Source organism: Leiobunum rupestre, chromosome 6, assembly GCF_980474605.1.
Source record: "Leiobunum rupestre chromosome 6, qqLeiRupe1.1.hap1, whole genome shotgun sequence".
NCBI lineage: Eukaryota > Metazoa > Arthropoda > Arachnida > Opiliones > Sclerosomatidae > Leiobunum > Leiobunum rupestre.
The window spans coordinates 51,178,155-51,245,610 of record NC_143389.1 but is presented as its reverse complement, the minus strand read 5'-3'; the positions used below and the strand labels follow the sequence as shown (position 1 = coordinate 51,245,610).

General features: G+C 38.4%; 2 protein-coding genes across 4 annotated transcripts; one reads left to right on the top strand and one right to left on the bottom strand.

Annotated features, from left to right (window-relative positions):
• Positions 1–34,907: 34,907 nt before the first annotated feature.
• On the top strand, positions 34,908–42,624 carry vri (nuclear factor interleukin-3-regulated vrille). Of its 3 annotated transcripts, none has more exons than XM_090178408.1 (2): positions 34,908–35,847; positions 39,303–42,624. In XM_090178408.1, the coding sequence occupies exons 1-2, from the start codon at positions 35,828–35,830 to the stop codon at positions 40,990–40,992; spliced, it is 1,710 nt and encodes a 569-aa protein (XP_090034534.1). In that variant the 5' UTR covers positions 34,908–35,827; the 3' UTR covers positions 40,993–42,624. The 3 variants fall into 3 exon arrangements, with proteins under 3 accessions (XP_090034534.1, XP_090034533.1, XP_090034535.1); XM_090178407.1 differs by lacking the exon at positions 34,908–35,847 and adding an exon at positions 36,812–36,998; XM_090178409.1 differs by lacking the exon at positions 34,908–35,847 and adding an exon at positions 38,167–38,232.
• Positions 42,625–49,867: 7,243 nt separating this feature from the next.
• LOC149941428 (uncharacterized) lies at positions 49,868–52,165 on the bottom strand. The gene is made up of 6 exons (XM_090179470.1): positions 51,510–52,165; positions 50,680–50,801; positions 50,493–50,637; positions 50,320–50,420; positions 50,035–50,254; positions 49,868–49,968 (listed from the first exon to the last, which is right to left on the bottom strand). The coding sequence occupies exons 1-6, from the start codon at positions 51,721–51,723 to the stop codon at positions 49,868–49,870; spliced, it is 903 nt and encodes a 300-aa protein (XP_090035596.1). The 5' UTR covers positions 51,724–52,165.
• Positions 52,166–67,456: the final 15,291 nt, after the last annotated feature.

Below are 67,456 nucleotides of genomic sequence, written 5' to 3'. Positions count from 1 at the left end.
ATTTATTTAAAGTTTAGGTCTTTCTTAATGGAAAATATGGGAAAAGTTAAAGAAAAAGGGTCGTGTATCGTATACATTTATTTCCCCTTTCGACAAAGGCTATTTGACCAAGATACTTAAACTGTTTATCTAGGCAAACGCCTTTACGCTCGAGTATATAATACGCGATATAAGCGATATAACGTAAAGTCTGGAATTGTCACCCAGACATTCTAAATACATTGATTTTCCTAGCTTTCTCGCCCTACTTTCGCGAGTTTCTATTCGTCGATAAAGGTGAAGAAAACAATCGGATTGCGGAAACATTTCTCAAAATACGTCCGTCAGGAATGGATCGACATTAAGAGGCGTCTTTCAAAATTAAAATTCGCGGAACGCGTGTAGCTTTTATTTATAATAAGACTTCCATATAGCTAAAGAAATACTAATCACGCCAGCTTCGAAATATTTATAATAATTCCTGAATTAGGAATTATCGCGCGTTACACAACGGCAAATATTAAAAGTTAAATATTAAAGAGACTCGTCTGGCGATTCCGCGAATCTAAAACCTTAATAGGCGGGTTAAGCCCGACCTAGAAAACGCCTGGATGGAACGTGTAGGTTACGCAGTCTGCTCCCGGTAAATCTAGCCTTTAACTAGTACGCGTAAGTGGTGAGATTCACCCGTCACCCGAGAATCACTTTCGCGCGAAACCTTTAAAAAATAAACTATTAACCGGACGGTGCAATTTCGGCGTGTATTTCATCAGCCGCGCCAGAGAAAAGAAGCCGTATTTCATTTAAGGCGATACGAGGAAACAGAGTAAATACTTAAAGAAAATTAATACGTCCTGGAGCCCTGCTTAAACCCGAAATCGGAGCTGTCGTGGCTCGACGTTCGGCGGTCAGCGCGCAGGCGCGTACTTTAGGGACCCGGGAATTCACGGAAATGTTTTCGTCCTGAATTTCTAACTAGTTCCGAGAAATACCGTCCCCCCCCCCGGATCTTCGGAACTAAAAATAAACCCTACCTTTTCCAATTTATAATATCGATATCTCATTAGTAGCGCATTTCTTCAGAAACTGAACTATTGATACCAAAGATAGAAAGATTGTGTATATATATGGCTTCCGAATGAATTCTGAAAATTACCTAAATAGACATTTCCATAAATTCCCTCGGACTGCAAAACTTGTCCTTGAGATAGTGAACGAAAAGGCTACCTTTTTTTGGTGTTCAAATGGAATGGTTTTGTGGGGGCTAGGAACAACAACCGCAACGAGAACTTGACTAGCCTTTAAACACGCTAACGCAGTGTTGCGTACAAATTTAATTGGACGAACCTTAACGCTGAACGTTTTACGGGCGCGGGGGAAGACAATTTCCGAATTTTCCCCTTCCGACGACAGCAGGCGCTAAAGCGTCTAACCAATGAAAAATGTACGCGAGAAAATGCACGACTTTTGACGGGTTGCGTTCCCTTGTGTGGGGTGTTGTGTTTGTTGCTCCTAGCTGGCGGGCTGTGAATGAAGGCAACCACCACCAACATCCTCCTACGCAATTTAACCCGGCAACCGGTAATTCGCTTCACGGCTGATGGGATTCCTTGGGTATTAACCGAGGGGCAGGTCACGTTGTTACAGGGTGTCCTAATAATACGATTAAAAATTTAATCATGATTTAATCATTTTAAATCTTTGTAGAGCCAAAGCTACAGATTTATTTTTAATCTAATCATGATTTAATCATACGAGGGTTTCCTAATAATCATTAGAGTGAGCTGCCCCTCGGTATTAGCTTAACTGATGATTATAAATATCGTCCGTTAACCCGCTCAATGGCTTGTTGTTAACGTAACTAGCGCCAATCATCCCTGGCTTCTGTTAAACCTGGTGGCAGAGATGTCAAATTAGCTGGTCCACCGGAAGGAATGGTTTCGTGGCAGGATACGGAATAAGACTCTTCAAATATTCAAGACGTTTTCTCGTCCGAATTCAATCTCAATTACGTAGCGCTGTTAAAATGACTAATTCTATGTGTAGAGAGCGGTCGAAAGTGTGGATAATCCTTGGAATAAAATTATAAAATCATGATCAATCAGGATGTTATCTCTTTCGTAATGTAGTTATGTAAAAGAGAGAGGTTGTCGGTTACGTAAGACGCGTTGTAACAGTCGATAAGATTAGCGGAGGCACGGACGAGTGGAGAAAACACGGTTCTAAAGCGTGATAAGCCCGTGATAGTATCGCCGAGATACCGGCGTTCGGTTCGTGCACAAGAATTGTCATTGTATCAAGCTTATCCGGACGTCATTTCCGTTTAAAATTAAGCGCGAAGGAGAGACAATAGAGCGGATAAGCCCGCGCTAGGAAACGTGTAGGGAGAACGCGTAGAAGTGTAGACGTAGCTTTGTCGCGCGCGGACTGTTTACCCTACGCGTTTTCTGGCGCGGGGCTTAACCCGTTTAACGCCCCGCTGACAGATGTCGCGCAATCGGTAACGGTTTAACTACGCGTCCTTTGACGGTGAAGTCAATTGAAAGCGGGATGAATACAAAGTGGATCAGACTATCTCTTAGTACAGCACGCGGATAACAGCTTATCGGACGTAATTGAGCAAAAATGAGGCGCGATAAGTTACACTAGATTATTACATATCCAAGTTCATCCTAAAATAAACAATGTATAAAATTTGCCTTATTATCCGAGCTAATAAATATTAGAACTGAGATAAAAAACGAATATTTAGAAATAGTTCCCTCTTTGTTTCATTTGCACCCAGTTATCACGTCAACAGGCTTCTTCAACGTACCCTAAAACCGAAATTACACGTTGAATATGACGAATTTCCTAAAATAAAGATAATTTTGGATTTTACTGCGGAAAACTCCTCGGTAAATGACGCATCCGGCAGCCCAAATGGAAATAAAACTAGCCCAAAACGGCATCCACCTTTTAAAATTGTATTTTGTTAAAAGAGGCCAAGTTATCACCCATTTTATAGTCGAATATAGTAGAAACCGAAATTATAGCCCAAAATAACCTTTTTTCTTATTAAGAACAAATATTTTTTAATATAATTAATTTTTTTAATGTTAAAAAGAATTACTGTAATTTTTACCCGAAATTAAAAATACAATAAAACAACGATATTATCGTCGTTATTAATCATTATAATCTTAATCATTCCAAAAGAAGCCCCAAAAAGTATCAGGCCTAAGCAATTGTTTCACGCATTGTTAAAAAAAAGCCCAATTGGGCGGATAAACTGCCCAACTGGCAACTCTGTCGAGACCGAAGACGCATCGTTTGTCTTCGTAGCTACGCCGGCTGAAGAAATAATAAGATTGTTTTATAGAGTGAAAAACATTCCAGCTGTTGCTATTTCGTAACCGTCCGAAACTGGGAGCCCTGCCAGAAAGGCGTGTTACGGGCTGAAAGCCAGCCAACTCAATTCTCGGTAAACAAGTTTCAGAGAGACTGAGAGCTTGCGGCACTCGGCGATAAAATTATCTTTCCGTTTTCAAATCTGCATAATAGCCCCAAAAATACCTAAACCCAGAACAAATTATTAGTTAGACAATTATTTAACGATTCTTTGTAAGTAATAAGTTGCTTATTGAAGAAAAAAATTTGGGCTTCTTGTGGGGGCAACGATCCGAAAAACTTTCGACATCTTGGAAACATTTATTGGCTCTAGATTTTTATTTTACGTCATACGTAAAAAAAACTACGCATAAAGGGAGGGTTTTACGATTATCTATCTTAAATTTTAGTGTAATCGTCGCTCTACGACTTCCGGTTCAAAAATAACGCATTCAAATGAGATTTGGTTTGGGAGTATCTCACGTTGATTAAATTTACACCATCTTTGAAAATGGCGGCTAAAATCCCAAACAATTCAGCCAAGTTTGGTTCTACTTAACAGATTGACACGAACTTGGGTTTAAATTGTAGCTGAACTCACCAGAAACTCATAATCAGCCCTAAAAAGTACATACCTGAAATCTCGAAATCCGGGTGGGAAAATTATACTAATTTAAGGAAAATGGAAATTAATACATTTCAAATGCCATGTTAAATTTTATAACACTATTGTAGTTCCAATATCTTAAATGGGGGTTGAAATCTTTAAAAAAAAACAGTATAATTTAAATAAAAATTCTAGATAAAATGATATTTTCCAAAGTGACGGCCATATTTGGTGGGCGTTGCCCCATCGGAATTTCGGAGAATTGCTTTCGCAATAAGCACCACTAGCACTTACAATCACCGTTGAAATTAGCTCGTTACTAATCGGGTCTAGATTCAAATGCTAATTTCGTCGGACCTTAAGTGAAGACAAGTTGGTCAAGCTAAAACATAAACTCCACACTTTCGAAGGAGGATTGGTTCGTTTCCCAGTCAAAGAACTCTAGACGTTGAAAGCGAAAACCGTCGATAAATTAAACGCAAAGGAGGGGGTGGTAAATCAGATAAGTACGCTATCTAGGCCTATATATAAATTAACTTGGCCTCGTTGTTTTTATGTCCCCGGCTCAGTTCTACATAGTCACGGAACTAACCGAGAGACGAAATTACAAGTTGGGCAAGCGTAAACGTTGAAAGTGGAAATATTGGACAGGAATTCTTAATCTGGTCGGATCGGGGTACACGTGATGTAATCTAATCTTTACGAATAAAAATATTGTTCGTCTTAAAATATTTACGCGCGGTCAGATAACGCCGAAAAATTGAAAATAAACTGTAGAAGGATCCCAAAGCAAATCTAAAAATCACTATTATATAGACAAAAAAAAATTGTTTTTGTTTCAAATCTAGAATAGTGACAATGGTAATCTAATACTGGAATACACTTAGAAAGTTAAACGATTTAGAGAAAATTAAATATTCAGTTAGTACAGTAAAGGTTTGTAAAAAAAAGGTTGGCTCACGCGTGAGGTGGGCGCAATGAAAAGCGCTCTAGAAGCGTCTTGACGTCACAAGCTGCCGAGTCAGAGGGAGAGGAGGCGGTACGAGAGGAAACGTCAGCACTTCATCTTATGACGTAGAACGCCCCTCGAAAACAATTGTACTTTAGGATTTAGAATTTCTTTCAAAAGTGTCTCGCTTAATTTTTGCCGTCAGGTAGCGCGGTATTACTTTCATCGTCAGTGGTCAACCGTCATTTCGACCGGACTCGAATCAATTTTCGACAAACAAATATGTTTTGAACGATGACAAAGTAATATCGAAACATTGTCAACATAGTTTTTCTCCGGAAACGAATTTTAAACATTTTCGCGACGTTTTTAATCAACGACGAATCAAAACATACTTATCGCGTAACTTTGAAATTAATATCGAGCTTTCGCCGCTTCGGGCCAATATCGCGTTGAAATAACAATATGAAGCGAAAAACCAAAGGTTATCGATCTCATCGTTAAAGAGCGCTCATCTCATGTAGGGCGGGCGACGGGGGGGGGGGGGGGGTTTCTCCGATAATAATAAGATTTAGAGTCGAATGTTAATTCGACGGATGCAGGGAAGTCGGAAAGTCTAAACGACGAATTTCCAATGACGGGAAATGATTCATCCTCTAACATCATTCTGCCCGTACGGAGGGAACCCAGTTACGGGCGGAATGACTTACTACCGGCGCATCGAGCCCGGACAATCGCTAAAAGCCCCCTCCCCTCGTCCCCAGTCACCTGGAGGTTGGCGAAAAGTTCGCGAAGGAGTAAACTCTGTATATTTTTCCCAGGGAGAGGAGAAATTGATTCGCTTTCTGAGATAATCTAACGGGATCGCTTTAATAGTTTGATAACGAAACAATCAATTAAAAGAGGGATTTTGGTTTTTTTCATGTCAGGATATACGTATTCGCTCTCAATCGAAGTCGCGACATCGTTTTTAAACGCTTTCGACGCGCATTAAAGATGAGAAAATTGACCTAAGCCGACATTTAGGATTACCGATGAATTATTTATATTTGGTATACAATAACCTCATTCATTGTTCGACGATGTTTTCGTCATATTAAAATAGTCCAGGATTGAATATCAGAGGCAAAACTTTCGTACCAAAAGCGTAAAGTAATCTGCCGGATTTATCTGATGGCGATAAGTTTGGGTGTTAAATTCGAAAATAACTACATTCAGAAATAAAGCGAGTGTTTGTAATATTCAAATTTTCGTAATCTTTTAGAAATTGGTGTGTAACTTCTGTATGCTTCTACACACAATTGATTTTTTTTTTATTGATTTTTTTTCAATTTGGCGCCTTTCCCTCCGATTACAGCGCCCTCTATTTTCGTCTAAAGTTGGCCGTTAGTCTAATTACAGGCAGTTACAAAATAACGATTTTAAATTGTCTGGCGCTGATTTTATAAATTCTTCTCTGGATAATCTTGGCGTAAAAACGGTTTTGAAAAACGAAAGAAAATTAATTCAGAGGAGAGAGAACTATAATCATAGGCGTGCATACCATAGGTCGGTCACAAATTGACAAAAACGAAACGTGACAAAATAAAAAGACCAAGAATGTTTTCGATACACGCGCGGACAATTTTGGCCGCGTGCCAATTTTTGCGTAACCAACGCTCCCCCCTCCCCTTTCCCTCTGACTTCGCGAAACTAGGTAAGATTTGACCTTCGTCGCTATGGCGACGGACGGACGGACAATTTTCGTTTCCGACCGAGTCCTTAATTCACCTGTTTACGATTTGGGTTTTTGAAAACGCCTTCGCTACGGCCAATCTAAATCGGGGTTTTCCAGGATTTAATTCACACGCGCAAGTCACGCGGGGCTGAAAAGACCCCCTAACACCGGAATTCAGTCGAAAAGGCTCACAATCGATTACGTTTGAAGAATTTTCGAAAATAAAAATAAAATGCTATTGTTTTAAAAACCAAATAAAAGTACGATAAAACAAATAAAAAGCACTTTATTGAACATATTTTTTTAAAAGATGTAACAGTCGTTACCGCTGCGGTATTTACTAATGTAGCTATCACGACATGTTGCGTAATGCGAATTTGACTAACGTAGGCAGGGTTTGGAGGGGGGTCAGGTTTAAGCGGATTGAGTGGGTGGGAGGGCCGCACGCGAGCCACTGTTTACATTCGGCTTCGGCTCGGAAACATCAACCAGTCTCTCGGGTCTTCGTCGTCGTCGATCTTTCGAAAACAGATCGTTACAGTGGAGCCCCATTTTGGACACGGGGTTCGTGCCCCCCTCCCCGCGGACTAGCATTCGCGGACATAAATCTTACAGACGTCTAGGCTAATATCATTCTAATTCAAGAAGAGATGAGCTCGTGGTCGAGATGGAACTTTTCCGGAAATCGCGTGGTTGAACCAAGGGGGGTGCGGGGACAGGTATTCTCCCCCTCCCCCTGAAAGTTATGGAGGTACGAACACCTTTTTTTGTTAATTTTATTTTAGCCAATTGTGTCCCCTTCCCCACTGAACCAAAATCATGGTTGAAGGTAAAAAGAAACAGGAAGATTATGGAAATGATAATTCACTATTCCTTTCTATTTCGCTATACTTTGGAATTACAATAAAATTTTGTAGTGATAGGAAAATTTAAAGTCAATTTTATTTGAAATTTTTTTAAAAATAAAGGAAAATAAAGGATAAATTTAGCTGAAATTAGAGAAAAACACGCATTTAAAATATATAAAATAGTAATTATTTTAAATAGTTTTTCGAGTAAACGATGCTATTTGATAGGGTCGAAAATGAATGACTCAAATCTTCGTTTACACGATAGTTGATGCAATTTTGTCAAAATGCAGTGGCGCCACTACAGGTAGGCTAGTATAGGCTGTAGCCTATGTTAATATTTTGAGAGGCCTCAAAATCCTCATAAAGGGGCCTCAAAATATTCAAAAAGGACGTAAAAATATCCCAAAAGGACGTAAAAATATCTAAAAAGGAAGTAAAAATATCCAATAAAGGACGTATTAACAATAAAAAAGGAAGTATAAATATTCAAAAAGGTAAGTAATAATATACAAAAAGGATGTGAAATATCTTAAAAGGACGAAAAAATATCCAAAAAGGACGTGAAATATTCTAAAAGGACGTGAAATATTCTAAAAGGACGTAAACACATTGAAAAGGGACATAAAAATATAATAAAAGGAAGTAAAAACATTCAAAAAGGACATAAAAATATAATAAAATTAAGTAAAAATATCCAAAAACAACTTAAAAATTTCCAAAAAGGGCCTTCAATTGGCAAAATGAGTAATGTTTAGAATATAATGAACGTATTTTTTAATACAAAATATAATACTAAATGAAATTAAGTGTTGTCCATTTGTCCAATAGTAACAGGGAATCCACCTCAAATTTTCAGTTGCTCGCGAGATGGGAGCCGTTAATTTCCAAGCCTATGTCCAAAAAAATCCTTGCGGAGCCTCGGTCAAAATTAGTACCAAACTTTGTAGTTTTTGATTGCAGATTCTATTATTAACTCAATGTACAGTTTATACAGTGTCCACTAAAATATGGACCAGGGCGAATATTTCCAAAACAGTTTTAGGTACGAATTTGAAATTTTTAGGTCGCATAGATTGTGTAGGGGGAAACCTACTTTGAAAATTGCGATGACCTCGAACCATGTATTCGAGGTCATCCAAAAACTATCTCGACAACCGTAAAGGCGGGTTTATAAGCAAGCGAAAAGCTAAAGCTTTTTGTAGAAACTGAAACTTTTTCTTCGGCGTCGGCTCTCGCGTAAGCGTTTACAAAGAAGCGAGAGCCGATTTCCGACTTGCTGTAGCAGACAGCTTACGCCGAATTCCGACGCTGGCGGCATCAAACTCCGTTTGATATTCTCGCGTGTTTTTCTAGGGTCTCGGCTCTCGCTTGCAATCACGTGGTCATATTTAACCAATAATAAGGCAACCCGTTCTATGACCTTCGTGGATTTATTGTTTTTTTTAAATTTAATTTATTTATCTTTTTTAAAATTAGCAATTTTCGTTTTTGAAGCAATAATAAAAAACTGCATTCAGCACCACAATTTTTCAACTTTTTTGTAGCCGCCATTTATACTAAAAAAAACCACGTGATCACGTCAAGTTGAGCAACGGGCTCAGCACGAGTGCGCGACAAGCGCTTTTGTAAACAGTAGCTTACGGTGCAGAGGCAGATTCCGAAAGCTTTTTCCGATAGCGTCGATCAGCTTTCGGCTTCATGCACAAGCTTCTTTGGATTTTCTCGCTCCTTTATAAACCCGCCTTTAGTGTTAGAAAGTTGGTTCCAATTAGAAAAGTGTTGTCCATCACGTTTTATGCCTGCATAGCGTAAACATGATCGGATTCGACCAATAGTAGGTCGAGAAAAATGTTACCAAAATCACAAAGGTCGTAAAAGGGAAAATTGCAAGACAGCGCTAGTAACTTCAAAACAAGTCGTGCTACATTATCGAAATTTGCTAGACAATCTCATCATGGTAGGAGATTTTAATATTCGGAAAATTGTATGATCTTGAACCATGTCTTTAAGGTCTTACTAAAATTATCTCGAGAACCATTAGGTTTAGAGCAAAAATTCCAATTAGAAATTATAATTTCAAAACTTATTTCAAGTTATTAATACATGAAATGTGACGAAAAACAACTTTATATTTGGAATTTTTGCTCTAAACCTAATGGTTATCGAGATAATTTTAGTATGACTTTGAATACATGACTCAAGGTCATCGAAATTTTCCAAGTAGGTTTCCCCTTAAACACTCTATGCGACCTAAAAATTTCAAATTCGTACCTAAAACTGTTTTGGAGATATTCGCCCTGGGTCATATTGTAGTGAACACCCTGTATATTTAAATCAATAATAGGCATTTTTATCCGTAGTGAGTGTGCACAGTGAGGCGTTCGTCAATCACCCCCCCCCCTCCTTGTATATTGAAGGTTACATCAAAAATAGCATATTTACACTTTATTTTTTCAAAATTCCATGTAAACAAGAAATAATCAGGTCAAGCAAAGTGAACGAAATTCAGTTGAAGTTTTCGATCGAAAATTTTAATTCTGGACGTACTCTTTGATCTTAGCCACACGAATAAAATTATTAATAAATAAAAAAACAAGTCATCTGATTTGTACAAAACGAAATACTTTGAGATGCCTATAAACACAAATAATTTAGGTTTTTCAAAAGAAATAGTTACAAAATTGCTCAAAAAACATTTTTTGAAAAATATAGCAATACTTATTTCGAATCTTCTAACTGTGTAGACTTTAAATTCAAAATTTTATTTTTTTTTAAAAGAACAATCTCATAACAAGTTAAATAATTTATTTATTTGAATACTCTACGTAGTTGAATACTCTATACGTAGCCACTAATGAACTCTATCATAAACTCTATTTTGGTATAGAACTAAAATCCCGTGAAGACTGAGTCATGGCATAAACAAAACTCTATCCACCCCCAGCGCAGAAAAATATTGGTTGTATAGGTGTATGTAGGTTTCAGGATTCACGGCACCTTTCCAGGGGCAAAAACACATTATTTAATTAATTAACTTAATTGGAAATCGATGAAAATAGCGCGACTCGCTGCCTTTGCGCCATAAGAATAGCTGTGAGAAATTTGGCGGTCCTAGGTTGAACGGCTTGGACGTCTATAGAGAAACAGACGCAAGACAGAAGACACGTATACATGGTCTCAAGCAATTTTGCACGAGCTCCGTAAAATAAAATAAAAACATGCGCGAGCCTTTTACGCTAAAATATTAAGGAGCGCGTGGAACTTTTAAACAAGTTGAACAAGACATAAATAATTTATGCTAGCAGAATCATGATCCGAAATCCGTTTAACTGAATTTTTCTTAAATTTTTCCCACATGATCTATTGTTTTAAAATTAATGGTAAACTAATGCTAATAATTTATAACCAAATAAATGGCTCGCTGTAAACTGGTGTTTCGAACCATAAATTTATCGCGTCCTCTTTATTGTAAGAGATGGTCGAGTTTTTACAAATAGTTATTTTAAAGCAATAATTTTAACGGTTGAAATAGAGAGTATACGAATAAAATATAAATGGCTGGTCACCCTGTCCCCCTCCCCCCTCGTCCTTGTGACGTGGAAAAACATTTAATTAACCTTATTATAATTAGATCGTCTACCTTTATCAGTGACCATTGGAAAAAATAACGAACTAAATAAATAAAAAAACTGTTTGAGTGCTAAGAAGGCAAATGAAAAAATTGAAACCCTCTCGAAGGCGGGGTTTTACCACTTTGGATGAAGTATAGTCACGTGAGACGCGCACGAGACCGCGTTGGGCCCAGTTACGCCACCGTCGTGCCTCGAGTCGAACAGTCTCGGCTGCCGCGGTTGAACGTCGGAACACGTGAAGGCAGCCCCCCCCCCCCTCTCCTTCCACGCGCGTGAATGTCGCTTCCCCCCCGCCTCCGATGACGACACGCGTTTCTAACTCTGCCGACCCTTTTCTTCTTACGCCATCCGCAGAAGCAGTCTTTCCATCAGGCGAGCGCTCCGGGAGGATCGTCGATAATATTATGATTACAGTCCCTCGAGACGAATAGGCCTAAGCGACGTCAGCCGACAGCGCCGACGAAAGCGATTACGAACGAGGCGCGTCGTGTCGGTCGCTGTCAGATGAGAAGGGTATTTCGGGGGCTTTAGTCGGGAAGCCACGAGTTGATCCGAGGCGTGAGCGGCGAATCTCTCCCGCATTCCCCGTAATCCGACACCCGCCCGAGAACTCCCAAGGATATCGTTTAACAATTAAAGAATTCGGACGACGGTCAGCGTATTACGGACGCTCGCCGCCAACTCGAAATACGCGCTCCTCCCTCAAGGCTGGAACTATATCGCGTATCGTCGCGAGGGCTCAATTATCGTACAAATATGATCCGGATCGTACATCTGGCAACGCTGGAGCCTGTCACGCGGACCGTCCACGTGACAGGCCGGAGCTCTCCATCCTCCCACGTTGAAGAGGGAGATAGTTCCTCTCCCCCGCCGGAGAACTATTAAGAGTAATTGCTATTCAGTGGTTAGGAAATTGATAGTATATGGGCTAGATGCGGTAAGGGAAATGCTTATCTGTTTCTATGTGGGACACGGATTAATTGAAGCTAGACAAACAATTTCTAAACGGATAAATACCAACGTTATTATGGTCTATAGTTGAAGCGCGTAAATTATTTCATTATTAAATAGAAGAACTACGCGCGAAGCCATTTTCTTTAAATTTAAATAAAATTTTAATCGAAAGAAATTTTTTCCGTAAGTACTTCAACCAAGGACGATAATAATTTTTACATTTAATCGCTTTAAAATTAAGAATTCCTCCCGAAGTTAATTTCTTTCAATTAAAATTAAAAGAAATTAGCTTAATATGTAATTCTACTATTAAAAAATTTCACCTGTTTTTTAAGTTAGAGCTTTTAAAAATATCAATGAACCGGTTGATTTAAATCAATTTGAGATAAATTAGCAATTTCAATCGCGATTTAATTCAGGTTATTTTTTAAATCACCCATTATACAATCAAAGATAATATAGAACTCCATACCCAAATATTCGAATTCTGTGAGCTTTTTGATTGACGGTTTTGTAACAAGCGGTTTGCCCACTTCCGGCACGAGACCTCCAAAAAATCGGCCTCCACCGTTCGCTGCCATAGTCCTATCGCATCATCAAAGTTGGCCGTATTCTTATCTATAGTCGGTTACTATGGTAACAATAGAATTAATGTACGCTCTCTAGCAATACCAATTCAGAGAAAACCACTTTAATTTAGTTAACAACATAAAATATAATTTAATTAAATTTAATTTAAAATGTTGTTTAGGTTATCGCTGCACTCACATTATGAATCAATTTGTCAAGACAAGGGTTCATAAAGAGTTAAAAAAACGTCAATAAAAATCCAATTTAAATCAAATAAAGCAATTTTTAAAATGAAAAATTAACAGTCCTTACCAGTTAAGATCGCGTATATTTATAGTCTAATCATAGAAACTACCACAGGAATAGAAGGCCCTGCCTTTGTACGTGCTTTACTAAGATGACACGGGCAAAAGGTTCTCCCTTCATTTCCGGTTATCTCTGGTCCAATCAAAAAGAAGCTTTGGAAATGACGGCCAATTAGATTCAAGCGGAAATGAACGGATAACCTTTTGCCCGTATCGAGCCCGTAACACTTTTCATCGACTCTTTCTATTCCTCTTGTAGTTTCTATGGTCTAATTTTGAGTATACTATTTTCCCTACCCGTTATGCCTTCACGTTTTCTAGAGCAGGCTTAGCTTGTCTATTGCAAATTTGGTATTTTGTTTCACCGACACGTTGTTTCTATATTTAAAAATATATTATTGAACGTGGAGAAGGGGTATTTTACAAACGCATTAAGGCGGCCAATTAGCCGACGCAAACGAAATTATAACCCTTTCCTGAAAAGTAAACACGCGAGTTCAAAGAGACGCTGCGGATCAAATGATTTCGAAGTGAAAAATATTTATTCAGTGTTTCATTACTCGATTAGCTGGAAAATGAAGCTTGCACTAGCGACTCAACCAATTACAACGAATGAACAAATATTTTCGCTATTTGATCGTAGTTACGTAAAAAGGCTGCCAAGACGAACGAGGTCCGCCACTCATTTTATTACGGTCTTATATTTTCAATACTTATACCGAATATTTAAAAATAAAAAATGACTTAAAAATTACGATACGTCCAAAATGACAATGCGCGTGTGCTATCGAAATATCAAATTATCGATAGTATTGGTCAAATTCAAAATCGTGGCGGTCTGTAATGTGATTTTAATGATACGCTTCGACATGGTGCCAATTTAAGTCTTGGGCACCTACTAAGGCCTCGGGCCGACACCACATTGTAAATATCAAAAAAAAAATTCTTGGGCACCAATAGTAAACGGGTATTTTACGTCCGCTTAAGCATTTAGTTTATAATTTCACTAAAACACCGGATATAGCGTAACATACTGCCACTAAGGTGGTGCCTTGGGTATTAGCCTAGCTGATTATTATTATTATTATTATGATTACTTAAAATTGAACTTACACAATCGATAGTTTGATATTTCGATATCTAGCCCTTCTCCACACGCGCATTGCCATTTTTGACGGATCGAGGTTTTTTTTGTCATTTTTGAATTTTACAGAATATCCTTCCTGTTATTTAAGGTTTTTACCTCTCCGAGGGGACTTTGTACCCTAGGAGGGGTTATACAACCACCGTGTCTGTCTGTCTGTGGGTCCGTCTGTCAGGCCTGCGAACGCGTTCGCATTTTCGGGGCAAAGGGTAATCACTGCGTACGCAGTTTCTTAGAACAAGGGAAAAGGTTTTCCAAAAGCGCCCTCTTTTTGTCATTGGGTGTAGTATAATTTTTTAATCGGCCAGGATTCGAACTCGAGCTTTCTTGAACGACAGGTGAGCGTTTTACCGCAGAACCACGGATACAGTTACGCTTCACTGAAAATTAAAAACTCTTCCGAGGAGAGGTATATTTTGGCTTGCCAACTTGTCAAATTTGAACTGAGATTAAATTTAAATTTGATCGAAATATAGATCATCAGAAGTAGTAGTAGAGACGTATCCATCTCCCTGATGTTATTCGCTTGAAACGGTGTTATTTTAAATACATTTGGAAGAAAAATAGTACGAAGCGAAATACGACATTTATTGATTTTATAAAACCATTCCTTCGGGAAAATATGGCTTATAAATAAATAAATATGGCTGGCTGGTGCAATATTGCCATTTTACATCGTTAGGTGGAGTAATCAATGCGCTTAATTTAGAGTCGTGATAAGGTGTACACGTACGCGGTTTGGCGAGAAAATCGCGTCCATTGAAAAGAGCCCGAGAAAGTACATGCTATATACAGCTTAGATGGATATATCTCCAGTTAAGAAATATATAGTTCTTGATAGCGTTAATAAAGTTCTATTGAGCGTGTACAAGCAGTCGTACATTTTATTACCAATTTCTAAATATAGTACCCAATTAAGATGGCTATGATGGATGAAATAGAAGTTATAAAATGTTAGAATTGGCTTTTGATTATAATTTTACACAGTTTCGCGTTTCCTCCATGGTAACAAGGACGCTTTAAAAGTCGCTTGATGACTTAGGCCTAAGGTGGTGCTTTGGGTATTAGCCTAGCTGATTATTATTACAATTACGACACCCAGATTTATCTTAGCTAATTGGAAAATAGCAGACGATACTTCCTCGGACGAGCCTGCTGACAAATAGACTCGTTGATGTCGACTGATTAAAGGCTTTAAAGGCGGTGCCTTGGGTATTAGCCTAGCTGATTTTAATAAACATCATCAAACGCGTATTAAATATGAATTATGTAAAAAGTATATAATTTGTAGCTGTATGGAATATCTTACGTAGCATACTTTTACGAAAGAATCTGGCTTTTTTCAACACCGCAAATAAAATAGCCTTTACGGCCGGCTGATTCTGCAATCTGCGCATATACCGGAATGTGGCAAATTTATAGTAAATATTATTCCCGAAAATGTTGTACAGACTAGCGTAACCTAAACGCTATACGGACCAGCAAATGTGTATTGTTGCTCCTATAAAAATGTTAAATATACACATTACACTTATGTTAAACATACAAATTACACTTATGTTAAATATACAAATTACACTTATGTTAAATATACAAATTACACTTATGTTAAATATACAAATTACACTTATGTTAAATATACACATTACACTTATGTTAAATATACACATTACACTTATGTTAAATATACAAATTACACTTATGTTAAATATACAAATTGCACTTATGTTAAATATACAAATTACACTTATGTTAAATATACACATTACACTTATGTTAAATATACAAATTACACTTATGTTAAATATACAAATTACACTTATATTAAATATACAAATTACACTTATTGATATTTTTATACAGGGTGTTTCAAAAAGTTATGCAAAAATGTTAAGGCGTTGTACGGGGTGAGTTGAGAAGTATGCCTAATTTTTTCCCATTTTCCTATGATAAGTTAAAAGAGCGCCAGAGAGCGCCAGAGAGCTTTAAAGTGAGGCCTACTAGCCCCTGGAAGTAGGCTGGAACAAGCGCAAAACCAAGCAGCAGGGACTTTAAATACTGTTTAAGTTACCTTTTTACTCTGGTTACCTCGATTTTAAGTCCTTTTTTACCTATCACACGAACGCAAACCTTAATGCTCACAATTCCCTGCTGCTTGGTTTGGCGCTTGTTGCAGCCTACTTCCAGGGGCTAGTAGGCCACACTTTGAAGCTCTCTGGCGCTCTTTTACTCATCGTAGGAAAATGGGGGAAAACAGGCATACTTCTCAACTCACCCACTACAAATCCTTAAAATATTTATATAACCTTTTGAAACACCCGGTATATTGATAAATGTATAAAATCACCGTACTATATATTTCGCTCCGTCCATTTAGAATCAGCGGGAAGCCCGCGAAGATACACGTTTCAAGCGATAATAGGGAGCTAGATACTTCTCCTGTAAGAGAGATATAATGTACTTTTGATAAAACGTAATACCCGACAGCAAAATGCGTTACTCGTAAGTCTAAATTAAAATAAGATTTAACTATATACAGATATCACAAACAAACGAAGCGTTTAAATAAAAATGCGTAATTTAACGGGGACTAAATATATAGTTTTTAAACATTATTAGGAGTGTTCAGAGGACACCAAACCCTGAATAAAAGCCTTCACACCTCGCTTCATGCCTCCCAAATAAATCAACAAAACTATGAAACACAAATTAACGCGAGGTCAGTTCAGCTTCAACAAGGACTGTTCCACTAAAATGTGCAAATTATTTTAAATGACATTACTACAAAATGTTGTCCAAATATCTGACAATTAGAAAATGATAGAAACGATACATCAAAATAGTCATATTTTAAATTGACTATAGTGTTGTAAGTCGGAAAATTTCCCGCTCGGAAAATTTTCATTCCGTGATTAGTCTAATATTGTTTGCAAATTTAAATAAAGCGGCATTATCACCTAATTTTTTCGAATCTGAAAGTAAAACTAAACCTCTAGGCTAGTTTAAACTGATTAACAATGTAACACTATTAATGTTTTGTAGTATGTTTACTGATATTAGACATTTTATATGGATAAAAAGTTAAAAACCTTAAATACCCTTAAAAAGTAATTTATGTTTCAATTTTTTATTTTTCCGATTTGCAGAAAATTTTATGGAAATATTTCCGCATTTTATTTTTCCGGAAAATTAACAACACTAAAATTGACTAATACCTCTCTAGCTTACCCGCTTAAAGGGCCACATACTTGTTTTAATTTTTAAGATGGAGTTACATAATCACGCGTTTTGAGAAGCAGGAACTGTATGTCTGAGTCACGTGACTGAAAAGGATATGCTACCCGAATTTCCCGAACGATTCCATGAGCCTTTAAAGGGCCACAACGGCGTTCGAAAAATGTGGGTTAAATTTAAGAATATCCACCTTTTTTGGCGAATCGCGTTTCGTTTATTTTATCAGTTATTTAATAATCAGCTAGGATAATACCCAAGGTACCACCTTAGGCCTAAGTCATCCAGCGACTTTTAAAGCCATTAATTCAGGTGGCCGGGTTACAACGCGTAGGAGGTTAGTGGCCAGCCCTTCATGCCGCGCGAGCCAACAGCTCCCCACACTAACTATTACCGTTAACCTCAACGAGTTTTTATGGAAGGGGAAACCGAAGAGCTCGGGAAGAGCATTTGCAAACTTAACGCGGAAGGAGTTGTTCCGAGTTTTCACCCAGTGCCACAAGCTAGGATCGAACCCGGCTCCTCTTGCTAGGAGGCGAAAGTGCTAACCACTCCGCCACCCCGTTTCCCGAAGCTCTTACGTAAAAGTAGTAAAATTGAAACGGTTGGGTGTCCCTTAAGCGAACAGAGTGAACACGGATGGTAATGAGAGTTTTTCTCGTAGCGTCGGAAGCGAGAAAGGGTCTCTGGGGAAGAACACCACGCGATTGCGACTCACATGTTCCGAGCGGCGCGTCCGTCTCCGTCATCGAAAGGTGGGACCGGAGGCTTCAAAGTCACGCGCGGGAAACGCGCAACAAAGCACGAATGCGCCGCAAATGGAAAGAAATGGAAGGGACAATAGGAGGGTAAAAATAGCATTCAAACTTAGGACATTTCTCGGAAGAGCGGCTCTAAGGATTTTCCGTTTTCTCGGAAAAGTTTAAATGATTAGCTAGACCGTTAATAATGCTCTTTTAAAATTTCACAGACCTACGTTAGTTGCTTACGAAAATGTGCACCTTGTCTATAGAAATTAATTAGGAATGAAATTATTCCCTCGTTCTAAGCTGGTTACACCACTGCCGACTTCTTTTATAGACTGTTGGCAAAACAACGGATCAAAATTTGCCCGAAACTGCACCCCAAGCGAAGGTTTAGTTATCATTTACAAAATGTACGCTTATGCTTATCTACATGCGGAATTGCGTTGTTCCAAAAGTAAAAAAATCGAACAAATCTCGTACACTAAAAAATAATAATTATGATTTTAAAAATCTTTAAATGAACTTGAAAATAGAGAAATCTGGGCGAAAATCAGCCTATAAAAAGCCAGAAATCAACACCAAAATCGTTCTCTGAAATCTCAAAATCCCGTACTCGGCTTCCGTTGCAAATTTGTCACTAATATCGCCCCTAGGAAGTAGGATCTATCCCACACGGCTCGAAATGGAGGTTGACGAGAATCAATCTTTGCAAAGTGACGCAACTGGTGTCGCAACGCCTTCGCCATTTCTCGAGCGTTAATTTTCTAATTTTAGATATAAACGTGAAAACGGCTCATTTTGAAAGCGGCGAAGGGAAATCGACTCTGAAATTGGAATGACCAAAAGTATGCGAGATTGGACGGCGTCCCAATAAACGCCCCAGTAATCAGGGCCGTGAAATTCAAACGGAACCATTGAGAGAGAACTATGTTTAGAATTACGCCGCTCCGACTTGTCAAAAAAAAAGCTATCGGGAGCCCGCAACTTCGTCACACGCGCGTATCTACGCGCTAAGAAGGGTCTACATCCGAGACGGTGCGAAGTAGCGGCGTGCGCCGATCAAAGGGCCTCGCTCCCAATTCGTCGGTCCGGAATGAGACGGTGAAGACAGCCACCGGGAGACAACGGGCCAAAAAAGTCAACATCGCGTAGACGACCTCGCCTTCGTCAAGGACGAATCGGTCAGGCTGAACCAAATTGTCGTTTAGTTATATACCCGCGCGAATCGGACGCTTTATTTTCTTCGAACGGCAGCTAGCGCGTTAGAATATCGTTTACGAGCGTTACTTTGCAACAATTTAATTTGAAAAAGGCACTGTTACGCTCGTGTAGACGACAAATTAAACGGTTAAGCAACTTCCGACACAACAAAACCAGCTGACGAAATGATTGGCGTAATATTCGACATTTATACGTTATACTTTGCCAATGTCACCGTATCTACCGTTTAATTATTTTGTTATTAATGGTTTAAAAACAAAATTAATTTGGTTAACGTGTAGCTTATACAACATAAAGGATTTCCACAATGCTATTCAGATTTCCTTGCCAGCTGTCAGGCGTTTTAAGCCTAAAAAAGGCCATTTTGAATTTAATATTTTATTTGTAGGTTAGTTTAAGTTTAGTTATATTACGTATTTCATCCTAAAATTTTTTACTATCACCTCATAATATTCACACTTTTAGTCAGGACTCCTTCTTAATATTCGCTCACTTTTATATAATATATCAGACGCTTAGAATACCTTCTTAAATTTAACTCAATTATTTTGACTAACTTTTAAAAATTCAATCACATTATGATCACCGTCTTAAATATCCAAGAATTTTTGACCACCGTCTTAAATATCCCAGAATGTTTGACCATCTTCTTAAAACTCCCTCACATTTTGACCCACGACTTAAATATCCCAGAAATTTTTAGTCCTCTTAAAATTCCATCACATTTGACCACCATCTTAAATATCCCATAATGTTTGACAATCTTCTTAAAATTCCCTCACATTTGACCACCATCTTAAATATACCATAATGTTTGACAGTCTTCTTAAAATTCCCTCACATTTGACCACCATCTTAAATATCCCAGAATTTTTGACAGCCTTCTTAAAATTCCCTCACATTTGACCACCATCTTAAATATCCCAGAAATTTTGAGTCTTCTTAAAATTCCCTCACATTTGACCACCATCTTAAATATCCCAGAATTTTTGACAGCCTTCTTAAAATTCCCTCACATATGACCACCATCTTAAATATCCCAGAAATTTTGAGTCTTCTTAAAATTCCCTCACATTTGACCACCATCTTAAATATCCCAGAAATTTTGAGTCTTCTTAAAATTCCCTCACATTTGACCACCATCTTAAATATCCCAGAAATTTTTAGTCTTCTTAAAATTCCCTCACATTTGACCACCATCTTAAATATTCCATAATGTTTGACAGTCTTCTTAAAATTCCCTCACGTTTTGACCACCATCTTAAAATTCTTTCACTTTTTGACCTTTTAAAAATTTGACGGTTTTTAATGGATGAAAATAGTAATTTGCCTGTAAACATGTCAGGGAGAAGCTAACTGTCATGAGAATTTTCTGCATCTAAATCAAATTTGGAGAGTAGACCGTACCTAGCGCCTTTATTTCTGAAGAGACACCATAATGAGAAAACCACCAGAAGTACAAGAGCCGATAAATGGTGAGTAGCCGAAAGACAACGTGGAAAAGCGGCCAATTTCGTCACGGAGCCTTTTACCCGAAAGAGGCGCTTCGAGGAGAGCGCCGCGAAAAGGAAAGTTCGGGATCACAATATTAATAAGATGAATTGAATTAATAATGTTTTCCATCTTTCCCTGGAATTCCAGGAAATTTCATCCGTATTCGAGCGCATTTGATTTGTTTTAAGTGAAACGGCATTATGACGTAGGTGGAGTATAAAATGCGCCTGACCCCATTTATTATTCCACGCCGGAAAGACGTACACTCACTCGTATACTTAAACCGTTTAAAGTCCACAACTTTCCCGCCCGAGCTAGAAAATTCGCGAATACGATTGGCCAAAGCCTCGATCACGAGGTGCGGAAGAGGAGGGGCTACTGGAGTTTCGTACACATTTTTCAAACGAATTTGTGGCCCTTCAAGACGGGTTCCGGCTCAATACATATACTTTTAGGCTAAAATATTTTGGGCTTGGCTAGGGCTGACTTTCACAAAGTAAATTTTGAGGATTCGCCACAGTCTCCCGCATTTAAAACCATACATTTAAAAGCACTCAGAATTCAGTCCATTTCTAAGTAGATCTCAGATTACACTGGATTTTCTTTTGGTTATTTCGAGTGCCTCGTTTCGGGCTCATCTATAAATAAATAATTTTATATTCCACTCGTCTCATCCTTGAACTCACTACCGTCATAATATACAGCACGTGGCGCGATTAAATCGCGACAAAACTACATCACAAAGGTTAAACATTTTATCACTTTTCCAAATACTATTATTTATCATTCTACAAATTTTTCTTTGAAGTAGCTAATACAAATTGTTCTTAGGATGAGTGGTGTCTTTTACACTAAAACATTTGTGATATTAATTACCCAGCTCAGGCTCGTAAAATTAGAAAAACGTAGCTTCGACTAAATTTCGACTCGATCTTGACCGCTCGATCTTGACTCAAGCAAAATATTAGGCAAAATATTTCTTGGTCTCCATAATGTATACACATTTCTAATAGATTTAGCTCAAGCTCATGATTTACCGAAATATAGGAAGGCCTACAAGTCATCCATGACTTGGCCTAGACATTGTAATAATACTTCAAACTAGTTATTTATTTTAATAAACCTTTTTATTATTTCCTCTGGGACTCGTGGTTCGAGCCGCGCAGCCAGGGGCGTATCATCTAAGGGGACAAGGGGACAAGGTATATCCCTGAAATTTAGACTGGGGAAAACCTATGAAATTACCCCCCCCCCCCCCTGAAAAATGCTTATTTCAGCGCAGAATTAAGTAATTTTATGAGTCACATTCCGAAAAAAATAAGAAAAACGGAATATCCTATTTTAATTTAAACAAAAACCAAATCGATCTTTTTATAAATGTAATGCCAAAATATTATTTTCTAAATAATAATAACGATATTTTCCAAGTCCAAATTATCAGCCTATAGCAATTTTTAATCTATAGGAAAGAGAAAGAGTGACGTACTAGGACGTCACATGTAGCGCGATAACTCTATCCCACTATTAGGGATTAGAGGTGGGAATTTACTAGCCCAATTAATAATAATAATACTTTATTAACACATTTATGTTATACACATCTTTCGGAAGGCCAAGTAGAACAAGTTGGCAAGCCAAAATATACCTCTCCTCGGAAGAATTGTCCCTAGTGGTATTAATTTCTCGAGATAACCCTTAAAGATATATCTCCGCAATTTAGAGTTATTTGTTAAAAATGTTATCCCAGTTCTATCCCGCCCGGTATAAAATTTAATTATAATTAAAATAATTGAGACGAAACGACCAATTTTAATTTATTCAGAATATCATAAGTTAAGTAGTTACAACAGTGAGTTAGACTTACTATAACAATGCACAATTGAATTAAACCCTTTTTACAGTACAAGTTTGTCAGTTTAATATAATACAAAGCAAATTTTAATGAAAGAAATAGCTACAGAGGGTATTATAACGACCGTTCGCTTTTGGTTTATAATTGTAACATAATCGGGCCGATTTTAATTAAACGATAGTTTATCGAAGAATATTCCCTAAGGCCGCGCGATAAATTTACGAGAATAATTTCCCGTCGCCGTTATATCGACAATTTAGTTGATTCGGGATTGCCAGAACTTTAATGTTGTGGGCGACTGATTAGAAAATAAAATGGCAACCAGAATTATGCAAAATTATAAATGTTTATTTTTATTCAGAACAGTCTATGGAACGTTCTAGATTTAACTTTCATCAATAACCCAACAATATATATCCCTCCTACGTAATTGTACAGAACTGGTACTCAAGTGTCCAAGACTAGATTTGTCTTAGTTCATCGTGATTGAAAAATAAACCAAAACACACTTACACTTACACTTAAGTAAATATCATAAATTATACTGAGTAATTTTAACTAAATTCAAACTACCTTACTATAAACTCTTGTCTTAATTAACAGCTGAGAGCTGTTCGCTACTAATTACTTCCAATCTACTTAATTAGCCTCACAGGTTGAGTTGATAATTTCAAGGGTATAATTAGGTTATTCCAATTCAAAAAATAGAAACAATCAATTTTATCTTACAGCTGATTTGAGTTAGTTCACAATTACTTTAACACTTTCAGTCTTAAACACGCACTGTTCATACACTTAAGTCCATTCACTCACGTTCCAAACGCGAAACACAATTTAACCCTTTTCTTGGCCGAAGACCGAACATACTAATTAAAAACGCAAAGTTACCTCATAACTTTTGACCGACACCAGGACCCCGTCCTGTAGTAGTTCATCTTACAGCCAAGAACTAAGAAAGACTAGATCTTCCATATTGACGGCAACGGCTTTATATACGTTTATTTGGTGTTTTTTAAACCCGTCAAGATTTGACTAAAGTTCGAAAAATTGAAGAGATTATATTTTTTTACCCGGTTTGATTGATAGTTCTCCATACGGTGGCGCTATATTATTACTTTTATATAGTTTCCGCGGGAGTTTTGAATAATTATCCTTTTTCTAAGCGTTATTAAAATGTAAAAAACCCGCCTTATCATAATGGTTTCTTTACTTTTTATATTCCTAAAGGAAGTCAATGGCTCGGCGGTAAACTATCTGCATTGTAACGATGCGACCCGAGTTCAATTCCTTAACACGATCAAATAAATTAAAATACTCAGATATTTAATTAAATATAATATTAATATAATTTATAAATATTTAATTAAATATAAGATTAATATAATTTATTAATATTTAATTAAATATAAGATTAATATAATTTATAAATATTTAATTAAATATAAGATTAATATAATTTACAAATATTTCATTAAATATAAGATTACTGTAATTTATAAATATTTCATTAAATATTAGATTAATGTAATTTATAAATATTTAAAATGATGTAGAATAAATTATAGTACCTAACGTTATAACTTTGTAAATGACATTCGCCAAAGCTGTTTTTTAGAAAAACACCGTAACTTAACAAGCGTTGGTGGCTGAGTGGTTCGAGTAAATCTCTTGCACGAGGCAGACCAGGGTTCGATTCCCGGCCGGCGCCAAGAAATCGCAAATTGATACTAAGACGAAAAACTTGAACAATTGGTGGAAACCCTGCCATTGGACGTTGAGAGGTTGCATAACACTCAGCATTCGGTCCGTCCCAAAGTCATTAAGTAGAAGCTGGAGGGAAAACGCCCGTACAAACACAACATACTCAACATCTACAACCATCATAACACAGACCCACCACAATCTCTACACCCAAAACCGACATAACACGAACTCAACATGCACAACCATCAAAACACAAACACAACAAACTCAACACTCACAACCTACGCATAAACATTACAAAAACGTAATACACCAAACCGTCACGACGGTGAGCGAGACAACACCATCCAAACCAAACCGCAAATGAATCCGTTAACGCTCACCGTCACACGGTGGTTTTGCCAACCCTTCGAGAAACTGCGTACGCAATGATTAACCTTTGCACGGAAAATGCGAACCCGTTCGCAGGACAGACAGACAGACAGACGGACACGGTGATTGTAATACCCCTCCAGGGTACAAAGTCCCCTCGGAGAGGTAAAAAAGACTTTTAGGCCTGAGCAAGAACAAAAGAAAGGGATATAAATAAGTAGATAAATAAAAGAAAAACAACAAAACAAAAAAGAATATTATATATTTTTACACATATGAAGATAACTTTAATTTAAAAAGTAACAAGTTGGCCAGCCAAAATATACCTCTCCTCGGAAGAGTTTCCAATTTTCAGTGAAGCGTAACATGAATCCGTGGTTCTGTGGTAGAACGCTCAACTGGCGTGCAGGAAAGCTAGGGTTTGAATCCCGGCCGATACTAACGCAAGTTGGAAAAAATGTATATTACACCCTATGACCAAAAGAAGGCTCATTTGGAAAAAGCTCTTCCCTAATTCCAAGAAACTGCAAACGCAGTGATTACTTTTTGCCCCGAAAATGGGTACGCGTTCGCAGCTTAGACAGACAGACCCACAGACAGACAGACAGACCCACCGACAGACAGACATGGCGATTGTAAAAATTAATATAGAACATTATTTGCATAATTTATTATATAATTAAGCGCCTCGTTTTTAAAAGCGCCAATGTTTACATTTACAGGAGGGTTACATTTATTAAATTGCTTAGCCGCTTTGCCGAAGATCGAATTAAGCTTAAGGTTAGTCCGCGCGTTTGCCGGGTACCATAATGAGCAAATTTAGTTAATTTAAAAGGATTATACAATTTTGAATTTAATAATTTAAAGATTAGCACTAAACAAGAATAATCATAGATTTGAAAAATTGTTAACAAGTCTAGCGACTTAAAAATTTTGCAATCCTTCAAAAAGTCTAATTGACCCCCCCCCCTGGAGCCAAATGTTGTTACGCCCCTGCGTGCAGCTATGATTGTTCGTCTCTCGACCGCTGAAGGGAAGAACGAGTTAGAAAAAGTATTTTGCATTTTGCATTTTGAGTTCCTAGGAAACTATTTTGCATTTTCATTTTGCATTTGGTGGGTTTGATACGTGGAAAAACATTTTCCAAATACTTTTTCAAAATATTTTTACTCTGGTACCATCATCACGGCTCTTGTAGAGAAAGTTCGTCTGCTATTTACTCCCAAGTAATTCTAGATGGCGATACTCAGTTACTCACTTACTCAGAAGCAGACGAACATTCGTACAGTGCCACCACTTTATTTCCCACGCTGGCTGCGAGAATTGTTTTGAAATCTCCATTAATTATTAATTAATAATAATAATTAATTAGTAATTAGTAATTAATTTTTAATAATTAAAATATAGATAATTAAAAGTAAACAGAGTGCATTTGTAAACATATTTTGCATTTAGAAAAACCAATTTTCAAAATGCATTTTGTATTTTTATTTTGAGCTGCAAAAACCATTTTACATTTTGCATTTAGAAAAACCAATTTTCAAAATGCATTTTGTATTTTTATTTTGAGCTGCAAAAACCATTTTACATTTTGCATTTAGAAAAACCAATTTTCAAAATGCATTTTGTATTTTTATTTTGAGCTGCAAAAACCATTTTACATTTTGCATTTATAAAAACCAATTTTCAAAATGCATTTTGTATTTTTATTTTGAGCTGCAAAAACCATTTTACATTTTGCATTTAGAAAAACCAATTTTCAAAATGCATTTTGTATTTTTATTTTGAGTTGCAAAAACCATTTTACATTTTGCATTTAGAAAAACCAATTTTCAAAATGCATTTTGTATTTTTATTTTGAGCTGCAAAAACCATTTTACATTTTGCATTTAGAAAAACCAATTTTCAAAATGCATTTTGTATTTTTATTTTGAGCTGCAAAAACCATTTTACATTTTGCATTTAGAAAAACCAATTTTCAAAATGCATTTTGTATTTTTATTTTGAGCTGCAAAAACCATTTTACATTTTGCATTTAGAAAAACCAATTTTCAAAATGCATTTTGTATTTTGCATTTTGAGTTATGAAAGTATTGGGCATTTTACATTTTGCATTTTGAGTTATGAAAGTATTTGGCATTTTTCAAATTTGCATTTTGAGTTATGAATGTATTTGGCATTTTACATTTTGCATTTTGAGTTATGAAAGTATTTGGCATTTTACATTTTGCATTTTGAGTTATGAAAGTATTTGGCATTTTACATTTTGCATTTTGAGCTATGAAAGTATTTGGCACTTTACATTTTACATTTTGAGTTAAGAAAGTATTTGGCATTTGACATTTTGCATTTTTGAGTTATGGAGAAAGTATTTGACATTTTACAGTTTGTATTTTGAGTTATGAAGAAAATATTTGGCATTTTACCTTTTGCATTTTTAGTTATAGAGAAAGTATTTGGCATTTTACATTTTGGATTTCGAGTTATGGAGAAAGTATTTTGCATTTTACATTTTGCATTTGGAGTTATGAAAGTATTTGGCATTTTGCATTTTGAGTTACGAAAGTATTTTGCATTTTGAGTTATGGAGAAAGTATTTTGCATTTTGAGTTATGGAGAAAGTATTTTGCATTTTGAGTTATGGAGAAAGTATTTTGCATTTTGAGTTATGGAGAAAGTATTTGGCATTTTACATTTTGGATTTCGAGTTATGGAGAAAGTATTTTGCATTTTACATTTTGCATTTTGCATTTTGAGTTATGAAAGTATTTGGCATTTTGCATTTTGAGTTACGAAAGTATTTTGCATTTTGAGTTATGGAGAAAGTATTTGGCATTTTGCATTTTGAGTTACGAAAGTATTTTGCATTTTGAGTTATGGAGAAAGTATTTGGCATTTTACATTTTGCATTTTGAGTTACGAAAGTATTTTGCATTTTGAGTTATGGAGAAAGTATTTTGCATTTTGAGTTATGGAGAAAGTATTTTGCATTTTGAGTTATGGAGAAAGTATTTTGCATTTTGAGTTATGGAGAAAGTATTTGGCATTTTACATTTTGGATTTCGAGTTATGGAGAAAGTATTTTGCATTTTACATTTTGCATTTTGCATTTTGAGTTATGAAAGTATTTGGCATTTTGCATTTTGAGTTACGAAAGTATTTTGCATTTTGAGTTATGGAGAAAGTATTTGGCATTTTGCATTTTGAGTTACGAAAGTATTTTGCATTTTGAGTTATGGAGAAAGTATTTGGCATTTTACATTTTGCATTTTGAGTTACGAAAGTATTTTGCATTTTGAGTTATGGAGAAAGTATTTGGCATTTTACATTTTGAATTTTGAGTTATGGAGAAAGTATTTTGCATTTTACATTTGGCATTTTGAGTTATGGAGAAAGTATTTTGCATTTTACATTTTGCATTTTGAGTTATGAAAGTATTTGGCATTTTGCATTTTACATTTTGCATTTTGAGTTATGAAAGTATTTGGCATTTTGCATTTTGAGTTATGGAGAAAGTATTTGGCATTTTACATTTTGCATTTTGAGTTATGGAGAAAGTATTTTGCATTTTACATTTTGCATTTTGAGTTATGAAAGTATTTGGCATTTTGCATTTTGAGTTATGGAGAAAGTATTTGGCATTTTACATTTTGCATTTTGAGGTATGGAGAAAGTATTTTGCATTTTGAGTTATGGAGAAAGTATTTGGCATTTTACATTTTGCATTTTGAGTTATGAAAGTATTTGGCATTTTGCATTTTGAGTTATGGAGAAAGTATTTGGCATTTTACATTTTGCATTTTGAGCTATGGAGAAAGTATTTTGAATTTGAAAGAAAAGCATTTTGAACAACGCTGAGAACGGGTACTGAATACGGGGATGATTCCATTCCAATAATCGAATTATCAAAACAAAAAGAAAGGGCCGACTTAATAAAATAATCAGAAATAATAAAAATAAAAATGTTGTTCGCTCGTGACGTATTAGGACGGCATTTGAACTCAGAGACCTACTTAACGAGCTGGGTTTAGCGCGAGAGCGTCATCGCTTAGAGCGAAAAGACGACCGCCCTGTCATCGAATAAGACAAATCGCCGAAAGAACAAGATAATGAGGTGATCTCCCCGTAAAAGGCGCTCGACCCCGGAAAGGTTACTTCCAACGTCAGCCCGATTTCAATCTCTTTTCTTCAAATTTATCACCTCGATATTTTCTTCCGAGTTGAAAATACAATAGTCAAATAATAACAATTTTGTTTTCTAGTGATAAATACGTTAGATATTTTTCAATTTAAGCCCTATTATTGACTTATAACTAATAGTGCTCGGCAGTCAATTAATTTTTATCCATGAATAAAATAAGCTCGGCTATATTTAAATAATGTTTATTTAAATAACCAATATATTGGTTATAGTTGAATAAAAATTGTAAAATGTTTAAATAATCGAAAGTGAATAAGCCTATTATTTAAATAAAACAAACAATTATTTAAATAAATACCACTTTTATTCAAATAAATGCTTGGTTGCGTAAAAAAACATAATTAAATAAGTTAAAATGATATTCTTTTTACCAAAGTGTTTTAAATAAATCGGAAAATTTGTGGATAATGAATAAACAATTCCGAACACTAATAACTGATAAAGGTGTGCAATAGAAATATTTTAATTTATATTCCCCAACCGAAAAGGTGAACCTGAAAATGATAGACCTTAGAGGGATTTGCTCGTATTAGTTTCACCAGAAGTATGAAATATATCTAGAGAGAAGTAGTCAAATCTATAAAAATATGGGGATCTTAAGAACATGTTTCACTCGAATAACCTTAGTAGTTATTTCTGTCTAAGAGATATTGATTCTAAAAGGTACTACACTTTTCATCTTGATATTTAGCATCGGGTTAAAGTCATTTAGACTTAAAATTTCAATTCACACCCTTTTCAAATTGGAACCATTTCTCTAAAGCCATTGGTTTTCGAGAAAAACTTTGAATGACCTTGAACCATGAGTTCAATGTCATCAGAGTTTGAAAATTCTAAAGTCCCCCTACCACATGAGTATGTCTAGCAAATTTAGATACTCTAGCATGAGTACTTTTCAAGTGATTAGCCCTCCACACTTGATCTCTGGTACATAATTTTCATCACGACCTACCGGTTTTTGATTAAAATGCCCCGACTGGATATTGGTCAAATGAGGGGGGCCCAAAGCTATTTTTCCTAAAATGTGACGGGGAACACGTTTCTAATTGAAACCAACTTTGTATCTCTAATGGTTCGCGAGATAAACTTTTGATGCTCTTGAAGACATGGTTCAAGGTCATGAAAATTTCCGTTGTCAAGTGACCCCCCTGCACGTTCTATGTGTCCTGAAAATGTATCATTCCTAGCTAAAACACATTTTGAGTTATTGGCTGTGTCTGGTTTTTTAGTTAACACCATGAATATATCTAGCTATGAATATACAATAGCTATAGCCTCTCTAACCTCCCACTAAAATTTAGGTGGGGCTTATCTAGTCACGTGATCAATCACATCTGCTCCAACCGAGTGAGGAGCATGCCGTCATTTCCTTCAGTCTCCTGATTGGCTGAAAACGCTTCACTGGTCTCGAAAGTTGCCACCCAAATCAAATCGACATGATAGAAGGGCTATATCGTAGGGTTGGATATTCATAGCTAGATATATTCATGTTAACACCCTGTATGGAAAACAATTATTTTTAAAACAAGACATCAAACAAATCTAAAATAAACTTCTTTATATAGAATTTATAATTACATAATAATAATAATCAGCTAGGCTAATACCCAAGGCACCACCTTAGGCCTAAGTCATCGAGCGACTTTTAAAGCCATTAATTCAGCTGGCCGGGGTACAACGCGTAGGAGGGTGGTGGCAAGCCCTGCATGCCACGCGAGCCAACAGCTCTCTGCACTAACTATTACCGTTAACCTCTACAAGTTTTATATTTAAGCGTATACCCCCAAAATGACTTTAATTCTAATGGCCATAGCGAATTTAGGCCGTAATTACCCCAACGCGAACAAAACGGCAAAAGCAGCCTTAAAATCTGGTCAGATTCGTAAACCACGACTCAAACCCGCTAAACAAGAATTCCAATTAAAATTACAATTGACATTGGAATCGGTGAAATATCTGGTTAAACGCGCCAGGGGACACTATTTAGAATCGAGACACGGATAATTCAATATAGACAGCGAAACGCGGCTGATTTTAATCAGGCAGCGAAATCAATTCGAAGGCTTTCGGGTAACAATGAACGCCGGAATTAACAAAAGATCAAAAAGGGTAGCGCCAATCGAACGCCATTAGCGCATTCATATAATTACTAAAAATATAACGAAAATAATTATCGACATTTTATCGAATTTCCCCTTTAAATAATTTTCAATATTTCACCCCAAAGCGGTCCATGGTACGGCGGGCGGATGGAGACGCGTGAAATGGCGCAATACGCGGAAGGACACGCGCGCCCGAGGCGCGAATCAGCCGTAATCAAGAACTCCCCGAGAAACACTCGAAACTTTCTCTTTTTCAGAGCGGCTGCTATTATCGCTCGATCGGAGAGGTTAGCTAACACTTAGCACGGAGATAGACGGATAGGTACGGTCCGCGTCGATACGCCCCGTCTCTACGGGCGGATAAATACAAGGTCTGGCAAATTGGAAAAGTCGAAGGAGAAACTAAGAATAAAGCGAGAACGTGCTGGCAAATTTAAAAACACGTTCAATGTAACTTGAAATAAGGGTGATTCGCGGAGACTGGAATCTTTCGAGAAATTGGATGAGGGTACGCGCCAACTGACCTTACCATTCGATCAATATTGGATAACCCTGCACGCCTATTTTTATTATTCAACTGAATGATACTGGGCTCTGGCTGATGGTCAAATTCGGGCGACGCTCAAATACGACTAGTTGAATTTAGAAAAGACCTTCTTCGTACGCCATTCTTTCGATCTTGGGATTTATTTCTGGAATTAAATCATAGTTATTAAATTTATCGCCTAGTCTCTAAGGTTGTCCAGCTCGAGCGAATTTTTTTGTTTCCTTTATCCCGGACGACCGCCAAACCAAATAATAATTCAATCGTTAAATTTACAATAAAAAAAGGAAAAAGTTAAATGGACGTTGAACAGCGTTTAAATATTTGTCAACGGATTAATGTAAGAATTGCGGTGTTTTATTATCTCACGGCGCTTATAAATAAAGATTTAGCTAAACCGAGCATCGATTACAATCCGTTAAAGTTTAAATATTTTAAATACCTAAACTCATTTAAACCGAATATTTTTGCCTCGGCTCCCGACCAAAATATTTCCCTTTAAACTAATTATTATAATTTTTTATCGGGTTTAAAAATTTCTAAATTCTCGATTGAGCGTAAATCTTTTCGAAGCCAAGATATTTGATATTATTGAATATTCGACCGCCTTGTACACTCTCTTTTAAGAGTACCTCGTTACGCATTAGCATATTTACAAAACTATGATATCTCGAGACGAGAAATTTGGAAGTGAAAAATTCCAGCGTCCAAGGTTAATTCCCGCTACATTATGCACATCACACACACGGCGCGCCCAAGGCTTCAAACATTTCCTCGTTACATCAAGGGCTCCGTATAACAGCACTTGCCTATTTTCAGGATTTTTTTGAATTAACCAAAATAAGGATAAGTTTAAAACAATTTTACGACTACCCAAAATGACTTCCAGACTGAACATTTTTGGGTAGTACCAGAAGCGCTGATATAAAAATATTTACGACAGAAGTATGGATTTTAATCGCTTAAAACACGTACGTCCGCCGATTTTTTAAAAATACTTTTTGGAAGAAAAAATCTGAAAACATAGTAGGAGCGAAATTCATCATATAGAGAGTTTCTAAAACTATTTCAGTGGGAAAATTATTAATTAGTTAGTACATATTCTACGCGCTATAATTTTAACATTTTACACGGTTAGGAAAAGTAAACTTTGAGCCGCGTTTCAATCTTTACAATCCAATCATAAATCAGAAAAAATATACGTTTAGTTTTAATCGGAGGGTGGGAGGGGAATAGTGCGCGTGCGGGGGCTGAGTGAAGAAATAGAGAACTGGGCCACAGAATCCGAAACAAAAGTGAAGAAACTTCGAAGGGGGTCTCTTCCCTTTGACCCCCCCCCCTCGCTACACACGTCATCGTCGTGTCATCGGGATTATACGTGAGAGAGTTCGATTCGGTGATGGCGTCGGGTCAAAAGCTTTTATTGTACGAACCAAAACAAAGATAATTTAAAAGCGATCGTTTCTAATCTCGGATCTTAAAACCGCTAAGACGATCGTAATCCTCGAGAGGTTCGCCGAGTTAATGACGCCGTTCCTTAATTAAGAGACGCCACCTATTAGGCGGGACTGGAAGGGGTTTACTTTCGACGATACTAGTTTCGTAACATCCCCCTAATTACAAACGAGTGGAGTTGCATTTACGTTGTGACAAAATCCGGAAGTGACGCGAATTGCGCTTCCAGTCGATCATCGACAAATAACCTCCAGCGTAGAGGTCGGCGGAACGAATAAATTAACCGGCAAAATTAACCGGCAAAATTTCGATTAACCATAAAAAGTTAGGTTAATTGTTTTTATGAACATTTTATACGAATACACAACGATTTAACACGCAAAAATAATCGGTTTTTCCGTATATTGTTTGGATAATTTGCGGTTATGAATAAAAATAAATAATTTGATAATTTCTTATTCAAACGCCGAAGTACGTTAGATATCTCTTAATAGAAAGGTATACATCTCAGCCACTAAAGTTATACGCTCGCTGTACGCGATTTCAAATGGCAGTGAATTTACCCCCTTAGGATCCAAAAATTTTAAATGATAAATGATAAATCAGTAGGGATAGTTACTGATTTGTGAATCATATTTAACCGATGAAAGTCACAGGCCCGTCTTAACACCTTCTGGGGCCCTGGGCTAAATTATTTCTTAAGACCTTTGCGATCCCCAACGGTCAGCCTTTGTATGTCCGTTGTCTAAATTGAACTACACAATAATAAAACAAAAACAATTAATTTCAAAAGTATAACATAAGCTTCCTGAAATTAAAATTTTTACTGACAGTGATTCGTTGTTAGGGTTTAGAAATTGTTGGTACCTTATGATACGCGATGTGGCGATGAGTCAAACTACTTTAGACCTAACTAAAAGATACGTAATATTAAATGATCATAAATAATATTTAACCAACTAAACCCTTATCCTATAGAGTATAGGCTGTATGGCTGGCCTTTCCGGGGCCCCAAAACGGGCTACGGGCCCTGGGCTGTAGCCCATTTAGCCCATGCCTTAAGACGGCCCTGGTTCAAAGTCAGTATTCGAGTTATTTCGCTTAGTAATATTATTTAGAAAAATCGGCAGTTGTCACTTCTGTCACCAGGGGTCAGCCATTCTAGGCTGAGCAATATTGCAGTTAAAAATTAAAATAATAATATTATGTAAAGCAACGGTATCTTATCCAAAAATTAAAAAAAAATTATCGGATAAAAAGTAACAAGTTAGCAATTTTTAGGGACAATCAGTCGATTATCGAACGACGCTTAACAACAACATTTCTCTAATATCAATTTGGCTATAGCACGACAATTATCTAATCACGAAAACAGCTAAATGCTAATAAAGAGGGAATTACGACTGTCGATCCGTACGAGAATGAGTAAAAAGAAAAAGTTCCCAAAATAATCTCTATAATCGGATAACGGGCTTCCTTTGCGTCACTTTTCCCCAATTACGAAGACGCTACCAAATAACACCCTCTAGACCACGAGAGAGAGTTCCGGGTGTAAGTTGGCCGGCGGAGAGAAAACATAGCGTAACGGTCATCTCGACGCGATAAAACGATATCCTAAATTTAACCCAGAAACACGCGGAGCGACGGAAGCAGTGTGGCGGGCGAGCCGAACCTGACGCGCACGTGATGTTTTTGACTCGTGGTGTTTTTAGCCCCCGCCCCACCCCTTTCGCCAGCGAATAGATCGATTCTTACCCGCGCTAGCTCGTCGTCGAACCGCTATACGAGCGCCCCGTCGTTACCTGACAGCGCCGGTTAAAGCCATTCAGCGGGGTACAGTCGGGGGGAAAGCGTTTCGACAAACCCCCCTCCCGTTTTATTTCCGTCCCTCCCCGCGCGCAAAATGACTTCAAAACAAGTTTTGCGTAATACGGAAAGAGAGAGAGAGGGAGAGAGGGAAAACGGATCGGCGGAAACCTTCAGATTGATTCAATCTTCCGAACGAGACAAACGCGTTCATCTCGAGCGCTCTCAAATACCATCATTCGATTTGCATCTTCCCGTAAAGAAGGAAGGTTAATAGAGATACAGTCTTTAATTAACAATAATTAAACTAATAATAATCATTTCGGTAGAATGAAAATAAAGAGTCGACATATTCTTAAATATAAAAAAAAAACCTTTAGTGTTTCAAAAAACGGTAAAAATTGAAAGTGAAAACTTTGACAACTAATACGAAATAGAAGTCACCGGCGTTGATCGTCTTTTTGTCGTCGTCGGGCGTTCGGCGGAACTCCGGAGCGCGCGTCACCTTGGCCCAGTTAAATACGGTGTCTGCGAGAGAAAAATAAGCGAGTGTTCATTTGGCGGAGCGCACCTCTCCCGCGAACTAGCGAAATTTTGAAGAGAGCCGTAGAATTAAAGACATCCATCCACCCTGACCTGATTTTTGAAGAACGGGCAGGTAGCGAAGAGGAAGCGAGCTTCTCTCTCACGTACTTCCCAAACAGACGGAAAAAGAACCGTTTCCGATATATTCGAAGCGAGAAAATTAAAACGGGATCGAGCCTTGAAAAATACATTTTTTTTCGGAGGAAGGAACCGTTGCTGTCACGCGCCAAAGTCTTGGCTCGGTTCGTTCTCGGCGAAGAGTCGTCCAACCCTTTCGTCTCGTACTCACGCAGTCCATCCGAAGTTTCGCGACAACGTGTTTCGCCGCTATTTAAAAAGTTTGCGCGGCTAGCGCCAAATTGAAAAGGCCCAATTGGATTATTTGAACGCGTCGCATTGAAACTGACGAGAAATCACAGCGCATTTCAAAAGCCTGAATGACAATTTCGGGTAATAGGTAGGATCAGATTCTCTTATTTTTCTATTTATTTTTATTTAAACCATTTTTTTTGGGATTATTCTTCATCGTCAATGTTAAATTAGAATATTTTAAACTAAAATTTTTATATAGAAAAGGGTATTTTCAATTTGTATAATTAAGCAGGGTTCGGTTGGCAAAAGGTTACCAAATCTGTCAGCTCGTTTAATCAATGACAATTTCTCCAACGCCGCCTGTAAAACTACGTACTTATCAGAGGGGTAGGCCCATAAATCGACTTAAGGGGCTTCCACGAGTCGATTTATGCTTAAATCTTAGCAAAATTTATATTTTTAAGTCAATATATCGGGGGCCCACAATTGAGAAAAATCTCCTAGTGTCGCCCCTGATACTTATAATCACGAACCGCCTAAATGTTTGGTATTAAACTAAAATTTAAATATATTATAAGAATACGCGTGCCAACTGATCTATACGGTAAAATTTTTCGTAAGGCGCCTGGCCATTTCGCAATTAACGCGAAAACTTTGTCTCCGAATCAACAAACGACGCTGTTTTTTCGCATTCTGGGAAGGTGAAATATAACGATTACTTTTCAACATCTATTCACGCGAACGCCAAGTCGATGAAAACTACTAATGGACTATTCATTCAAAACGACCGACGCGGTAGTGGCATACTCTATTTGACCATTCGCGGACGGTCAATTTCCACGGGTAGACGCAAATATCAACAGACTTTTCGCTCCACTCACCCCTACCTTCATCCCAAAAATTTCAACGATTTGAAGATCTTAGACTGTCCCGGCGGAGAACGCTATTAGTACAGAATGCTAGTAACGATTGTTACACGTTGTAGAAACGTTGTCATCATTTTCAAAGCGAAATTATTTATTTCGGGTGAAGGTAATTAAAAGGTATATTTACGCCCCCCTTTTCAACGCGTAATTATTCTGAAGTAATGGTCTTTTGCCCCCCCCCCCTACCCTCGTACCTCAACGTTTGCTGGCGAATGCCTCCCACTTCTATACCGTCAGATCGACGGAAAATAGAGACAGCTTCGGAGAACTTTTTAACCCGTAGTTTGTGAACGATATTAGTGGAACAATTAAACGTGAAAATGGATTACGCGACTTTGTTTAGAGTCACCGCAAACATCTTTAACCAGCGGTACTTTTTTCTTTATTACTATTATAAGGCAAGATTATAAGATTCCTACGGTAAAAGCGTTGAGTTCGCCTTTTGCACCGCGTTTACCGTTTTATCGCGCGCTAGAAATTAAGATTTAGATTCCCGTGTCCAAGAATTTAACTCGAGTTATTTAAGAATTTCCCAATTTGTTACCGCCGTAGAACAATTAGCGAATCTGCCGAGAAACTAGAAAACGTGATTTAGAAATTTAATAAATTTATCTTCATTTAGTTTTAAAAAGAAAAGTTATCATTCTCTAGCTGATTAAATATCGAGTCAACCAATTTTACAAATCAAAAATAATAACCAATTAAGCGTTGATTCTCAGTTATTCGTTTTGGAAACGCGCCAAATATACAAAATTTCATATTTGGCAAGGTCATATTTTGTAGTACTATTTTACTCGCTAACGTATTTGTTATTTTTATCATTTTTTATATTATTATTATTATTTAGTTAAGAAACGATTTCAATTGAAATGAGAAAAATGTAAGCATCCCCGTTACATAAGGCAGCTGGTGGGGCAGTTTTTAATTTCGATTGATCCAACTAGACACACAGATGTTATTTGGTACGTGCTCGTTTATTCTACTAGATCTATCTAACCCTGACGAACCAGTGTCGCCCGTAAACATTATTTTGGTCGTTTAAATAAGTTTGTTTTCGAAAAGATTCTGACGGCGCACCTGCTACGCGTGATGAAATAAGAAAATCGTACAAAAACATCCCCGAAAAATCGATATTCGCGTATCAAAATTGGCGAAAGGTTAACGGGGAAATGGAGGGTGCACTTCGACAAATCTATACCTGTATAGCGATTTCCAATCAATAGTTATAAAGTGTTATGGGTTTATTTTTATTATCGTAAACGACGGCAAATTATTGCCCATTGTGACGCGAGATTAGTCAATAGAACTTAGCAATATACGATTTCATTTATTAATAAAATAAAAGTTTCAATTGAAAATGAAATCCCGCTTCGAGAAATTACGACGATATTCGAGTATCAAATCGTTTGACTTTGCGTGGAAACAATAAGGCTCGTGACAGTTAAAATACCTTGATTTATCGCGCTGGATAATCATTAATGTGTGTTTGAAAATTAATACAGTCGAATATTTTTTGACATAATTATGAACGTTTAAAGGGAAACCACTAGTCGCGTTTAGGGTCGAAAGGTGTAACTAAGAAAAGGAAAAAAAAGACCCAAAAAGTAAAGTTGTTTTTCACTCGGGGCGAAGGGCTGAATAATTTAATAACAATTTGAGTCGCATTAAAGAAAAAGAAAGGCTACGGCAGTGGGGCAGCTGTAATTCCCCCCCCCCCTTCCCAGTTTCCGACGATTTGCCTCGAAATCTCTCGGTTATATAAGAGCCCCTCTGGTCGGCTTTCCCTTAAGGGTACAGGCACTCAGTCGCCGGGTATAGAATTCCCCGCCTGTTCCCTACGCAAAAGTAGTAAACAAGTATACTTGTACCGCGCACCCAATTATAGATTATTGGCTCGGTTACGTAATCGGCACGCCACCGCGAAAGGAGCTCGCTGGCGACATCTGTCGAACGAAACGGGAAACACTTTCGACCTGTTTATACTATAAAATCGTTATATTTAGGCGCTGCACGATTAATTACATCGGGAGAAAACGAAAATGAAAGAATTTTTATTGGACAACTTTCCAACTCATTTCGACAAAAATAAGACAAATGTCCGTACTTACAGTTATTTATGAGAGGGACAGAAGGCATTTTTTCAAATTTTCTTCGCAATCTTTTTCGCTATCTATACGTAACTTTAAGAGAAAATTTTAAAGGAGAAAGTTTTCTCTTTTAAATTTGAAAACAATCACTCAGTTTTCTCGGAGAACTAATGGAAAGGGGGGGGGGGGGGTGGTTCAATACTAAAATAGATTTCCATTCGCGCCTGAAAGCGGCCGGATATCTTGGATAAAAAGCGGGGGGCAGAAATATGACCTTGCCGAGATTGGTAGCGAAATAAGGAGAACGGGACAGATACCGAGTATTTTATATAGAGTGCCATTTGTCATACGGAAAGGCAACTTATATTCGATATAACAAGGCGGGCGAAGGGGATATTGCGACACGATTGACTTCTGTTGAAAATATATTATATCATTCCTTTGGAAATTTAAATTTTATTCGTAATAAAGCGTCAGCAATTTCTTCGACCCCGACAGGGAGGGTTGTTGGAATGTAGTGGCTAAGAAACTAATAAATAAATCCGAATTTTAAAACTAATCGAACTTTTTTTCTTTCGTTCCTTCAGGATATCTCGAGGGCCACATGAACCAGTCTGTTTCGATCCTCGCGAAATGATGGTAGCTGACGGAGACCCGGCGATGAGTGCCAAGCATATCCGTATGATGTCCTCCCCCGAGCCGCCGGCCATCAACCTCACCATGCCACTACACGGACAGTCGCACGCTCACTCACCCACCATGGGCGTCGCGTCACCTTTGGGTCCCTCGGGCCCGGCCATGTCGCCCAACAACTCCATGGACTCGCTGATGTCCGTCGTTCCTCACCATCGCCTGCATCCTCATCACCGAAGCCTGTCCCCGCACAGCATGGGCGAACCGGGTCCCCCGGGAGTCATTCCCGTCGACTTGACCTCGCACGTCAAGAGCAGGGACCTGTTCCCGGCCAGAAAACAGCGGGAGTTCATCCCGGATTCGAAGAAGGACGAGAACTACTGGGACCGTCGCCGAAGGAATAACGAAGCGGCCAAGAGGTCGAGAGAAAAGCGTCGGATCAACGACATGGTCTTGGAATCGCGCGTCCTCGAACTCTCCAAAGAGAACGCCATCCTTAAAGCCGAATTGGTCGCTCTGAAAGACCATTTCGGAGTACAGACTCTCGTGTCGGACAACGGGCTCCCAATTCCGATGGTGTCTCCCCGAAGAAACAAATTCCTATCCTCGATGTTACCGTCCATCGTCGTGGCCCCTTCGCCCTTAAGCCCGGACGGCGGAGCTTCGGCGGCCCTGAGCAACGCGTACGGCGTCGCCGAGCGCGGACAAGAGAACATTGAATGCCACGTAGACGTTCACGGAGACCAGCGCTCCCAGAGCGGGCCCCCGTACCCACCGCACCCTCACCACCACGCGTACGGCTATCCCGTCGCCGGATCCCCGATCCACGGCGGCGTCGACGACGTCGTCCCAGGTCCGGCCCACCACTTATCGAGTCAACACCCCGCCAACCGGAACTCACCCGATGACATCGATTCGGCCGGTTCCTCGATCGGTTCGTGGTCCTACGGCGAAGACACGATCCACGGCTCGTCGGCCGCCGTCCTGGCGCACTCTCAAGTCATCAACATGCCACCTGGCGCCCATTTCTCGCTGCCCCACAAACTGAGGCACAAATCGAGAATCGGCGACCGGGAATCGGGATCCGCGAACATGCACCCCATCAGCCCCGGAGACAGCGGAAGAAGCAGCTGCACCAGCAACCGCGAAGACAGTTCCTGCCCCTCGGACGGCGACAGCGCCGGCAGCGTCCACGGACACGATCCTGCCGACTCGCCGCCGGTCAACGACCAGGAGGAGCCGCGACCGAGTACCAGCTCCAGAGAGTCTCATTCCTCGGCGCGAGAGTCTCATTCCAACGCCAGCAACGCCAACCGGGAGTCTCGAAACAAACACAAACAGAGGCGATATCGGGGCCACGAGGAAATCTCGCCCAAGCCGGGAGCCACCAGTCCCAGGCCGACCTCCTCTCAACCACCACCAGCGGCCGCCTCGACTATTCACGGCGAAAGAGACGCGCCCAGGCCCGGAGATAATCTAGAAACGGAGAATCACGCCCTGAAGTCCGAGATGGTCCGCTTGGCGTCCGAAGTGGCCAATTTGAAAGAGATCTTGATGAGTAACAACAACAGGGACTCCGACTACGTTCCGATGAGGAAAGTCATGATGCTGGAGCCAGGCATTCCATCGGCTCAATATTACTGAAACCAATCGAGCCAACGTCGGTATTGAAAGGACGCTTCACGCGTCAAACTAACATTTTCTAAAATAAAACAGAACCATTTTTAAACTGTGATCCTAGACGAATTTAAACCCCGAGATAGTTGTTTGACATTTGAGGAAAGGGATAAAATTCCGGAACTGAACGTTAAAAGGCGAACCGAGCCCGAAGGTCGAGTACACACCCTCTAACTCGGCCCCGAGGTTTCGCGTCGATTTTTTACAACTAAGATATAGAAATATTAAAATTAATAAAAAAAAATATGAATATGATCTTACGGCGTGACGTAAAACGTTTCGATTACGTTGAAATCGTTTACGAGGGATATTTATTTCACATTCCGCTTTTTCTAACGTAACTGGCAAGGTTATGGACGATGGTCATTCGCCAATTACGTCAAACCAATTATCGTTATACTCGTTTGAAATCTTTACAGAAATTATTTAAAAAATGTTCCCCAAATTTGGTGTTACAGTTTTAAGAGTGAAAAATATCATTACCAAAATCACGTGACAGATATCTTAGAATGGCCGTTTCATTCGCTTGACCACTACGTGACTTACAAGTATATCAAACCAAATGAATTATTACCGAAGAACTTGGCCGTTTGAATGAAATAAATATATCTATACGTATAATATGTATGTTGATAATATATTTATAATACACGTATATATAAAGCCTTTATCACGAGCTTATGGATTCTTACGGAGCGGGACAAAAGTAATATTAAAATTCCGAGCATTTATAATAAATTTTTACGGTTAAAATGACGCAAAATTGTTGATGTTTCCGCTCAAAAATGTTGATTATTCTTTTTAAATTCCGAAAGTATTAATAAGAGGTTAATGAAATTTCATTTGTCAGTAATGGTAAGAACTTAGCGCTATCTTTCTTACCTTTCCGGCGTTGAAATATCCCTCGAAACATCCATTTTTGTACGTGGTGTTCCTGAACATTAACTCAAATCAAAACCCATCGCGAAAGCCAATTTTTTGCCCCGTGCCAAAAGGTTGGCTCCCTGCCTGTTACAAAAAGCGAAAATTTCAAGAAATTGTGCGTAAATAAACAAACACGTTAAATGAAAGATACTAATTCATTTTCTACAATTTAGAAACTGTAGAAGCTACCTTTCCCCATCACCGAAGAAAATTTACATATTTGTCAATACAAAAAGTATATATATATTTCAATCGCACGATTTAATAGACCCAAGGTTGCCGCTCGGGAGATTCAAATAAATAAATTTGTTACTTTCATAAAAAAAGGGGAAGTATTACCCTTTGTAGAATAGCAATTAAGATCGAGTTCAGTATGACTTTCCCTATATGACGTTGCCTAAGACTTTCGAGATGTTTCCAGATAAATTGAATATATATAAAAATAAAAAATAAATAAAAATTATTGTCCAAAAATCTAACGGGAACATTCGGGGTTATTTTTTGTTTTGTCAATTCGTCCCGAAAGACGAACAAATTAAAAACCCGTGAAAATAACAAAATATTTATTCTAGTGTCAGATGCCAAAAATCGAGGGTTTGAAAAATCTACTTATTACTTTATTATTATTATTCACATTGTGACATCGCCCCTGTTGAAAACATTTGTCTGTTATAAAGAGAGAAAAATAAAGATATTTGAAAAATTTATTATCCGCTTATTTTATTTGAATCTACGCGAAAATTTTGGTCAACTTCGTCAGTGAACAGTTTCGACTCTAGTTCGTATAAATCAGATTGGGTTTTCGTTCACAATATTCATTGAAAGTTGCTAATTTAACCGTCTAAGAAAATTACTCAAAATTATTAAAAACAAGTCTTTTACTACAACCAAATATCTCAATTTATACGAAAAAGGGCATTTGTAATGAGAAAAGCGACGGTTCGTGACGATAAAAGCTAAATGCGAAATTCTTCAAACTGGTAATCTAAAGAGGATATGATATAAATAAATCGAAATTCTTTGTCGAATATAATATTACGATTACAACCTCCCACCAGAATTATTCAAATTACGAGAATAGAAGACGAAGAAGCTTTAGCGCAAATTCTTAAAATTCTTTTCACCGTCGAAAGAAAAAGGAAGCTACAATCCGGTGCCAAAAAACTGTACGTATGCGCGCAGACTTTACCCTTCGTTTCTGGCTTCCACTAAAGCCGCGTTCACACTAGACACTTTGGAAACGTTTTGAAACGGTTTCGAAAGATCAAATTGAACATTTTCGGTGTCAACTCTATTAATAGGAATACGAAAAATACATTTGACGCCAAAATTTTACAATTTGATCTTTCGAAACCGTTTTAAAACGTTTTCAAAGTGTCTAGTGTGAACGCGGCTTTCCTGTCGCCTCACTATCGGTTTCTTTGTTAATCGAGCGAGCTATTTCCGCAAATATAGTATACACCGTCAAAAATACGCATAGTTGCGACGCGGAGACTTTGGCGGAAACTAGACTTTCGAGCGATAAAGTTCTTAAAAATAATAGGGTGAAATGAATCGTATTTTACCCTAAAAATGCTTAAAAACCGAAAGCTCGTGATTGAGATATTCGTCGAAGGAAGGACGCTGGAAATGACGCGAAGCGGCACTTTTGCTCCAAGCTGAGAAATAACGGGCTGATATTGAAAACGATTACAATTTCATTTGAGATATTCCGCGGTGTACGTTTACGAAGGAACAGCACGTTTTCACGCTGGAACCTTCGGTCGCCTTCATTCGCCTCTCGCAAATACGCGAGTCCATTCAAGGCTCCCGGAGTACTAAAACGCGAGTCTCCTCGCGCGTAATTGATCTACTCTAATTAGAATGAACATTAACAGAGAGTCAGCGCCTAAACGTTACTGGCAGTTCAATTTCTTCAACGAAAGAGCGATCACGGACAAATTATTTTACAATTTGTGTTTTGAATATACTAAGACAAATTTCAGATATACCTTACAGAATAGTTAACTCTATTAATAATAAAATTTACACAACAAACGATAAATGAGTTTATTGGCAAATTCCTTGAAGAAATTGGCGCAATATATTAAAGAACATAGCGTTGATTATCAAATTAAACTTTGCCCCCTCAGTCAGCCTCCTCCTTGCCGAATATCTGGCAACGCGACTGCGTTGTAATTTAGAATATTATTAATTGCGTTTACCGTACAAGCCATTAGAGTTCGTCGTGGCTCGTACATTGACGCCTGAGCAGTCTTTATTTCGCGTCACTAGGGACGACTGTGGAGAAATTAAAAATAGGAGAAACATTGGTTCCAAAATACTTTTAATCCCAGCTTCGTTTCGGGAACGAATCTCCACCCACGTCCGGAGTAATCAACGTAATTACCATTCTGAATGACGACCTCGAAAGCGAGAAGAGGAAAAACTATGGAAAGAGAAGAACACCTAAAAATGTTGACCTAATTTCGGGGCTCGCTGGAAAGCTCGGGCTCGGTGGACAGACACGCTTTGATAAAAGGCTCTCTTCCACATTTTACGTTTTCTTCGCTTTCGCTGAGTCTAGCCGCTTCGTTTCGAGTCTGGCGAAAGGCTGCAAAATTCGAGACGAACGCTGCGGGGCTACCAACTGAGGGACAGTTAACGAGATCGATCCGACGGAAATAACCCAGGAAACACTCTGATAAACTTTCCCAATTAGCCTATGTAGTTTTTAACGGGTTGATGTCGTAGTTAGGATACCTCGATGCCTGTAGAAATTAGCGATACTGATAAATTTAGATCCGCGGTAGAGGTTCAATTTTAAACTACTAGGGCCGTTTTATCCAAAGAGCACAATTCGCGCAATGGACACTGGCCAGGGTCGTTTCATCCAATGGGCACAATACGCGCAATGGACATTGTGGCCAGGGCCGTTTCATCAATGGGCACAATTCGCGCAATGGACACTGGCCAGGGCCGTTTAATCCAATGGGCACAAATCGCGCAATGGACACTGTGGCCAGGGTCTATGAAATTCCAATGGGGCCCAAGGAAGTGTATGAGTATAAAAAGTCAATTAAAATGAAGGCCCGCGAAGGTCTTAAAACGAAGCAACTTGCTCCGGAAAGGGGTGTTTTCGAATTAAATACGGGTCTCAATTAATCACCCGTTTTGCTCGTGTTTTGTTCATTTCAAGAACGAAGCTGCGGAGTTTAACAGTTTCCACCCTTGAAAAGTATTTTCGCGTTTGATTCTCACCTTCGCGGAATCATACCCCTCGTTCACCCTCCTCGCTGATGTTTGGCCGGGAAAGTAACAATGAGAGTCTATTATGGAAGTGTGGCGAAACTATACGCGTAACAACACCCTAAGTATTACTCTAAGCTTAATTCTGGCTTCTCTCGACGGAATCATCAGCCACGAGAAGAACGCCATTAAACGGTAATTGTGTTTTCCTCTCGCGAACCAAGGAGAAAAGCCTTAACACGCCACTAGCGTTTCTTCTCTCGTAGAGAAATCGTTTCGACGAACCTTGAAGGGTACCCACCTACTTGAAAAACGACGCTTTCACAAAATAGCCTCAACATTTTTACAGTTTGAGAATTTCCGAAGAAAGTAAATGGCGGTTGTTGGGGCCCAGTTTACGGTAAATATGGCTCGATGGATTTTCAATGACATTGCGTAAATATGACCAATGACTAAAAGAAGCATTGGTGTATAGGAAACCCTAGCAGAGCCCGCAATACGGAATACAGGGGGAGACTCCACTTCACCCCCCCCATTTCTACCGATCTATGGGCTAGATATCTACTCTTCCCCTATAAACGCCATTACGCATAAGCACCCCCAAAATAGTTTCGTGGGGGTCCCGGAGATCTTAGCTACGCCACTGAAACGAAACAACAGGTCCCAATTTTCATTGGTCAACAACCCAAAGTAATTTTACACACCAGAGATCCAAAAGGACACGTGTCTCCAGTGGCGGCTGAGGAGGCTGGATCCCCGGGGCGGCGGCAGTGGTTTGTGACACCCCCAGGACCGTGGAGAAGTTTTCACGGGTCCGTCTTCTTCAAGTTTAATCGTTCTGATCTGCACCCCCCCCCCCCTCGAGCTTCTCCGATGGCACCCCCTGTTGCCCTGGTACCCGGGGCGGACCGCCCCCCGCCCCCCCCCCTTAGGCCGCCACTGCGTGACTCTTGGTAAGCTAACCTGATTTTGGAGTGCATCGTATGGTTTTGGAGTGCATCGTATGAGTTAGGAGTGCGTCGTATGAGTTAGGAGTGCGTCGTAGCGTTTGAAGTCAGTATGAGGGGGAAATTTCCAACTATTGAGAGGAGAGCGGCTTCTATATTTAGCTATTCATGAGCAAGATGATCGAGTGGTCTGAAAGTGAGCGTAGCTTAGAAATGAGTGCTTCACCTAACTGAGGGGAGCGAATTATACTTAGCCTAAAAACGTTTACGTTAATTTTTCATAATTTGATATTATTTTGTTAGTTCTTCAATTTTTTTGGTGGCTCAGATTGGTAATATGATAACATATTGGTTGCTCCAATTGGTAATATGATAAAATATTGGTTGCTCAAATTAGTAATATGATAAAATATTGGTTGCTCAAATTGGTAATATGATAAAATATTGGTTGCTCCAATTGGTAATATAATAAAATATTGGTTGCTCAAATTGGTAATATGATAAAATATTGGTTGCTCAAATTGGTAATATGATCAAATATTGGTTGCTCAAATTGGTAATATAATAAAATATTGGTTGCTCAAATTGGTAATATGATAAAATATTGGTTGCTCCAATTGGTAATATAATAAAATATTGGTTGCTCAAATTGGTAATATGATAAAATATTGGTTGCTCCAATTGGTAATATAATAAAATATTGGTTGCTCAAATTGGTAATATGATCAAATATTGGTTGCTCAAATTGGTAATATAATAAAATATTGGTTGCTCAAATTGGTAATATGATCAAATATTGGTTGCTCAAATTGGTAATATGATCAAATATTGGTTGCTCCAATTGGTAATATAATAAAATATTGGTTGCTCAAATTGGTAATATGATCAAATATTGGTTGCTCAAATTGGTAATATAATAAAATATTGGTTGCTCAAATTGGTAATATGATCAAATATTGGTTGCTCAAATTGGTAATATGATCAAATATTGGTTGCTCAAATTGGTAATATGATCAAATATTGGTTGCTCCAATTGGTAATATAATAAAATATTGGTTGCTCAAATTGGTAATATGATCAAATATTGGTTGCTCAAATTGGTAATATAATAAAATATTGGTTGCTCAAATTGGTAATATGATAAAATATTGGTTGCTCAAATTGGTAATATGATCAAATATTGGTTGCTCCAATTGGTAATATAATAAAATATTGGTTGCTCAAATTGGTAATATGATAAAATATTGGTTGCTCAAATTGGTAATATGATCAAATATTGGTTGCTCAAATTGGTAATATGATAAAATATTGGTTGCTCAAATTGGTAATATGATAAAATATTGGTTGCTCAAATTGGTAATATGATAAAATATTGGTTGCTCAAATTGGTAATATAATAAAATATTGGTTGCTCCAATTGGTAATATGATCAAATATTGGTTGCTCAAATTGGTAATATGATCAAATAAGTTTTAGTATTTTTAAAGAACTGCAATTAGTTCTCCATGTTCGCAGCGAATCAAAAGCCGCTGTTACGTCGACGGAAGAAACCACAAAGAGCGAAAACGAGCGTCCGCCCTGTAACCTTCAAAACCACCCAAAAGATGAAAATTTTGCGTGTGGGTCTAGCTTTCTCTCTCCCCGTTAAATAAAGGCTGAAGTGTATTTTCCCCGCGTGATTATAATACTTCTCTCCGCGGCGCGTTATGTGGGTCAACCAGACCAGTTTCCGCATTCAACGGCGAAGATGACGAGAAGGGGCCGCGTTTGGGGGAAGGGGCAGACGCGTTGGAGAGACGACCCTTTTTCCGGGACTTTCAATTCAAAGCCGGGCTTCAGATACACGTGAGAGTGAAGCCGAGTTGAATTTCCGAAGGTCTAGCTCTCTCTTCGGCTCGACTGTTTGAGAAGGTTCGCCCTAGTATCATCTTTTTTTGAGGGCACTCGTCTCGTATAACCGGTCAAAAGGGTGCCGTAACAAACTATTTCCAACGGGATGTTACCGTGTATTAGGACCGAGCCGAGCCCCCAAAAATAGAGCGATAAGTTGGGATAATGTTTCATTCAAATAACATTTTCTTATGAAACTTTTTGTTGTCGTCACAATAGTGGTGTAGGTTTTAAATATCACCAGAAGTATATAATACATAACTTACGAAAGAAGTATCCACCTCCAAAATTCTTCGTATTTCTAAAGTAACCCTATCCTGCTAATGTCATTCGCTCTTAAAAAAAGTACTAGGCTTCCAACGTAAATATTGTAAAATCATCATAGAGTGATTTCCTAAAAATATTAAATTGGCAAATCATTAAATACCAAATTATTAAATAAATAATCCCCGGGGCCAAGGGAAAGAGCCCACGAGCGTGCTTTTTAGGGACCCGGTAAGATAAGGGCCCATCGCCTGGCTCTTAACCCCCCCCCCCCTTTGTACTTTCAATTGAATGTTGACTAAATGGTACTGGCAGAAGCAACGAATATTAAATGATAAATAAGTTTCTTAATTTGAATGTAGCTATTTAATATTTAATATCTTAATCTCTCTAATTTCAATATATATTTGATTTTTTTTTAAATGCTGCATGAAACTGCTCCACACATTGCAGTCAGTAATTATTATGGGAAACTGACTCACTTATAGGATATTATTAATGACTTCCGGCGGTACTATAACCGTGTTAAAACGAATATGAGGCAACGAACCAACGCTCTGTTTCAAATTTAATTTCACATTCCGAATTTATGGCGAAAACAGTCTCCAATTAGTAAGAAAATACGACAATCGGGTAAAAAATAGTCCCCTTATTTAAATATATATTTACTGGCGGCGAAGGTCGTTCGATAATAAGACGATTAAAACCTAATTATAATTAATCCACATATTTAAACTGAATTAAGGTCATTCGAGATGATATAGTTAAACCGGACCCGGCCGCCTAATTGGACCCGCGCGTCTATTTAATTAAAACGACGCGTTCAATTTTAAAAATATTATTTCGCCGGATAAAAAGGATACCCTTATGGAAATTTTCTTGGGTTTTCTAAAGGAAATTTAAATATAAATTTTTAAAGAATTCCTTTAGATTTTTCTAAAGAATATTTCGGAATATTGGCCCCTTTTTCTAAAGAAAAATATTGGGTTTTCCTATAGAATTTTATAAAGTTTTTCTCTATAAATACCCATACATTTTTCTAAAGAAAAACATTGGGTTTTCCTATAGAATTTTATAAAGTTTTTCTCTATAAATACCCATACATTTTTCTAAAGAAAAATATTGGGTTTTCCTATAGAATTTTATAAAGTTTTTCTCTATAAATACCCATACATTTTTCTAAAGAAAAACATTGGGTTTTCCTATAGAATTTTATAAAGTTTTTCTCTATAAATACCCATACATTTTTCTAAAGAAAAACATTGGGTTTTCCTATAGAATTTTATAAAGTTTTTCTCTATAAATACCCATACATTTTTCTAAAGAATATCTTTAGAAATATTATTGTACACTCTCTCGCTCCGCCCCCCCCCCCTTAGCTATTGCCCCCCTTTGGGTTCTCTCCCCCCTTAGCTCTGCCCCCTCTAAGGTCTCGCCCCTTCTACGCTGGATGGTATTATTGATCACAATTTTGTAACACAGTTACCATTGTGTACAATTCAAGGATATTTTTTTAAGTATGCGAATGAATTTGTCCAGTACTATTAACAACCAAAATTTATTCAAATTATAACAATTAAGTTAATTGATTAATTATTTGTTTTCTCTTTTCTTGATATTTCTTTTATTTTATCCTGAATGGTTTTTTTTATTTTCATCGATGGTAAATTAAACCTTTTGGATGTTAAATCTGAAAAATTAACTTAATTAGTTTTATAATTTCAACCGAACAATATATTTACAAAAACTATAGTACTTATGATCGCATCAATCTTTTGTGGATCCAATTTTGTTTTCGGGGGGCAGGCTTTATGGGCGTTCGATACTTTCCCCGAAAGCGATCCACTCGCCAATTCCTCTCGGTTAAACATGCACATTAGGAGATTTCGTGCAAAAAATGTGCCGTTTCCGCTGGCGGAATACTCTGCATTAGCCAAATCCGTTTTGTTAATTTTGACATTGTTTCCAATGTCAATCTGCTCAGAAAATTAAGAAATTAAATATATACTTTTGGAATTATAATTTTAACTTTTAAATTTACCATTTCCACCTCCTTTTCTTGTTCGGTAATAGGAGTTTTGCCTTCGTTGTTGTGGCATTTGCTATGCATTTTTTTTAACTTTTTTATCCATATACCAACATCTGGAAAATATAAAATACATGTCAATCAAAAGGAAGGAAAATCTTATGTCTGTGTAGATAAATAATTAATACCCGACATTTCCCTTAATGAATGAACTTCGTCTTTCAATCTTTTATTTTTTTCCTTCAGTTTTGAAATTTTTTCGAGAAGTTCCATTTCCTTTTCGGTAGAATCCCTAGAAGATCCACTTAAATTGTCCAAAATTTTTTTATTTTGCTAACAAAATAACAATAATTGAAATTAAATTGTGCAGACTACCAATTTAGCCTTCGTATTCAGTTCATAATACCTCATTAACCGCAGCGTTGGTTTTTTTCGCTTTTGTTGACTTAACACCTTTAGATTTTTTTTAAACAGTTTTTCCATGTCACTAGCAGATCCTGTAATTAAAATTATTTTTATTACAATTTAAAAACAGTAATAATATCATAAAGTAATAATTATTCAGAATATTATTAAATAATGAGATTTATAGAGGTCGGCGATGGTTAACTTTTATTCAATAGATAAATCTCTCAAAATTATTCGTAAAAAGATTCGATCAAGTAATTTATATTTCTGTATTATCCGATTAATTTTTTGATAAATTTGTAAAATAAATCGCCAAAACGACTTTTTTTCGATACATGTTTTTTAATCATTTTCCGAAATATTAACCGGTAAATTTCTTTTTACATTTTTTTACCGAAAAAAATCAATTTACACCGTCCCCGACCTCTAGGAATTTAACTTTATATTGGTTCATTTTACTTTAGTTATAATTAATAATTTTGTAATAATACTAATTTTATAATTGAAATGATAAAAATGAATTTTACATCATAGCGTTCCTGAAATTTTTTCCACACTATTAACAAGTGTTAATATAACTATTATTAACAATAATTATTAATTAATTAAACGGTACGAAAAACCGTGTAATGCCATATTAAGACGACGCTGATAAAACGGGGTTCAATAAATCGAAGTGTTATTTTTACCACACATTTAATTCAGTATAAAAATAAGCTTTGGTTTCATAAACAAAGTCTAAGCCCGGTTTTATAAGCCTAAACTGAAAATATAAAAGACATTTCTAGAGAACTTACCAAATGCAATTAGCTCTCCTGGAGCGCACTCCTCTTTTCCGCTTACATCCCAATCTATATCCGTGACGGTGTTAATAAACTCATCAAAGTCATTGGCAAGAGCAATTTTGGTGGAGAGTGCACTATTAACTATCTTCCTAATTGGATAGACATCTTTAACATCAGAGTCAATCCACTGCACTAACATATGAAGCCCGTTTGATTTTCCATTCATTATTATTAATTTCTACAATCCAGTCTTAGAAAACGAACCTGCCCAATCTACACGCTAAAAAGAAGTTGCGAAAGTCGTTCAAAGACACTAGCTTGAAGAAGAAACAGCTGACCAAAAGTGTCGAAGACTCGAATATGGCGAATTGCCAATAAAATAGATCAGTATTTTTCTTCGCCAAACCGGGATCTATGCAGTCTTTACCTTACCCGCGCTCTTTTTCACTCGAATAATACCGAGAATCGGAGATAAAAGTAGCAACATAGAGACTATGGTAGCAAGGTCACTCGGACTATTTCCTGGCTTCGGACAATAGGCATAGGAATGCTCTTCGCTTCCTTGGGGCTATCTCCACTTTAGGGCCTAAAGCGTATCACCTTGTAGTTCTGTTCGCGCTGTAAAGCCCGTGAAACGCGAGGCCAAAAATTTCAGGTACCAAAAGGTTTATACTATAACGAAACGAGCGCGCGGCTTTGACCTTGGTGAAATATCTTTCCAGACTGATCGTTTCTTGCGAAACAATTTTGGCGCGCTTGAAACGGTATGCGCGACATTTGAAACTCGAGTGAAAGTCAAAATTAACAATCATAACCTAATAACTCGTAAAAAAACTGCCATAATACTATCGCTATGAAACGAAACAAAAGGAATTATAAAAATTACCTTACTTCCGGAAGTACTATTCCAAAACGTTCAAGAACGAGATACAGAAAAGAGTTATTAAAAACTGAAATAACAAAAGTAATTTCGTCAGATTCAGAAACTGACAACGAATTCACAGTTGCGGAACATTTGGTGCCCAATAACATTAATGCGTATAATGATGTCGACGTCGAAGAACAACATTTTATGTAAATATATATTTATTTAACGATTACCTATACTGAGAATAATGATTTTTTTTTTAGAATCGATGAATCTAACAACGAAAGTTCTACTTCTTCATCTGATACTACAGACATCGATATCGAAAATATACACTATTTCGACAATATAATTGAAAAGGTATATCCAGTTTTGCGATATTTATTACAAATCACTTATTTTTATTTTCATTAAACTAGGATGAAGCCGATGAACCGCTTTTTGAAGGCGCTCACCTAACAAAAAAAGAAAGCGTTTTATTAATAATGGCTCATATTTTACGTCATCACTCAACTTATGAATCCACCAACAGTCTACTTCAATTAATTCGTTGGCATTTACCGAAGGAAAAGTCAGCCAAATTCCCAGTGACAAAATATTTGTTTTTCAAACAGTTCGAGAAAGAAATTGGTAACGTGAAAACTCATTATTATTGTAATAATTGCGACGCGTCGAACTATCTTGGCGAAGAAACTGCCGGGCAAAATACGTACGTTTGCGATATATGCAATTCCTCGTTTAAAGCTGATGAAATGATGAAAATCGGAAGCTATTTTTTAGTTTTGGATTTCGAGAAACAAATAAAAAATGTTATGGAACTTTTAGATCCAAAATTACCAGAAAAAGGGCAAAAATTTGACGTTTCAGACATAAACCAGTCGTTTAGATATAACCAAAAGGCTATGGAGAAAGACAATGTTTCAATATCCTTTAATACCGATGGAGTTCCAATTTTTAAGTCGTCGAAGTTTAATATTTGGCCACTTCAATTTATAATAAACGAGCTCCCTTGGAGTGTCCGGCACCGCAATACGCTACTAGCAAGTATTTGGTTTGGTGAAAAAAAGCCTAACATCAATTGTTACATGAAACCTTTCGTTGATATTATGAATAAATTATCGTCAGATGGCTTTACGTGGAAAACTAAAAAAAACGTGGCAAAACAATCGCGAGTTTTCCCTGGCCCTTGCTCCGTTGATGCTGTTGCAAGATGCTTATTGTTAAACATGAGTCAGTTTAATGGTGAATTCGGATGCCCTTGGTGTTACCATCCCGGGAAAGTTGTTGAAAAAGGAGGAGGACATACCAGAGTTTACAGCGCGAAATTGCAAAATGTAAAAAAGCGTACCCATGAAAATCGGTTCGATGATTGTAAAAAGGCGGTTGAATTAAATTCTATCTCAAACGGAATTAAAGGTCCCACTGTACTTTTTGAAATGAACCATTTCGACGTTGTAGGCGATTTAATGGTGGACTACATGCACTGTTTGTGTTTAGGCGTTTTCCGTAATACCACCAATATGTGGCTAGATTCCAAATACAGTAATGAGGGTTTTTACATTGGAAAAAAAATCCAAGAGTTGGACGAAAGATTGCTGTCTATAAAGGTTCCCAAAGAATTTTCCAGGAAACCGCGATCTCTCACTCAACGGGCGTATTGGAAAGCGTCGGAATGGAGATCTTGGGGATTGTTCTATTCTCCAATCATTTTAAAAGGCATCTTAGAACGTGAATACTACAAAAACTGGTTAACCCTAATAGATGTATCTCATCAACTTTTGGCACGTACCATTCAAATAGATTGTCTATATGAAATTCAAAAATTAGTCAACAAATTTCTTGTAACGTATGAAAATTTGTACGGAGAAGAATATATGAGTTTCAATATTCATCAAGTTTCTCACTTAATTGACTCAGTTTCGAAATGGGGTCCTCTTTGGCTGTATTCCGCATTTCCGTTTGAAAATAATAATGGATTACTTTTAAAACTTTTTCACGGAACCCAATCCATACAGCTACAAATTGCGGAAAAATTTTCGTTAATGCAATGTTTACCCAAAGCAGTTGAAAATATAAATGCATTTTTCGATAACCCAATATTAAAAAAATATTACGATTCACTAACCAAGTCCTACAGCCAATTTCCTTCTCGAAATATATCTAAAATTCACGTTATACTAGGGCGTGGATTTCCGGCAGTTTCGGAAAGTAAAACCGACCAGGACTTTTTAACTCAAAATGAATTAAATATTGCATCACTACTAAGCCATGAAAAATTTGAATTTTGTGGAATTTCGTACGCCAAACTTAACAGAAGTAAGAAATGCAAAGATTCTATTGTATCTTTAAGAAATGAAAATGAAAATTGCTATTTTAAAATACTTGCAATTTATAGTAATGGAAACAATATGATTTATTTGAAATGCAAGAAACTCAAGACATCGATTCATCGAGATATTAATATTTTTATGGAATATGAAGAAACGACCAAGAACGTCATATTTAATTTTAATGAATGTGTTAATAAGTGTTTGGAAGTCAAACTCGAAAATAAACTCTTTCTTTGCGACATAAATTGTGTTCTAGAAGGAAATTAACTAGAAAAGCTGCCGTTTTTTGAATTACCTAACTTATAAAACAATGCAATCGGTTCCCATTTTTAGACAATTGCTATCAAATATTGTGCAGCGAATATATTACCGAAAAACGTATTAAAAATTTCAAAGATAATAGACTTACTTAATTTAGAACACAATAAAAAAAAACACAAAATTGTAATTAAGGTAAATTATGAAATATCTTAGTTTTTTTCTACCAAAAGAAAACATTCACGCCCTAAAAATATTTTCTAAAGATTTTTCTAAAGAAATCTATAGAAATATTTTACTAAGCTTGTAGTACGAAGTGTCTTTAAAATTTTCTATAGAAATTCTCTAGAATTTTTCACTAGACTTAGAAAACTTTACAACCCCTTAAACCACTTTATGATATTCTATAGAAAACCCAAGAAAATTTTCATAAGGGTAGAGATGGCGAAGTGTTCGTAAACGTGAATATTTAAAGGCGAGAACATTTCAATCGTTCCCAACCGGGACGGGACGGGGGGCGGGAAGTGGGATATTTTCTGGGTCAAACACCAGACGGACCGGTTACGGAAATTTTTGGCAAAATGCGCTTCTTCGCCCGGCGAAGAAACGAAAAACCTTCACTTTTCTTTGCCTTTGATTTAGCGCGAAAAAATGGGGCTCGCCTGACAATAAACACGTTATTTGGAGGGGCACTGGAAGGAGCGAGATAAATGACAACAAATATGAACCAAATTGAGGAAGCTCACGTTTTAGGGTCGCGTGCAGCCTTAGACAGCGGCGGGAAAGAGATACGCGGTATTGCTATTTTACTACGTTCCTTTCATTTACAGCCTTCTACCGAAACGTTTCTATTTCGTAGAGCCCTTTCAGGGGAACGAGAGCGAAAGGATTTCTTACCCTTAAATTGGGGGGTAAATAAGGGGTTCTTAGCGTGGGTGACAATAATAAATCCGTCTATAATCAGAGGTATATAAGTTTTCTCTTATCGACCTACGTTATTGCGATTACTCTACGCACACTCTAGTGGTATCGGTGTAATTGTTAGCTCTTCCAAATTTTATCCTATAACCAATAAAAATTCTTAAACCAGGATTTACTTAAAACTACGCTACCAATTTCCATAGTTGAAAATTGAAATACGTATGTTTAATACTTAGAAAAAGGATAAAAAAATAAATAAATTTAGTTGACCCAAAACTATTACTACTATATGATGATGAAGATGAAAGGATGAAGATGAAATTTTAACAAATCAAAATTTATTAAATGGGTCTGTATACCAATAAATGTTATCAGAAGAAAATAGGGGAAGTACGTATCTGTAGCTTTGAGCCATAGAAGTCGTCGTGTGACCCACGAAAATGCCTTTTTACGCATAATAAACCAAACTGAAAAAGTAGTTCCACTTTTGTTTTGATTCAACTCGGCTATAAACGACGAAAGCAAATACGCCTTAGCTCAATTAGCAGAGAATGAGAAGGACATTGATTTTTTAAACGATGTATTCATCCGCGATTTCCCGCCAAACCGTTTTGGCGCGAAAATTCGTGAAAAGTGACGCCTTTCCAAAGCTGACTAGAAGCGTACTTCCCCCTATTTTCTTCTGATGTTATTCAAAAAGGGTATATTACAAATTACGCTAAAAACTATACGGCAAAAATGGTATATCAATTGCTCCATCGCTAAATTCCCAACCGTTTTGGGGAAAAATACGACAAACCAAAGAAATATTTAACCTCGTTAGTCAAAGGAATACGAAGATCTCCGAACTGACCCGTCATGATTATTATAATATTCATTAATAAAAAGAAATACAGTCTGCTCCAAGGTGGCGATAGCCGAGACCATTATTTTTACAAACACAATGAACGCCATTCTTACGCAAATAAAAGGGTAATTTGGAAAACACTAAACTCGAGAAAGAAACGAAAGAAAAATCTAGGTTGCCTTGGACGACGAATTAGAAAAAGCAACAAAAAAATGTTGGAAAACCAACTTTCAGCCATTTTCCAGTTATAATAACTTCAAATATACGCTCGTGTTTTGGGGGGAAATAACAAATAAATATAATAGCTAAAAAAAATACGAAGGATGCTATTCGGAAAGAAACGGGAGGGGGAGGGAGTTTTGGTCGTAATTTAAACGCGTTTTAGCGGTTATCCTTGACGTAATAACATCATCATTTTCTCATCCAGATAAGACAGACTCGCGGCTTGAGAGACCAAATGAGCTCACTCGACACGTAAGCGAAAAGGGGATATCTCCTTTCATTTCTTACGAAAAATTCTCAAGTGATCCTAAACCGTAATAATTTCAATCCAGGGTACTTGGTATATTATGCCCCCCATTCCCAAACTCATTGGCTTACGTTAGTTTGTAGTTGGTTTTCTTTATCACAATGGCTTTCTCAGCCACCCGCTCGCGTTTGGTTGTAGCCTCGTTTTTTATACTATTAGATACCTTTCCGGTTTGACACCTTGGCGAGTTTTAGTTTTCGCGGCTATTGGGCGAATAACTTATCATTCTTATTAAAATGAGAATAATGCCAGCTTTTATGGTGAGAAAGTTTACTCTTGTATTTTTCCCCCCTTTTGATGAAATGAAAGCGCTGGCCGTATAAATCTTTAAGTTAAAAACAATAGTCCCGTCATCCCCGAAATTAACCGAAATGACACGGTTAATGAAGTGCTTTGTTTACGAAGATATTTCAAGGCTATTAAGAGCACCATTTAATAGACCAAATTAAAAATCGCATTATGTCGGGTTAATTTTCAGATAGCTTTAATATTCCGGTCACCAAGAAATTTGATTTCTAACTGTATCTGATACCTTATCCCAAATATCCGATCTGAACTGATCCGTTATCACTCATCTCACCAGATTCAGTTTGTGAAAATCAATTAATATTAACAGATTAAAATTAAAAATAATTTAACTGTAGGGCATCTGATATCTGTTCACCTTCTGTCTGTTAGTTTACAATAAATTCAGATAAGTTTCGGGACTAAACTATTTGGTTAATAATATCTGAACATAAATATGGATAATCGGATATCTAAACTTTTGGCTATTTCCTCGGTTCAGATAACGTTACTGTTATCTGAGAATCGGTCGGAAACAGTAGTCTCAAAACCGTTTCCTTAACTGGCCTATCAACCTCTAACGATATAAATACTTAGATAGTTCTACAAGAAGAAATTTTCCATACAAACTGATTAATAAAAATGCGCTATTTTTGTAATAGAAAGTTAGATTTCAGGTAAGAAATAACGGCATTTAATTTAGTTTCTTAATAATAAACAATAAAAGGGGGTGTTCGCGCTTTGTAGTTCGAATTTCATCAAAAATAATCAGAGCGTTTCCGTCTTTCGCCACTTTCGAACGTACAACCATTTGGCATTCCAGCCGGGAACCGGGGAAAGGGGTAAGGTTTGCGCGATCGGCTTAATCAGACCTTCCGTGTAAGAACGCGATGTCGTCTTACCCACGACGAAAGTAAAAACTTCGTAGGTTACTCACACTTAAAATTAAAGCGCTGCCCGCGTAATAGTAGGCGTAGACCTTCGGTAATGGCCGCGCCCGCCCGCACGCTTCAGAATACATTTTCGCTGGCTTACCAGGAAGCAATAATTTACTTAATGGCGAAGCTAAAAGGGTGGTTGACAATGACCCGGTTAAGTTTCCGTAAAGAAGGGGGAAGGAAAAGGCGCGGGGGAAGAGAAAAAGGCGATTTTACGCGCGGGTCTATAACGCGTCGCCGACCTTCCCCAAAAAAATATCGTCGAAAGAAAAGCTCACTTTATATTCGAGGCCCGTTGTGTCATTGCCATTTGTTCGAAGTTTTACGGACGTTTTCGCGTTGCAAGGTCTCAGACTTCCGAATCAAGGTTGAACGAGTTGTCAGCGGCCAAAAGTAACCGATTTCGTAATCGTACTCGTTCCGTTAGGCGTACACTAATTAATAGCGCTATCACGGTATATTAAACGTTTCTTAGTTTATACACACGTATAATTATCACGAAGGGTTCGAGCAAATGATTATGCTTTCTCCAAATACACCGAAATTGGGCTACACAAGAAGGGAAGGTTTACGAAAATATAGCTTTCTCGGTAGAAAAGGTGGCCGAACATAAATTAAATAGTAATAAATACACACTGCGAACTCCGACAAAAACAAAAACATTATTGGTCGAAACTAGGAACCTTTGTAGACAGATAGCTCCATCTATCGATTCCGACTGAACTATTTTTCTAATGCGTCCAAATTTCTAAGACAGCTACCTCCATCTAACGACTCCGAAAGCAACCAATTTTGGTGTCCCTCCTAAAATTTGTTAGTATCATTTCCGGTAAATATTAGACGATATTATAGACATTTTAAAATGTTGTAGAGGTACGCTTGAGAGGTACAATTGTATAAACTGTATAGCCTAACTTTAGGTTAGCGGGTTATACCATTTAATTTCCCCTGTACCTACTACGCCCCATTTTGGAGTTGCTACGTTTGCACTGAAGGTCATTATTAGGGGGGGGGGGATAAAATATATTGTACTGCAGCTGGCCAGTAACGCACAAGATTTCATATTTTTTGCCTTTGGAAAATATTTGATGGCTAATTAAGTACTCTAAATAGTCGGTAATTGGAATTACGCGTAAAATGTTTCATTCCGAAATAGTCGGTACAGTGCAGGCCCGAGGCAAGTTTTATGGAGCGAGATTCGATTATGGCGCCCCCCTTGCTTGCCCCTAATATAAAAATATTTTTTTCCTTTATTTTTCTTTACCAATGAAGCGCCCCCTGAGACAAATTTGTCGATGCTTGGTGCCTGTAGCGGCCGCTCCGTTTGCCTTATGGTAGGGCCTTGGAGGAGGTATGGAGTCGATAACCGGAATAGTGGGTACTCGGAATAACAAGTAACGGGAATAGTAAGTACTCGGAACAGCGAGAAACGGGAATATAGCGTAATCGGAATAACCAGTAATGTATTTATAGGGCAAGTGTTTCATTCCGGAATAGTCGGTAACCGGAATAGTTGGTACTCGGAATTACGAATAACCAGAATAATGGGTTCTCGGAACCGCAAGGAACTGGAATAGCGCGTAATCGGAATAGCCAGTAATGTATTTATAGGGCAAATGTTTCATTCCGGAATAGTGGGTACTCGGAATAACAAGTAACGGGAATAGTGGGTACTCGGAACAGCGAGAAACTGGAATAGCGCGTAATATATTTAAATGGTAAATTTTTCGTTTCGGAATAGTCTGTAACCGGAATAGCGCGTAATCGGAATAGCGCGAAATATATTTAAATGATCAATTTTTCGTTTCGGACTATAACTTGAATAGGTGGAAGTAAGAAGAGCGGAAAACGCGAAATGTAGGTACTCGGAGTTTCAAGAAAGTGGAATAATGTATAATCCAATTAGTCAGTAAATTAATTATTTCAAGGTGTTTTAATCATTGAGGGGGAATTGAGAATTTGTGACGTAATTTAGGGGTGGAGGGTCTGATATATATTGTAATTTAGTTTATGTCGGTAGCACGAGATGGCGTTGTAGTCTTGGACTCGAAACTAAAAGAGAACCTTCTGGAAGAAGTTACGTCATCACTACCGCACCGGAGACAGTTTTATTTGTATAAAATATGTAATAACGTCGCAGCATATTAAAGCTTATATTTTGTTACGTTAACTAACGTCTAGATTAGTTATTCTTACATAACCGACTAAATAGAGGTTCTAGTTTAATATTCTACTAAATAAAGGAATATTACAGGGTCTATTTGAGGGGTTTTCCCCCGAGCTCTTCGGTTTCCCCTTCCACAAAAACTTGTTGAGGTTAACGGTAATAGTTAGTGTAGGGAGCTGTTGGCTTAGAGCTCTGCGTAACAGATAAATTAACTGTCAAAATTTCGATTAATCGTAAATATTTTGGTTAACTGTTTATTTATGGATATTATCCATGGATAAACAACGATTTAACATGCAAAAAATAATTTATATTTTTTGATAATTGTAGGTTATGGATAAAAATAAAGTAAGTGGTTAATTTTTATCCAAACGCCAAGCCCGGCTCGCGTGGCATGAAGAGCTTGCCACCACCATCCTACGCATTGTAACCCGGCCACCTGAATTCATGGTTGTGAAGCCTGGAAATTGTCGGCTTATGTCTAAACCACGTACGAGAGTTAAACTATAAAATACTCTTTATTAATAATAATATATATTTACCAAAGATTACAAGGCATGGAAAGCAACTAATAAATACCCTCCTGGCGGAAACATTCCTAAAAACGTTCCCTGCGCACCAATTTCAAACGGTTCCCCTCCTACCGACTCGGTCACCGACCATGCCTCCTATCCTTTTCTCGGTCCAAGGTGTGCGAGAACTACTGGCTACCACCAATGCATACAAAGCCCCTGGTCCGGACGGTATCCCGGCTATTGTGCTCCGTAATTGTGCGCCCGCACTGGCTGCGCCCCTAACTCATCTCTTCCAGCAGTCCTACAACCATGGGGTCCTCCCAGATGACTGGAGCACTGCTAATGTCACCCGGTCCCAAAGGGTTTGGATCCGTTGGATCCAACTGAGCATCGACCCATTGCCCTGCTTTCCCAGGTGTTGAAGGCAGTCGAGCACATAGGGGCATCTGATATTACAGTCCACCTCCAATGGCACAACCAAATCCGCCCGTTCCAGCATGGTTTCCGGACGGGTTTCAGCACTGAAACCCAACTGCTGTGTTGTGTTGAGGATCGGACTTCCGGGCTCGAGAGGGCCGGACGAGTCGACATCATCTTCCTCGACTTTCACAAGGCGTTCGACTCGGTCCCCCACGAGCTCCTCAAGTCAAAGCTCCCTTCCTACGGCATCAAAGGGCGCAAGCTCACCTGGATCTCGGCCTACTTGGCTGACCGAAAATTCCGAGTGGTTGTTCCTGGAGCCCAGTCTGAGTGGCATCCAGCTTCGTCAGGCGTTCCTCAGGGGTCTGTACTTGGACCACTGTTATTTATAATCTACATCAACGACCTTGGAGACAACATCCTCTCTACTCTATATATCTTTACGGATGATGTTGCACTCTCTCGCACAATCTCCACTGACCAGGACCAAACCATACTCCAATTGGACCTATCCCGAATTGAGGAGTGGAGCGCGACATGGAAGCTTCCGCTCAATTTCAAGAAGTGTACAGTCCTCTCCCTTCACAACCGCGGTTGTCCGTCCCACGTTGCCGCCTACACCCTGGGTGGGGATCCCCTCAAGCAGGTCACGTCCCTCAAATATCTGGGTGTGACCTTAACGCCTACCCTGGAATGGAGCACCCACATTGACCATGAAACGTCTAGGGCGGCACGCTCATTAGGCCTCGTTCGGCGCCACTTGGCGCATTGCTCTTTCACCACGAAGTCCCTGGGTATAAAAACCTACGTCCTGCCCACGCTCGAGTACTGCTTTGCGGTCTGGTCCCCTACCTCGACCAGCGGCATTCACTCCATCGAAACTATTCAGCGGCGGGCAGCTTGGTTCACCTCTAATGTTGGGTTCTCCTGGAGCTTCAGTGTCATCCGTGTCCTCACCAACCTCAATTGGACAACCCTCGCCACCAGACGACGCCTCCGCCGTCTCACCCTAGTGAACAGTGTCATTCACAACGCAAGTGGGGCTCTTGCCCCCCTCTCCAAAACTGTGTCGTCGTGGTCTCGCCCCCGCGGGGATACCGAAACGCCACTTTCATCCTACCAGGTTTTCGTTCGCGACTGGAACTCCCTCCCTGAGTACCTGAAGGTCCTCCCGCAGCGTGCTCAGTTTCAGAAAGCTCTCGCGCAATACTTTGAAGTGCTTGACTGATTTTATAACCTTGTATACTCTGTACCTTGACGTGATGGGTCCCTTACCTTTTGATAAGTGTAAATTAAATTAAAGAATTAAAGAAAATCTCTATAAGAGAGAATAGAAAAGATTTGACTGGTTAGGTCGGAGTCCGTAACCAAGAGAGAGAGTCCAGTGTCCCGACGTCCCTTATATAGCGAGCCCCTCGGATGACGCTACCATAGAAACTACCACAGGAATAGAAGGCCCTGCCTGTGTACGTGCTTTACTAAGATGACACGGGCAAAAGGTTCTCCCTTCATTTCCGGTTATCTCTGGTCCAATCAAAAAAAATCTTTGGAAATGACGGCCAATTAGATTCCAGCGGAAATGAACGGAGAACCTTTTGCCCGTATCGAGCCCGTAACACTTTTCATCGACTCTTTCTATTCCTCTTGTAGTTTCTTTGGCGGCTGGTTCCTTAACTCCTTGGAGTTAGTAGTTCCCGTCAGGGGGGAACCAGGTCGTCGGCAAAGTTAATCCCCTTAAAGTCCACGCAGGGGGATACATGAAGTACTGTTAGTGGCAGCTCCCTACCTTGAGTATTTCATGGGGAGTTAAAAATAATTATGAATACGTATAATCCCCTTAAAGTCCACGCAGGGGGATTCATGAAGTACTGTTGTGGCAGCTCCCTTCCTTGAGTATTTCATGGGGAGTTCAAATAATTATGAACACGCATTTTTCGCTTGCCTTTCTGGCGTGACAGACTTCCTTCCAAGGAAACGTATTTTTGGTTTTGTGTCTTTGGACGTCCTGTTTTCCAGGTAATTAGGTTGGACATGCTGTTTTCGCCCTTTCGTTTGCCGGGAAAGGCATTCTGTAAGGCATGGAATGAAGTCCCTGGGAGTTGAGGGGATGTTGCTCTGCGGATCAACAGTTCCCAACACGCTTCTTTGGTTTTGGCCTGCGCTGAGACAGATGTTGCGTGCTGGCCGGTAATGCATCAAGCGGCTCTCCTTTAGCAGCTCAGTTGCTGAGGAGTAGGTCAATCGGTGTCCATGGTGGGTTCATGGCGCTGAGTATACACCCGTCTTATCTCTGGCTTTCGAATGAAAGTCCCCTGGTGGGGCTCCATGGTGGGTGGGGAGGGACGAGTGTGAATCTTAAGTCTTTTCACATGGCTAATGAAACTAACCAGTCAGAGGTTTTACTGACAACCAAATCACCAACTGGTGAATCAGGTAAATCGAGTTCAGTTAATGAACGTAAGCGGCCCCGTACTGAGGCAGAAGTGGTGGAAGTTACTGAAGATCGTATAGAGAATCAGTTGCTGAGTCTATCTTCAGAGCTAGAATCTGTTTTAACAAACGCTAGTAGTAAGGTGTCAATCGGCGTAGGTGTCAATCGGCGTAGGTGCCAAAATAAGAACTGTATATAAACAGCTAGAGAGCCTAGTCATTGCAAGTAATTTAAAGATAGCTCAACTGTTGGGTTCCAGTGAGCAAAAAGACCACACTATTGAAATTCTTGCTAAACAAGAGCACCGTATAACATCTTTCGCTGAGATAGCCTCAGCAGCTGTAGATCCTACTCCGGTAGAGTCCATGGGAATAGTTGGGTGACAGCGCCTTAAGTCTAAAACGAGAAAGCCATCCGTCTCTAATAAACCGAAAGTTGCAAAAGTTAAATTGCCTCCGAGGCAAGAAAATGTAGTCTTGCTATACCCGAAAGATAAGGAGGAAACGGCGGACAATTTTAGACGGCGTCTAGAAAAAGAGTTAGACCCGAAAGATCATAATATTAAGTCAGTTCGACCCTGTAGGGGCCAGGGTATGGTCGTCCAGCTAGATACCATGGATGATGTCAATAAATTAAAGCGTACTATTGAAGACTCTGCGAGTCTTAATGACCACTTAGTTATGCGCAATCCATCCTTGGGCAAACCAAGGATTGTAATTTTTAATGTTGATCCCGAGACCTCTAAGGAAGATCTCGTTAGCAGACTGATCGAAGGCAATCGTCTTGAATGTGGGGAGGATGAAATCACCGTCAAATATTTCATTCACACTAAGAAAATGGTAGAAAAGGAAGCTGGCAAGAATTGGGTGCTAGAAATTCCTAATGCCATTTTAAACGTTCTTAAATTAGGCAAAAAGAAGCTTCGTATTGGGTGGCAAATTCATGGTTGGAGGGAGTATCTTTTTATCCCGAGGTGCTTCAAATGTATGGGTATTGGACACGTAATGGCATCCTGCGATCAAAATAATAAGCAGGTTTGTTCTCTTTGTGGATCCGAAGAACATAAGTTCACGGACTATAGTAATGCCATTAGAGGTTGTGTAAATTGTTCAGAAGCAATAGGGATAAAAAAAACTAACTTCAACTCGGAGCACTCCTCTCTGGACAATCTTTGTCCACTCTACATGAGGGAACTGCAATATCTGCGATCGAGAACCGATTTTAGAACTAAGCCCAATGGACAATGAAATTAAACTGGTCCAGATTAACCTTGGCAAAGGGAAGGTTGCCACGTCTACTTTAAGGCAGGCTTGTCAAGAGGGCGGTATCGACATCGCAGTTATTCAGGAACCTCATGTGGTGGACGGCAGGTTGGTGGGTCTCCCACTTTCATCCAGGGTGGTGTGCTCCGACGAGAACCCAAAGACTGCTATTGCCATCTTCAATGCAAGGTTTCTTTTAATTAATCTTTTCAGTAATGACTACGTTACGATCGTAGGTATAAAGGCGGGGGATTTATCTTTTTTAGTGTTCTCCATTTATATACCTAGCTCAGATCCCACTTTCTCTAGTACCAATGGTAATAGCTGGATAGATCTGACACTGGCTACTATGAATATTTTCAATATGGTCACTGGTTGGGAAGTCTCTGATGATATTTCCAACAGTGACCATAATTTCATCTTCTTTAATATATCCATAACGGATAGGGTCCATGGGGACCGGTACGTTAATTTGAGGGATCTGGACTTGGATCGTTTTCGTGACCAAATCGCTGGTCCTCTTGAGGCTCTTAATAAGGTAGAATTTGTCCCTAGAGATCAGATCGATGATGGTGCATCCTCCATAGAGGAAATTTTTCATAAAGCATGTGAGGTTAGTAAGAAGCGTAATGCCTATGCCAAGACATATAACTCGGCTCCCTGGTGGAACGAGGGTCTTGGCATAAAGCGAAATTTAGTACGCACTGCGCGAAAACGTATGCAGGTGGCTAGGGATCCCTTGGTGAGAGAACGCTACAAACATGAATTCTTGACTCTCCAGAGAGAGTACAAGAGCCTTATTATTTCTTCTAAGTTGGAGTCTTGGAGGGACTTCTGCTCTTCTGTGTCGAAGGAGGATCCTTACTCTCTTCCTTATAAATTGGCAACAGGCAAGGCCAAACGTAAAGATGCTGTCTCCTGTGTGGAACGAGAGGATGGCACGCTGACAGAGGGACTTACCGAAACATATGAAACTATTCTGAATTCTCTTTTTTTAGACGACTCGCAGGCTGATGACCTTGAAGTACACAAGGAAATCAGAGAGTCAGTCGAAGCCCCGTACCGTCCCGTACGTCGAGTCAGACGACGTAGATTTTAAAGAAGAGGAAGTACTAAATGTCATTGATTCCTTCAAAAGGGGCAAAGCCCCGGGTTTTGATGGCATTACTATCGAATTTTTTAAGATTATGTTCTTGGTCTGTCCCTTGGTTTTCGTGCGCCTCTAGGCTCTACAATGCATGATTGACTCTTGGGCACTTTCCAAAAATTTGGAAAGTGGCAAGGATTGCATTGATCTATAAGGAGGGGAGAGATAGGCGGAACGCTCGATCGTACCGACCGATCTCTCTACTGTCAGTAGTGGGTAAGGTTCTTGATAAACTCTTATCAAGAAGACTATACTACTCTCTTCACAAGAGAGGTCTCATGAATTCAGCCCAATATGGGTTCAAACATGGCCGCTCCACGACGCATGATCTTTATAACATCGTCGAATGTGTCAAGCATAACAAAGAGAGTGGTCTGCACACCAGTCTAATCTCCCTAGACATAGAGGGGGCCTTTGACAATGTCTGGGTTCCGGGGGTCCTATCAAGACTCCGGCAGGTTGCTTGTCCAAAGAACTTGTATTTTTTATACAAAAGTTTCTTAAGTAACAGAATTGCTTCGATTAATATAGGTGGTAGTGTTCTTAGTAAGTCACTTACAAAGGGGTGTCCACAAGGTTCTTGTAGCGGACCTCTTCTCTTCAATTTAGTCATGGATGGCACTCTGTGTCGGGTTTACCCGGCTGCGAGTGCTATTCAGGCCTTTGCAGATGACCTGCAGGCGATGGTTTGAAGTTCCTCGAGGCGGGGCCTTGAGGTTCTTGGTAACGAAGTTCTGGATACTCTCAATCAGTGGAGTTAAATTTATAAATTGAAGTTCTGCGCTAGGAAGACTGTTGCAATCACCTTTGCGAAAACAAAGGTGATGAATCGGCTTCCTATTTTGTCTCTTAGTAATGAGAGAATCCTTAATGTCAAAACCGTTAAGGTTTTGGGCGTTACCTTGGATCAAACTTTATGCTTCTTGCCTCACTTAGAGGAGGTTAAGAATAACGTCACTCGTCTCGTTCAATCCATTGCTGGTTTTGCAAAGGTCGAGTGGGGTCTGGATTATAGAGCCTTAAGAGTGGTATACATAGGAT

What these genes read in the sequence shown, in the direction of transcription:
- LOC149941428 (XM_090179470.1), bottom strand. Translation starts at nt 51,723, where the DNA reads ATGAATGGAAAATCAAACGGGCTTCATATGTTAGTGCAGTGGATTGAC. An exon ending in TGAATACGAAGGCTAAATTG is followed by an intron (nt 50,638 to 50,679) that starts GTAGTCTGCACA and finishes TTATTTTGTTAG; the next exon opens with CAAAATAAAAAAATTTTGGA. An exon ending in AAGAAAAGGAGGTGGAAATG is followed by an intron (nt 50,255 to 50,319) that starts GTAAATTTAAAA and finishes TTTTCTGAGCAG; the next exon opens with ATTGACATTGGAAACAATGT.
- vri (XM_090178407.1), top strand. Translation starts at nt 36,949, where the DNA reads ATGGATTACGCGACTTTGTTTAGAGTCACCGCAAACATCTTTAACCAG. An exon ending in GCAAACATCTTTAACCAGCG is followed by an intron (nt 36,999 to 39,302) that starts GTACTTTTTTCT and finishes TCGTTCCTTCAG; the next exon opens with GATATCTCGAGGGCCACATG.